Source organism: Platalea leucorodia (genome assembly GCF_965183815.1).
Source record: "Platalea leucorodia genome assembly, chromosome: 2".
Classification (NCBI taxonomy): Eukaryota; Metazoa; Chordata; class Aves; order Pelecaniformes; family Threskiornithidae; genus Platalea; species Platalea leucorodia.
This window is the reverse complement of record NC_138824.1, coordinates 27,044,151-27,107,145: the sequence shown is the minus strand read 5'-3', so window position 1 is coordinate 27,107,145 and position 62,995 is coordinate 27,044,151. Positions and strand designations below refer to the sequence as shown.

General features: G+C 44.3%; 2 protein-coding genes across 2 annotated transcripts; one reads left to right on the top strand and one right to left on the bottom strand.

Moving 5' to 3' along the window:
* Nucleotides 1-4,116: 4,116 nt before the first annotated feature.
* On the top strand, nt 4,117-39,925 carry SMAD9 (SMAD family member 9; the record flags this gene model as incomplete). Its single annotated transcript, XM_082304897.1, has 7 exons — nt 4,117-4,182; nt 18,695-19,321; nt 25,677-25,934; nt 28,750-28,887; nt 30,581-30,802; nt 35,140-35,396; nt 39,782-39,925. Exons 2-7 carry the CDS (start codon nt 18,910-18,912, stop codon nt 39,923-39,925), a joined length of 1,431 nt encoding a protein of 476 aa, XP_082161023.1. The 5' UTR covers nt 4,117-4,182; nt 18,695-18,909.
* Nucleotides 39,926-48,146: 8,221 nt separating this feature from the next.
* RFXAP (regulatory factor X associated protein) lies at nt 48,147-57,113 on the bottom strand. Its single transcript, XM_082332691.1, has 3 exons — nt 56,521-57,113; nt 53,694-53,801; nt 48,147-50,184 (listed from the first exon to the last, which is right to left on the bottom strand). Exons 1-3 carry the CDS (start codon nt 57,010-57,012, stop codon nt 50,074-50,076), a joined length of 711 nt encoding a protein of 236 aa, XP_082188817.1. The 5' UTR covers nt 57,013-57,113; the 3' UTR covers nt 48,147-50,073.
* Between the last annotated feature and the right edge of the window lie 5,882 nt (nt 57,114-62,995).

Genomic DNA, 62,995 nt, shown 5'->3' with positions numbered 1-62,995 from the left:
AAGATTGCAGCTGCTTTTTCCACCTGTTTTTCTTCTGAGAACCAGCATCTTAAGCCCCAAACATGCAGGAAATAGATGGGAGTAGCATGAAACATGTTTGTACAGAGCAAATGTTTTATCCTGCTTGTGCTGGAAAAGATGTGTGACAGACGACTCCCTGATGGTTCAAGTGTTTATTGTTAAACCTGATACAGATGTGTCCAAACTATTCAGACCTTAGGATATTGAGGTACCCAAACTGCCTGTGAATAAGCAGCAGGGTAAACTGAGCAAGCTCCAAGCTTCTGGACAGCACAAGCAATGCCAAACTTAGCCAAACATGAGGGTGAGGGTTTGGGGCTGGCCCAGTCCTACCCTGGGAAGGGGAGCAAAAGGTGTCAAGCTAGGCATCCTGGCAGGGTTCAGGCTTGTTGTTCACGCACCCACTGAGGGAGTGAGATGGTGATTGCTGCTGCTTGAACAGTCAGCTTCTCCTTCTCAGCAACGCTGCCCTGCACGTCTGACTCCACCCTGTGATACAGGAACAGCCCTCGCTTTCCAGGGCTCTGGCACAGGCAGAGCGGGCAGCAGAACCACAGCTATGTTGCTGTTCCCAAGAATCTGCTGCCAGAGGCAAGTGCCTGCTGTGTCTTTGCCTGGAGAAAGCCCGTGAGGAAAATGTAACTCACACAGTAAATCCATGATACTGTGGCTAGAAGTCTTCTAGTGCCCGTGCCAGCACACTTGGAGCCATTTGAGGTATCTCCATCATGCAGCATACGACACTGCTGTTCTAACAGCTATTTCTTGTTCAGTGGTGGACAGTGCCAGTACTTCACTGGAGCCCTGGAGCAGTACGTACACAGAGTCGATATATTTACAGCTCTTAGGAACTTGCAGTTCCCTCCAAGTGGAAAATTCATGTTATTCTATGTGTTTCGCACAGTTTCAGTGCTACAAGAAATTAGAACCCTTCCTTCCCTTTTACAGCTACATCCAGTCTTTACTACTTTCTACATATGCTTTTACTGATGATTTTCTTTACAGAGCTATCCAGCATAAAAAGACAAAATACAGACCAAAAAAAAGGAGAATGCTCTCAGATCAGGTTTTGGTTTATGAGTAAAGAAGGTTGGTCTGTGTTTTACAGGATGGGATTTGAGAAGGAAAGTTACACTGTGTGCAGGCTAAGGGAGGGCGTTTGCTCTCACAAGGGGCAGGATGGGAAATGAGGCACTCGAGAGGGATAATGGCAAATGAGAAATGGAATTAGCAGAGCCCAGGCGGTGCAGAGGAGTGACAGGTGATGAGTCATGCCGGCAGGAGGAGGGGAGAGTGGAGCCTTACAACCAGGACACAGGCTTTGAAAACCACGCGGATGAGGATTTATTCAGGGATGGGTCTGAAAGTGTGTGTGGAGAGAGGGGAAAGGAGAGGTGGGATATATGAGCCCTGCTCCTGAGAAGATCCATAGTTCAATAGGCTTAGCAGATCACAGGTAACGCCAGCGTATATTCAGCCATTGTAATAAAACAGCTACACACACGTGCCACATGATCTGAAATACAACTGTATGCAAACAAATTGTTCCCTGCTGTATAATCTGTAGTATATCAAACTCTAGTAATATATATACCCATGTGATCTCTTTTAGCTGTACTTTTTCAAAATAGTGCAGTTAAAATTGGCACCACACAAATATGAATGCAATTCAGTCATTTCACAAATAGTTTATGCCTATTTAACTTGAAGCTACTATCAAAGTAAAGATTTAGGCAATGACTGATAAATCTAGGCAGTGGCTCTGCCGCTATCCTCCACTGGTTGGGATCGCTCCAGTAGCAGAATTGGCATTTTAATTCACCCTGCCAATGAAGATGGGCTGGCGATAGCACAGCAGGCTGCACACCAGAGGAGAGAGTATAGGCTCACCTTGTCCTGCCACCTCTTCGCTGGCAGCAGCAACTGCGAGCAGAGGCGTAAGGAACTGGAGGTTTCAACACCTGAAAGAGATGCAGTGGGCCCCAGCAGAACTTGGGTATGAGAGCCCTCAGATTCGTGATCAAGAGCCATGCCTCAGTAAGTTACACACCACACCTCAGGCGAGCCACCCGAGCTGTGCGCATCGAGCATTTGCAGTGTGATGTCTTCAGTGCGTAAGTTAAATATAAACAGCATTATGGATATAAAATCTCAAGTCATGCTGAGTTAGAATGGGTGATTGGCAATTTATAAATGTTTACAGTGATTTATAAATAACAGCAACTCTTCTGCCATTCATCTGTCAAGAAGTCTCCTGCAGGAGAAGTGAGATGGCAGCGAGGAAGCCGCTGATATTTTAAGACGTTTCGGGCCAAAGTGGGAAACAGAGGTATTTCGGGTGTTACATTGTATCTCCCTGTTCCACCACAACCCTCACACACACATGCCTCGGTAAATTTGTGCTGTGGAGCTATGATCCCATTGTGGCTTTTTGATGTCTACTCAAACAACATTAGCTTTTCTGTCATGTTTTACAATGTAAAAAATTCTGGTGAAAATGTCAGCAGGATGGTATCTTTAATCATATTTATTGATTGATCCCAAAAGGCTCAGTGCAATTTAACTGGAACCCCTCAATGCAACCAGGGTCAGGTTCAGCTGGTACCTATTCCTAGCACTGCCTAGAGCCCCAGTTTCGTGAGTACCTTTTATTTCTAGCGTCCTTGAAGCCACTTGACTTCCCTGATATTTCTCTTTCAGCTTCTCCTTATTACAGCTAATACAACGTGCTATGTAGCTAGAAATGGTTACTCATAGGTAATATGAGGGTTTAATAGGTAATATCTCGAGCAGAAAATACATCTGCTCGCCAGTAATGGCTGCGGTTGGCTGTTCCCTGACCAGTCCCACGAACTCATGGGACCATTCAAAAATCCTGTGCAGGTATTACTAATCCTATTTACAAACGACTTTTTTTTTGCATTGCAGTTCAAAGCTAAACGGAGGTCCTACGAGCCCGGCTCACGAAATCGCCAGAAGACTTTCAGGACAGCAAATTCAAGACGCTGACTCTGCAGTCAGTGGGAGCCCAGCACTGGCTGCCATGGCCCCAAACGCTGGTGCGAATACGGGACGAAGGGGAGTTCTGTAGGACACCCCACGCAGGTGACAGCCCCGGTGCGGCGTCCAGGCGGAGAAGCCAAGGGCACGCCTGGGGAGAGCCGGTGGCCTCCGCACAGCCCGCGGTCGGAAGGCGCAGCCTGGCCCCCAGATCCCTCTGCTGCTGTCCAGCCGCCCCGGAGGGACATCTTCCCAGTCTCCCCCCGCAGCCAGAGTTTGTCCCCTGTGTCCAAAAGCCGGGTCAGCATCACCCAGAGCGGTGCAGGATGGAGGTGAAGTTGCCCCGCGCCCTGCTTGGCCACTGTGGCCATCCTCGGGTGCTCGGAGGCTGGTGTGAGGCGCCGTAGGCGAAGGGCTGGCTGTGGGGGCACCGGGCAGAGGCTCTGCCCCGGGGCGGCCCCGGCGGTCACATACAGAAGCCTCGCCGACCCCAGACAGCCCCAGGCCCGGCCTCTGCCGCCAGCCTCGCGTTGGGCCCCGGGCCGCGCCGGGCCGGGATCGGGGAGCCCCCTCAGCGGGGAGCCGCGGGGCGGAGAAATGGCGGCGCCTGAGGCGGCTGCTGTCCCGCGGGACGCCGGGCTGGGGGCGAGTGTGTGCCGGGGGGCGAGCTGTGTGTGAGACAGGGGTGTGAAGCGGGGACTGTGGGCGCGTCTGTGCCGCGGGGTGAACTCTGTGAAGGGGCTGACCGCGTCCGCGTGTTTGAGGGGGTGAACTCAACGTCTGTGGTGGGGGTGCGCTCCCGGGGGGGGGGGGGGGGGCAGCGTGTGGTGGGGTGACCGGCGTGTGTGGGTGCTGAGGGGTGCACGCTGTGCGTGTGAGTGTGCGCGCGCGTGTGCGTGAGCGTGCGAGAGTGCGAGAGTGTGTGTGAGCGCGGGGCGGCGCGGCGGGGGGGCGCAGGGGCGGGCCAGCGGCAGCGGCGCTGCTGGCCGCGGTCCAGCCCGGCGCACTAATACAGGCTGGCGGCTCCCGCCTGACTGACGCCGGCCGGGGCTGCTGCTGCCGCTGCCGCTGCGCCCTGGCCCCGACGCCGCCGCCGCCGCGCAGCTGCAGCCCCGCTCCCGCCCGCGGCGCGCCGAGACCCCAGCCCGCGCCCGCTGGCAGGTAAGAACCGGGGCTCCCGGCCGCGTCCCGGGAAGGGCGGGGGGGAACAGCGGGGACGGTCCCGCCGCCGCCGCCGCTGCCCCAAACTTCCCGCCGGGGCTGCTCCGCATCCCTCCCCGTGCCGTGCCGTGCCGTGCCGTGCCGTGCCGGCTCCCGGGGCGGCGGCGGGCCGCAGCATCCCCCCGTGCGCCCGGCGGGGCAGCCCCGGGCCGGTGCCCCGCGGCTGCCGGCCGCGGCCCCGCTGCGCTGTGGCGGTGTGCGGGCGGGGGCCGGGGCCGGGGCCGGGGCCGGGGCAGCAGCGAGATGAGACAAACCGACGCCAGGACTGCCAGCGAAAGGAGGAGCGCGGGGAAAAAACATTTTTATGGATGGCTAAACGCTGACAAGTCTTCCCGCTGTTAGGATTTCTTTCCTTCTCGTTTAAGTAGGAGGGGAAAGAAAAAAAACCAAACCCAACAAAAACCCACATGACATGTTTGGAAATACTTTTCCTTTCAGAGGTTATTTTCTCTTCAAGAAATCCCGCTCCTGGACACGCTCCCAAGCAAAACGGAGCAGAATTGCTGGGATTTGGGTTTGTATTCCAGCTAGAAACGGGCACTTTCTTTTTTTTGGCCCTAAGTTAAAACGTTACTTGTTAGCAAGTAACCAACATTTCCAAAACCAATAGCCCTCGATATGGCAAATTACGAATTATTGTAATTTTATCTCCGTGCCTGGGCAGCTCTAAGTGGAGGGAATTCAAAGTTCGGCTCATTTGTAACAATTCGGATATTGTGCAGTAACTGTGTTTTCCTACTTTGATTTTATGGGTAAATTTATTTGACGCTAGCCAGATCTGCTTTAAAAGAGGCATTAGTGGGAATAAAAATAAATGACAGACACATGGACAAGCGCGCGCGCACACACACACACGCGCGCTGTTAGTTACTTGAGTTTTATAAACTAGTGAAAAAAATTTTCAGCCTGGAATGGTCAACTTTTCAGTGAATGAGGTCTCCCTTGGCACAAGTGGGAAATGATGTGCACGGCTCGGGAATGTATTCAAGTTTGCGGCAGTTTGGGAAGGACACTGCAGATAACGCGAGTTTCAGTACTTTGTATCTCCAGTGTGTGGAAATGTGCGTCTTTATACGTGCATGTATTTGTGCGGTAGGAATAATCTTCTCATCTTCAGGAGTATAAGCTGAAGAAAGCGCTGCAAAATTCTTCCCTTCAGCAATGGTAGGACAAATGTCATCACTCAAACAAACCTCATCCGTTTTAATCCGGCCAGACAACTCCCTTCTTTCAGATTTGATAAGTACCAGTGTCTGGCTGGTTCATGTTTGCTTCCTGTTAGATTTTAAAGCAGAGGCTGGGGATGTTTGTGGTTTGTTTGTGTGGTTTGTTTTTTTTTTTAATATTGAGCTAATTTGACATAGTAGCTAAAATAAACGTGCCCAAAAATGTATTTAAGTGAGCCCTATCAAGAAGGATACCTTCTATTGTATTTACTGAGTTCGGCAGTAGTTCCCATTCTCATCTGTCCTTTGTGATGGGGTTAAAAACATTTTCTTATTCACTTTGTTAACTTGCACATAAGCTGATAAACAGTAATTCTGCAAAGATGACTGGAATAAGGGTCAAGTGTATTTTATCATGAATCCTTATGATAATCAGGATTTGTAAATTGATAGGAGTTGGAGAGAGAAGCTTTTATTTACGTGCAGCAAGTGAAACAAATACGCACAAAGCTGTCAACTGCACAACTTTGTGAAGAAGTTGAGTATTAATATTTTATTAACACACCTGCCCAAGGCTAAGAGGCACGTACACACGTGCCAAATATCTGCAGAAGGTGGGGATGTGTGTAGGGGAACTGGGTAGCACCTCTGGTTTGGAAGCTACTCTCATGGAAACTGGTAGTAGTGCTCAGTGTTTTCTTCAGTGGGTACAAGACGAGGCCGAACTTGGTAAAACAGGAGTGTAGAAGAGTCGGTATAACGTATCACATAACATTTGGACAGTTAATCCTCCTTTCTCTCCTTTTTACAGACTTTCTGCATCTCGCATTTGAATCCTTAGCTATCTGCTGTTATCAGCCCGGGAGATAGTGTGTCATGTAATCCTTTCTCCTGAATGCTAAAGTGCTGTAATTTTGATGGCCAGGCTAATCTGTCTTGATAAAGTTTTATTTTTCCATTGTTAAATTCAAAGGACAATGGCTACCAATTACAAGTGACCTCTAACCAAAACACTAGCTAGAGTTTATCATCACCGGTGCTGATACCGGCTAATAGTAATCCCAGCATCAGCAGTACTAGGCACCCTGTTTCAAAGAAACCTAACAGAATAAGGGGAGCCAGAATGGGAAAAATATATATGCTCTGGGTAATTTGTCTGCTGCAAAAAATATAGTGAAAGTGTACAGAGATTCCATTTGCTGTGCAATGTACCCCTTACGAATAATAATTACAGGGATGGGGGAGAAGGAAAAAAACCCCACATCGTAAATATTTTAACTGAAAACAGCACAGCAAAAACATACATAGGAAAGGTTGTTATGGTAGACTGCCTGGTTTCCTGCTGCAGGCAGGTATAAAGAATCATTAGTGTTATTGTACATTAACAGCAAAAGATAGTAATAACAATGACAATTTGAGAGAATCATTGCTGTCCTATTACTGTCTTTGAGAACATTTGTTGTAAGGAAGCATTAGACTCTGAATACAGTATAATAAAATTAATTTTTCAAAAATATCTGAGATTTTTTCTCATCTTATATTTTGTCTATAATGTTTGAATGGTTAATACTGTGGGAATTTTACAGATGAAGAGGTGAATTAAAGAGTCTAGGGCCCTGTGTATTTATTACAGCAGCTCAAAACCTTGCTGTGCTTCTGCAGATGAGTGGATCTAACAGACTGCGGGATCAGAGCCTGGGCTGAGATCCTGACTAATACATGTATGCGCTTAAATTGAAGCAGGTGAAACATTATCTGCCCAAGTTTTGTGCAGATACCTGTGATTTTTAGACAGATCGTTCTACAGAACCACTTGCAGGTTTCTGCAAGAACTATTGCAACATCATAGACAGATGTAAGGTTGAGCAGTTTCCTTTGAGCTTCAGCTCCTCTGGACAAGGGCACAGCAAGGACATGGTGGAGGTGGACATGGAGTGGAGTCAATTTCTCAGTTTACGCGGTTGCCCCTACATAAAAACACAAAACAGAAGAAGAAAATCTGATAATCGATCTCTGTTTTTCTGAGACAGCATTAAGATCAAGGTGTGTTTCTGACTGGGAGGAGAACTGTCTTATCTTTCCTGCATCCTTTTCTCCAGAACTTGTTTCCTTCCCACTCTTTTTCCTTGTCAGTAGCATCACCATCCTCCCCTCTGCCAAACGTAACATCATCTGTCACTCTTCTGTTTCCTCACAGGTCTTGGTACTCCCAGATGTCTCCTGACACTTTTTCTTCATGTTACTTCTTACATTCCTCCTTCCTTTTGTTTGCAGCTGCCAAAGCATTAGTCCACACTGTGGCAACCTTCCAGCTTGATACTGCAACCTCCCGTTTCCCAACAAGCTCTTTTCTCCCACCTACGTTCTGCTCCCAGTCAGCACGACCCCTGCCAAAATCGTGCGTCTTTTGCTTTTCTTTCTGAAATGTCTCCATGCCGACTCCTGTTCTGGAGTCTCTCGATACACCTGGTCTTTGTTTAGGCTTTGAAAATGTTCCCCACTTCCAGAGTCCCCCAGAACTACTGGCTTCAAACTCACTGTCCACTGAAAGAGAGAAACGAGGAGGAAAGAAAATTAACAGACCCTCGGGTCATTACAGTTTGTTCTGCTTCAGGCTTCCTTTCACCCTCTTACCTGGCTACAGTAGGAGCAAGATTGGTCATTTCTTGATAATGGTTATTCTGTGTGTGTTTGGTCTGCTGTTGTACTCGGTCGCACAGCTGTGCTGTGAAGAACAGCAGGCAGGGAGTCGGCGGTGGTGGTACCCTTTCCAGAAAGTGGTGTCTGCTAATAGCAAAGCTCCCTGTAATGAAGAATCCTTTATAACGCAAATAACCCTGCTCCTGAGGTCAGTACATTTCACCAATACTTAATCTTTTTGTGTGTGTTTTCTTTCTAACAAAAAAAACTTTTTTTTTTTTTTTTTTTAAGCATTCCTGTGCAGCATTCCTCATCAGGAGAGTTCATAGTGCTTTACAAAGCTGTCTCCGTCAGGGTACCTGTATGACAGATGCAGAAATCGAGGCACCTGAGGGAAAACCATTTACCCAGAGGCCTGTGGCAGGATGCGATCCCACACGCTGCCCAGTAGGTGCTGAACTGACTGGAGGCACAAGCAGTTCATGTGGCTTTTCAAGACTCCCTTATGGTTATTTGCTGGCCTGGCCTATCCAAACCTACTTGTCTCTGTCAAATTACTCTGGCCCAGCTGCCAATGTGCAGTTTCTTACCCTGCAGCACATATGAGGTAGCTAATTTATCTCTCTCATCAACAGATCTTGAATTACTTCACGCAGGGCATGAGGCCTCCACAGGGACATCTAGAGTAGAAAAAACAAAATTCATTCTTGTGTGAGGCAGCAGCCTGAGGCTCCCATGCCTGCCCTACTGCATGTCCTACAGGACTGATGCTGGGACCAAGGCTTCTTGGTGGTAACCTGCTTGGGACTCTTGGGCTCGAGGGGCTGTGTGGGGCAGAGCTGAGTGCTACGAGGGGAGAGGAAGGGCAGAAACGGACTCCGGGAGTGGGTTTGCTGAAGAGAGACATGTTTCTTTTAAATACTCAGGGCCCTGTTTCTGCCTTTTGCTCAGCATTGTGTGTTTCCTGAAGCTGGTTGTTAGCATGTCATGTCATCTTACATGCTAAAGAGAATCCAGCCCTCGTTTTATACTCCCAGGCTCAAATGTGGGCATATGAAGCCTGTTTAATCTCATAAGCAAGTGTTCTGGTTTGCAGAGAAGCTGAGCACCCACATCTTCAGCTGAAGCCACTGGGAATGGCCAGCCGCCTCCTCCTTTCCCCCCACAGGAGGGAACTAGATAGACAAGTTCTTGCTCCTTTTGTTCTTAATCCTGTTGTTGTGAAATAACTTCCATAGAGAGTCCAAGCATATCCAGATATTTTTCATGGAGAATGTCTCAGTGCTGTTGCTTGGGAGCATTGGCCCCTTGTCCAAGGCAATCACTGCCACTGAATCAGATCTTTACATGGATAAAACACACTAATATTAGTGCTTTCCTGTCCTCCACACTCTTATTTTTTGCAGTTCTCCAAGAGGTAGGCCCTGTGGATGCTCCACCCTTCCTCCCCCCTGCAGGGTTTCACAAGCCACTGAGGGCTCAATTAGCACAGATTACTGCGGATGTTCATGCTGGAGAACCTATATGTCAATCTTATTGCATTAGCAATTTCCCACAGTGATGCACAATGAAAGCCTTTTAGGAAAAACAGATTTGAATGTGATATGGTTTGAACACAATGAAATGCTAATGTGATTCCATGGAAAACTGCTAACATGATGTATACGGAAAGCCTTTTGTGTGTGAAACATATCCCTCCATATGCACTTGGCCAGGCTTTCTCACCTGTGAGGAAGGAGAGGTGGCTGGCAGTACTGCTTCTCCCTCCCCAGGCCTGCTGTCAGTCGAAGAGGAGGCACTTCTGGCAGTTCTTCCTTTTGAGTATTTTATTGATGATCTATATGTTCTATTGATCTATATTTTACTTGCCAAACTGTGATGCTACATCTTCTGCAAAAGATGGCTACTGTGTTAACACCACAACTGCGTAAGTAACCCTTCAGGCAGACCTCCCAGATGTCTTTCTGTCTCTGGGACCTTGGGTGTTAGGCAGGGAGCCTCTGTGCCAGGCTACAGCTGGGAGCATGGCTGGGAGTGCCCTGTCAATCTGGGGTGCTTAGAGGCAACAGACTCCCCAGCTAACTCCCAGTGTCACAGGTTATCTCTGACTTTGTGGCATTCGATACCTGGCACACCTAGGCAGCAGATCTCAAAAGCATGAGATGCACTCCTTGCATGGGGAGGACTGGGTGCCAGAGTTTCCATCGCCGGGATCAGACCTCGCTGATCTGCCAGCGGGAGCCAGCCTCCCATCAGTTCTGTGTATTCCCCCAGGAAATGAAGGTATCCAGTACTGCGCTGAACCTCACCCAGCTGGCCCTCAGGTCTCCTGTTAGGTAGATGGGATGTGCTACCGTACACCACGAGGAGAACATTTGCTTCATCTGTTTCTCCTGTGTGCACTGTAAAAGTACAACCAGAGCTCCAAAAGTGCATTCCTTTCTAACAACTTAAGACACTAAACTTTCAGGAAAGGTTCCCATCTTACTTGAGCGCCACATCCTTGGTGAAGTAATTGTTCTTTAGATGTATCCTTATTCACAAGATTCTTAATGTCTAACTCTAAGCAAATCCTTTTCCTAAAATGGGTATTTGGGAATGGCTCCAAGAATGCCAGTGATTGATAACGAGGATTACTGGATACGATTAGCATGGATATAAACTTTAGGCGAGCAATGAAGCTGAAATTCTTTTCTAGTCCCCTTCTTCCTTTGTGAAGTGTTTGTTCTGGAGGCACTTGGCTGCATGCTTTATATTAGAGACAAGTCAGCGTTTATTTTAAAAGCAGGAACTCTATTTTTTGCGTATTTCCAACTGTTCCATTTTTAGAAACACCGATGGGCTTTGCTACAGTTTCTCTGGGAATGGTGGGTATGTGAGGAATGCAGGACCGACTGTCTATAAAATGGGGACAACCAGAGCTATGAGAAGACATTTTGGCTCCCCAGAGCAGGTTGATGCACCTCCCCATCATGTCCCACTGCCTTCTGCCTTCTCCCACAAATATGTCCTCTGAGCTCCCGCATGGCATGTGTGCTCCTTAGCCTCTGGCTCTGCGGGAGGAAGGCAGCTGAGAGAGGGGCTCTTCCTCAGAGCTGCTGGTCCGAGCCTGAGCAAGGCAGCCACAGGAAGGGACAAGGCAGGGACTGGGTGAATGGGTCTTCCTCCTGCCTGCGGGGAGCAGGGCGTGGGGCAGAGAAGAGGATGTGTCCCTGTGGCATTATATCTCAGAAACTTCGTTGTGGCCCAGCCAGGGAACACAGCGCAGTTCACTCCATATAAACATCACAGTCACTGGTTTCCTTCAAAAATTAATACCGAGGAAGGAAGTGCAGTCAAAGAGAGATCGCAGTGATAAATTGGTCCAGTTTTGTATTTTTGCACAGACTTGTGGTAATTTTGTGGGGTGCCTTCAAATATTGTGGTAGATTTCCAAAGGCAAAAATCAGTGAGAACGTCCCAGCCCTCTGGTTTGGGTTTACCCTGAGCAGCAGGATGCAGGTAGCCCAGGGGCCAAAGCCAGGGTAGCCATGTTAGCCTAGTGCTGCACCTGAGAGGGGCTCTTTTGCTTGGTCATAGTAGGGGACATAGGATCAGAAGGGCTCATCTCAAGGGATTTTCCAGTCCCTTCTTCCTCCCCAAGGCCAGCACAGTTATTCTTGAAGAAAGCTGTGTAATCTGCACTCACAGACCTCTAGCAGTGGTAACTATCCCAACGCATACCTATCCAATTCATATGTTCTCCCCGTTTCTTCAAGTGGACATACAGACAGATTGCTCCTATCCTGCTTGCATCAGCCTTTTGCACATTAGTGTACTGGTACCATGTCCACGCCCCTCTCTTTTCCCCATCTTAAGTCACACTAATGAAGCTTTGTTGAAGCATCTGTCGATGTGCTCACCCAGAGAGGTCCCGCTGCAGGAACTGGTACATCCCTTCCCAGGCAGGCATCATGGGCATACCAAAACTGAGCTGGGTACTTAATATTCTTTTGTGACAGAATTTACGCCTCTTAAACACATCTGCATGTTTATGTAGCTGTGTTAAGGTGTGCGGCTTATGTACTTGAATCTTTCCTTCTTTGTATCAAATGAGAATGTGTTATTCCTGTCAAGAGAAGCCTAATGATGCTGAGTAGATGAGGTAATATTTGAGTGATTCCACAAACTCAGAGAAATTATTTGGATGTCATAGATTTTTAGGCATTGGCATCAAATTTTGTCCTTACTTTATCTGGGAGGCAGTGAGTTCAGTGAAGACTCCACAGTGTGGATGAGTGACCGGAGAGGCATGAAGCACTGAGATTTGTTCTTTGATATTGGTGGCTTCAGATAAAATTCAATGTAGAAGGGCTTTCAGAACAAACTTGAAAAAAACCTGAGAAAATTAGTTTCAGAAGTTTGCATTATTCATTTAAGCTTACAGGAATAAACAATGAGATGTTGCCAGGGCTGTGTGAAACATGGATAAATTTGAGTCTCAAGTACTTTACCTCCTATCATTGCAGCTGTTTTCAATTGGAGCAGTCCAGGGTTAAACCAGGAAGAAATTTAGTTTCTTAATTAAAAAAAAAACAACAACCTTCTTTACATCCCGTTTAATTAAAACCCTGGGTGTCAGGTTCTGTGGTTGTGGAAGAACTCGGTAACATTGTAATGAATAATTCATTCACTGTATTTTGTTGGGTGCAAAAGACAGTGGTTTCAGATAGGTTCATAACAGCACCCTTGTCTGGCTGGTCCCAAGCACAACAAGAGGCCCCAAGGGATCCCAAATGATGTTGTGGGTGCCACAAGTGGAACATGAGTCTTTTGAAGTGATTTACATGCATCAAGAATAACATGTGGCCACCGTTCCCGAGCCATGAGCTGGTTACTGGAGCAGCAGCAATGGTGGCTGTGCAGCTCAGGCACTTCCACGCCGCTCTTCCAGACTGAATGCATGTGTGAAACCTCTCCTGCCCAGCTCTGATCTGCTGTGCCTGCAAAACGCTGGTGCCAGGATAGGTGCTTCAGGGTCAGGAGCAGGAGCAGGCTCAGGGCAAGGTTGCTGAGGTTCATTGCTCATTTGAGGCCCAAGTATTTGTAAACACACTTCTATTGATTGACTGATTGATTGATTGATTGATTGATTGATTTAAAAGTCCTTTGCCGTGCTAATGTGTGGAAGATTCCCATAGTGAGTGGCAGTGATGATGTGGAAGTTCTTTGCCAGCTCTAGGTGCACGCTGGCTGCTGCCAACTGGGCACATTTGAAACCAAATCAGGACTTGATTTCACTGAGAAAACTCACATGCTTCTCTCTTTCATAGTAGGTGGAAGTAACTGAATCAATGCTAGGTAAAAATAACTAACCAAGTGCATGTTCACAGCATTCCTCTTTACGTTGTTTGACTGAAATAATTTTCTCCCTTCCAATTCTGTTGTGATTTAGTCACCGAGCGGCAGACTTCCAGCTATAATTGTCTCACTACTCCATTTTCCAGCCGCATGCATCTCCAAGAACTGCACAGCTTATGTCTAGACGACCCTCTGAGAAATCTCCCTCTGTGGCCTTACTTAGCTGTTGCAGTGACACCGAGACTGATGATGTCAGCCGTTTTCAAGACTGATAGCCATGCCTCTCACGGCTCAGTTAGCCAAGGCAGGCACTCTGAGTGGAGGCAGTGTCTTGGAGCTTTATTCCAAGACCAGATACATACACACATCTGCATACATGTGCACTTACACACACGTGCACAGATATGCTTTTGAGGGAGGTTAGGCACTGTGCTTTTACACAGTTGTGTTTTAAGCCTGTTTTTGCCAGCATCTGTGCAGTTTTCCTCTTTGATTTCTGCATAACGCTTAGAGTGAAATGTAACGAGGACTGGTACAATTCCCCTGCTGTGCCCATGGGAATTGAATTAGAGGGGAACTTCATCAGCGTGTTGGCCTGCACAGACATTCTGCTGAGGGGTGATGTGAATCTTTCCCAATGCAGTGGATCCTTATTACATTAAGCAAAATCTAAATTTCCCAAAATCTTTCCATGGTGGAGGTGTCAGCATGCTGCCACATGAGACACAAAGGAGGGCATGTTTAATTTGCACAAGCTCTGGAACCCCTCTTACTGACTTCAGCAGGACCTAGCTCAGGTCAGGAATCAGCAAGCCCATGATGATGGTGTTTCATCTGTTTTCTGTGTTCTCGGTGTGTCAGGCTCTTTAGTAGCACAATGGAAATTACTGTAGTGGAGTTCCTGCAGGAACTCCGGGAAACTATTCCACTCCTCCTAACTTGAGGACTTATAGGCTAATTCTACACTGGGGGGTGAAAAATGGGTTTAGGAGTAGGAGAAAGTATCCCCGTCCCCTTCACTCCGTGTCCATGTTGCTGGGTCTTAGCCTGGCAGTCACTCAGACTTGAGGTGAGACTCATCTCACCCAGCATTAGCTGTATGCGGTGCCTGGTTTTGTTGATTTTTTCTAGGTGTTTACTTTTGGGTGTAATGGTTCATGCCATGTACATGCATGTTTTTATCAAGTACATATTTAGGGACTTGAGGGTGACTGGGTCAGATATGAGTGTCAACAATCTGGACATGTTTATGTGGCTCAGTAAATTCTACTGAAAGGCTGTTTTCTTACTAATAAATGAAACATGCCTGATACTGTTCTTGAGGCTCAGCTTGAGGCCAGCTGGGATGGAGAGGCTTGCTTCCATGCAATGGCTGTCTCACCCTTCAAAACAGGGTGGCTCTATGCAGACTTCTTCTGGTCCCTGCTAACTCCTGAACCATGCACAAGAGTTATTTGGGAGAGTGCTACTGGCACAGACCAAAGCCATTTCAGATACTGTGGTAATAATTTATGCTATAGATAATCAAGTTCCCACGCTCAGAAATGTTCCCCAGCACTAGTGTAGCCATAGCTAAGGTAGGCACCTTATGTTTAGGAAGAGTGGAGCAAGTGAACTGAAGCATTTCCAGTTCCACCTTCTCCTGCTCCTGCAGACCACAGAAACAAAAGGGTGGGTCCATGCTCACATGCCACATGTCTTCTGTCTCTCCCCTAAAGCAAGCTTCAAATCTTAGGCTAAACTTGGCAATGGAATAAAGATTTACAGCATGGAAGACTGACTATGCTTGGTCTTGACCAGTTACTCTACCTGACAGATAGACAAAGCCTTCCTTGTACTCCCAGAGGAGGGAATTGTGTTAGCGATGTACCCTGAATGATGCCTGACTCACACTGATGATAGTACATCATATTGTCACTGAGGGAGATAGAGGTGACCAGACCAGAACTCCCATCATGGTATGGCCCAGGGCTTGATACGTGTGGTGGGGTTATGGATCAAAACTGTAACGCTTCCCTCCCCTTGTGCCACTCTCAAGCGATGAGCATTGAGAAACATGATGGATCATCAGCACGGAAAATACATCAAACGTGGTTTTGAAACGTTTCAATGCTGGAAGTTTCCAGTTGAGTAGGCAAGTTGCCTGTTACAAAAGGCATACAGCTTAAGCAACTACTGTCCTGAAAGACTGTTAAAATTAAATTGTGAATTGACATCTCTATCATTACAGCCCTGGAGCTGAGTGTCTGCCTAGGTATTTCATAATGGAGTATCTAAGCCTAGCAAGACATGGCTTAGGCTGCTGAATAATATGCAGTATTATGTAATTTAATAACATTAAACTAGGATGTTCTGATAATAATATTATTTGAAAGCTGGTTAGTTTATTTAATACCATTTATATTTTGTATGTCAGTTGAATTCGGGGAAAAAAAGATTTTAGAAGAAAGTGGGGGGAGCACGGTAGGAAATTGTGCAATGTACTTATCTGAGCCTACATCACATGGTCTGCAAAGCATGGCTTTTGCTTTTATACACATAGTCTTGGCGGCTCTCCCACTAGCAACAATAGTGCTCAGACTCATACTGATGTCACTGTTGAGTTATTTAATTTGACTGAACAAGATTAATGTGTTTATTTAAAACCTTGGTCAAAATGGAAAAGAAAATCTCAGGGACAATACTTTTACGTGAACATGTACGTTTTCATATCTGATGATTGTAATGTTGCACTAACTTATCAGGGGCAGTTGTTTACACATGCTAACGCCTGGGAGACCCCCTCAGATAAGAAGTGTGAGCCATTTTCCCTCTCAGCCTGGAGCAGAGACTTCTACACCACTGCTGGTCCTGTGGGCTTTCATCCCAGGCTCTCCTCACTTCCTGCTGCTGCTTTCAGGGCTGATTCAGAGACATCCCAGCATTGTTTCATTTTCTCGGGTGAGGATGGGGTTGGTGCTGCCAAGTAATGACAGTAGTGTGGTGGTGGATCCTCCCCAAGTTCTCACCAGGGCAGCGAGGGACAGACACCTCCACTGCATGGGATGCCTAGATGGGGCTGGGGCTGGGCTCTATAGGCTGAGCCTGCTCCCACAAAGGCTGGAGACTGCCTGCCTAAGTTTTATCCACATTATGTTTTACAAACAGCTTGAGGGTTTTTTCCTGTGATAAATCATTCTGAACTTATTTCATTCTAACATGTACCCTCTAAGTGTTTGGAATAGACTTCAGTTTTGACTACGAGGCATTAGTAACTATCCAGTGAAATGCTCCAGGTCATTGGATTTTTACTAATACAGAGTAGGGAAAAAACCTGGAATCCGAAGCTTCTCTTTGCATTGTGAGAAAAGTCTGGGCAGTCCTGTAGAATCTATCATTGATTGCTGAATGGCACGAGTGAGGGGATTTCTGCCGTGCTCTCAAGACCCTCTCTTGACAGTTGAGGACAACTGGACATAGATTAATAATGTAGAAATTATATAAGCCAGAGCTCAATGCTGTGGTGGGTGCCTGAAGCAAGGTGTGCTTGCTCTTCCTTCCAGTTTTGTAGTCCCTCTGTTCATATTCTCATGCAGCCTTCTGTCCGCTGGTGCTTGAAATATGAATCTCCTGGGGGAATAGCAGCTGCTGCTGGGGCTTGTGACATGCCAAAGAATCACTTTCTCTGCCATGGCTTTCTCTGCCATGGGGCCAAGTGCTTCCATCTCCCTAGCTTGGTGGAAGGCATTTGGGAATTTGAGCCCCTACCCTCATCATTGGTGCTCTCATGGAAGAAGGGAAAAAGTTCCTTATGTTTATGTGTATCTGCATTTTTCAGGGTGCTGGGCATCTTAAAGGGTGACACAGTGGGGCAGAGGAATGGGCATGAGAACAAAACAGAAGGGCTGGGAGGAAAACAGCTCTAGGCAGTTATTGGTCCTCAGCAAACATTGCATGTTGTCTAAGAGGCTCTGATGCCCTGGGCCATGTGTGCTTACCCTGCAGCATGCTCCAGAGCTGTGTGGTGCTGAGCATATCAGACTATGCCGAGGAACCAGTCCTTGGGATTGGCCTCCTGTCTCAATATGTTGCACTTGTGCCTGCACTTGGTGTCCCCAAGTGCCCTTTGAACTCTTACAAGAGCTGTGCATTTAAGAAAACTGCAGAATAATATGGATTGTGAAGCGCTGCTGCTCCCAACACGGGACAATATGTCTCTGTTTCCTCAGTGGCTGTATATAAGCTGTGCTGAGTGTCCAGGCCTTTCCTGGTGGGGGGCAAGAAGGACCAAAGTCCTCCCGTTGGTGGAGTAGGGCAGTCATGGAGCTGCTTCTCTGGAGGCATCCATGTGGAAGCTGCCCCCACCTCCTGCTTTAAGTGCCCTCTGTATATTTCAGACCTTTGGACTTGGTATGCACAGGGGGTCTATAAAGCATATTTAAAGCAGTAAGTAGCTTGACATACAAGAACATTTTTCCTCAGAGTGCCAGTCAGTGAAAATATGTCATTTTCAGTTAAAATTAGACTGGCTCCAGCTACATTTAAAAAAAAAAAAGAGAGAAAGAAAAAAAAAAAGAAAAAAAAAAGAAAAACCCTCAAGAACTAAACTCTTTCTGTTGGGCTTTGTCAGATGTAGCAACTCCTAGCAGAAATAACTGAGGATCCATCCAGCACAAACTGTGTCCAAAAGCCTGTGATTTTCATCCAAAAAACTTTGAATTGTTGGAGAGACTGAAAGAGACTGGCTAGGCAAAGAAGGTTTTCTCTTGCATATGAGACAATGTAAATAAGCTTAGAGAATAGTGATAGATCTTTCAAAGGCACTAAATGAAATCTGTGAGTAGTTGAATTTTAAATTAATTTTGCAGTTAATATTTTACAACTCCTGACAGTTGAGTAAGATTGGAGAGGCAGAGAGGGAGTTGAAATCAGAAAAATATTCTACTCATTACTTCCATAAAATTTGATATTACAGATTTAATTTTGTACAAGATGCTTGAGCTGACCCTATAGCTACCAGCATAAAAAAATAAAGGTACATTTTCTTTTGTAGTGAATATAACCCTAACCCTTCGACAATTTGTGTAGTGCATTAAACTCACAAATTGAAGTGATAGGACACAATGCTTTCCAAGGTCCAACTCTAAAATGAGCATGGAGGGTAGTGGGGAGGAGAGGCTTGGACCCAAAATAAACAGCAAAAAACAAACAGAAAACCATTGAAAATTAAATACACATTTTGAATCATTTCTCTTTCAAAAGATTTTATTGAGGGAACAATGAAAGGAGTGTGTGAAGCCTAATGATGTATTGTGTTGTTATTCCAGGCTTCTTCAGCAGTTTCTTGATGTTTGGAAAGTTCTGAGACCCACCCTACTGGACTACTTGTAACCAGTGCCTAAGACTACAAAAACTTATGTGTGGAAGAACCTTTCCTTGAAGGAAGCATCCATCTCAGTATTGTGGAAACTCTGTGCAAGCCTTGCAAGGCAAGAGAGCGATTCGTGCTTCCATTGACGCTCGTGTGTAATCTCTGCTTCTTATGCACTCCAGCACCCCTATCAGTTCCTTGTTCTCCTTCACCAGCCCTGCAGTGAAAAGGCTGCTGGGCTGGAAACAAGGAGATGAAGAGGAAAAGTGGGCAGAAAAAGCTGTTGATTCCTTGGTGAAGAAGTTAAAGAAGAAAAAAGGCGCCATGGAAGAACTGGAAAGGGCTCTGAGCTGCCCGGGTCAGCCCAGTAAATGTGTCACAATCCCACGTTCCTTGGATGGGCGACTGCAGGTGTCTCACCGCAAGGGGCTTCCCCATGTCATATACTGCAGAGTGTGGCGCTGGCCTGATTTACAATCTCACCATGAGTTGAAACCACTGGAATGTTGTGAGTTCCCGTTTGGCTCAAAACAAAAAGAAGTGTGCATTAACCCCTACCATTACCGGCGGGTGGAAACCCCAGGTAATTATATCATCTGCAAATGATTCACATCTCTCTATTAGCTCTTGCACTGGCAGGTCTAGTCTTGGTGCATCCTACCAAGTTCTGCTCTGACATCCAAAAAGGCAGGCTCCACTGATGGAAGGGCCCTGGGTCTTTCCGTGCCTGGTAGCATCACAGCTCTGGCAGCCAGGAGTAAGCAGCGCCTTGCCTCGTGGGGTCCATGTCCCATTGGAACCCCCAGGGGCACCCGGATCTTGTCCAGGGTGCTGAAAGCGAGCTTCCTCTCCGTGGATGTGGGTGCTGGCTGCCCTCTGAACCCTCCTTTTGCAAACTGGTGTCCATTTGCGTGAAATCTAGGCACCATCCTAGACTTACCACCCTGGCTAGATTTATATCTCATTGTCTGAAAACACACAATTGACTCATTAATCCACAGGAAAAATGTATCATTAGCTCCCTCTTTAGAGTTGCAGTAAGATGGCTTATTTTGCTGTGGATATGAAACCAGGTCAGTTGATTCTTCCTAAAATGCCTGGTGGCTTGCCTTCAGTGGGATTTACTTACCTGAATGGATAGTTTATGTAAAACAAATCCCCCAGGTTGCCATAAAACTTTGAATTTTTCCACTGATGATCGTCTTTAGACTGGACTTGGTCAGCACTGAAAACTTATGACCTCACTGAAGGGTCATTTAATTGAGCTTTGTGTCAATGAAACAGCTGCTAGAAAATTATGGTGTTCAGTGTTGACTTCTGTAGGGATCTTAGAAAGCAGGGCTGGCAGAGATCTTGAGCAGTCATCCTGTTCTCCTCTGCCCCTACTCCTAAAACAAAACAAATTGCCAGGTACATTCCTGACAGATGTTTTTCTAATGAGCTCTAAAAATCCCATGTGATAGAGGCTCCACAACCTCCCCAGGCAAATTAATCTATTGCTTTGCTATCCTTATGGTTCAAAATGATTTCTAATGTCTAACCTAGCTCTCCCTTGCTGCCAAAAATCACAGTAATTTAATTTACTAATGGATACGGTTGGTAAGTGTATACTTATTATTCTGTGATTACTCTTTGTCTGGCATGAACTTTACTCTGAGGTGACATTAGGATCAGATAAGTGAACTGTGGGATGTTTCTTTTCACACAGATGAAATAAGGGAAAGACATTTGTTAACATTTGTTAAACAACAGGGGCTGCTCCCTTTTCTGATAGTCCTTCCACCGCAGCGGAGCTGTCATTTTGAAGTTGTATCTGAACTGCTGTAAACATTGTCACAACTAAAATTTTACAGCTGCAGTGAGTGGTGCTTGTTGTCAACAGTTTTCAGTGGAAAGAGATGATCTCCTGCCTTGCTAAAATAAACTCTTCAAGAATCTAAGAAAAGATGCTTATAAAATATCCCATTTTGTGTATCTTTGTCTTTGAAGGCTGCAGTCCTTAGTGTCTTCTCATTTCTTCTGGTGTAACTCCAGTGTAGTTAATGGAGTCTCCTCAGCGTGGTAGCTAACAGCACTGCACAGTGCTGTTTTCAGCCCCGGTCTTCTGATCTGTTCAGTACCAGCTAACGAACACTAGTACTGGGATAATCCAGCAGCTGCTAAATGACTGCCAAAGCTTGCTGTTCTGACCCTGAAACTCAGAAGGTTTCAGCTGTGAACATGTCTCTATCATTTGTTTGTGCAGCAGAGTGGCTGCATCTCTACTAGTAAATGAAACAGGGCCAAGGTGCAGCTCTGAGTATTGCTGAATTGGTAGCGTGCTCCGAGGCACAGCTTTGACCCATGCAGACTCGCATGGACTAGCAGTTCTCAGGGTGCAGGGGATAGCCCACAGGAGGGACTTTGGGCACTTGGGATGTGACAACCTTGTTTTGGAGGTGAAAGAGAGCGCAGCTGCAAGGACGCAAGCTGTGCTGAGCCAGTTCTCCCCAGGACCCGGGAATTGTTCTTGGGCTGTTGTATTCACCCCTACTGCTCTTCTTACAGGGGCAGCTTAGAAGCTAGGTGCCAGTCTGTTTAAACAACAGTCCTCTTTTAACTACAGGAAATCTTCTGCATCTTGGCTGTTGGTGATCTTAGGCTTATGTGAGATTCTCTGAATCTCATCCTCTGGAGCTAAAGAATCCACCCATGAAATTAGTCAGCAGTGCATTTCTTTAAAATCCACAAGCCAGTATTATTTTCATACAAATGTCCATCCTTTTGGGGCTCACTTTCCATCACTGCAATCTGTCTTGCTGACTCAACCACCCTGTGACCAGATCCGTTCACTTTTTTTTGGAATGAATGAGTTGTGTCAAAGATGGGAGGGCCTCATCCTTTCTTTAATGTCCTGGCAGATCCCTAGACCTCTTACTAGAGAGCAGCTTTAAGTTCTGGTCTGAGATTCGGGGGTTTCATTGCCTCTGCTGTGTCCTCAGACTGCCCAGCCACATCCTAGTCTATGCTGACCAATACTGCACAGATTATACATAGCTTTTATTGCTGCTGCCAGCGTCCGCAGCAGATTTCTTGTCAGCTCTGCTGAGCAGCAGGTGCCATTTAGAAAAAAGCAGCACATTTTTCCTCTATTTGTGCAACATCCCACTGCAGAGAGGGGTTAGGCCACCTAGCCTAAAGGAGATAAGTATGGTGGTTAGGCTCTGCTTCCCCCTTCATTGTTTTGCCTCGAAGAGCTTGTCAGAAGTCTGAATGGTCTGTTGTCAGGAGAAGCTGTAGTTTCAGAAAAAAATAAAAACTGCCTAAACATTTACCCTATTATTTTTATATTAAATCATTCATGTGTAGACAGTGCAAATTCTAGTGTGCACCATTGCTGTAGACAGCAGGAACCTAGATGAACTTTTGACTTAGACTAACTGATTGCTTTCATCAAGCCCGAGTGGGACTAACATGTGGTAGCCTTCCAATTGGAAGATCGCCTGATGGTCTTGCTGTTGGCCGGTGTTGTTCGGTGTTTGTTAATGGTCATGGGCATAGGGAACAGATGGATCTCACCGGAGAGTAAGTCTACAAAGGTAGAAAACTGCAAAGATGGGCTGATGTGTGAGAAATCACAGGGTGGATGTTGTACCTGGAATTAAACCGTGAGGCAGATAGATAGATAGTTTGCTTGTTAGCACCTGAAGTCGCAGGCTCTGGGCACAGCCACGTTTCCAGCAAGAACTGTTGCAGCTAAAGGGAACAGGAGAAAGCCTAGTGCAGGAAAGGCAGTGGCAGGACTTCGGACATGACCGTATTTGTCTTCAGTTGAACAAAGATCATCAACACTTGGGCATGCATAGAAGGAAGGATCCACCCCTGGCTCTTGGTGGAGAATAGCAGGTAGAAGAAAAGGACTCCATTGAGTAGAGACAACACAGGTAAATTATGAGGACAGACAGGTCCCAATGCACTCAGTCACTCAGTTTCGTGCCTCTGGTCACAGTTCCTTCAGAGCTGTTGAGCCCTGGAGAGTGACATCTGTTACCAAAAGAGCAAGGAGAACAAGGCCCTCTGGGGAATTTTTAGCCACAAACAAGAAAATCTCTGAATTCCTCACCACCACAGAGGCTTTAGCCCTCTAGGCAGCCACAGAGCAGTCAGCGGAAAGATTGAGTGAGGTAACAAAAACTGTACAGCAGAGCAGAAATTAAAAGTACCCTGGTCAGAGCTGGGAAGAAGTTCAAGGCTTGAAAATTCCTCTTGCTGACTCACTCAGGGCGAGTCAAAGGCTTTTCCTGGCAAGTGCTGTTCACACATCCAGATTCTCAGCTTTCATTTAGAGAAGGAGTTGCATTGAGTTCTCACAGGGCTGAAGAAAGCCGCTTCCTTAGTGGTGGTACCCGCAGCAAGGTGCCAACCTCCCAACGGTGCACGGCATTGCTGTAGCCCAGCTGTCCCTTGCTCAGCACCTCTGCTGGGTGCAAAGGGATGACTGGTTCCCCGTTTTCTAGGGCTGCTGGTCAGAGCTGGCTGAGCAGCAGCAGACTTGGCAAGCATCATACCAGTTTCATGGAGCAGCAGAGGAAAACTCCAGAAGCAGCAGCAGCAGCTGACAGCCTGGAGCTGCTCACAAGAGCATGGGAGGGGAGGGATCCAGCTCACCAAAACCACATCTGCAGTGGTGGTGCTGGCCTTGTCCCAATGTAGAGCAGATGAACTGAGTACTAAAAGAGTCTGTTTCTCTCCACTGGCTATGAAGATATCCATGGGGAACTGGGCAGTGCATGTCAGATGTGAATACCTGTATTGTCTGTATGAGTCCCACCTGGGGAGTCTAGGAAATCCATAAAGCTAAAGAAGCAGTAAAGAAGCAGAAATACCTTTCTCTACCAAAGGGCTTTAGAGGGTGGCAACAAAATCTTCATCCCACAGGTAAGGGCATACCAGAGGCAGAAGGAAAGAAAGTAGTCTCCAGAGCACCATCTTTGTGCTGGCCAGAAGCTAATTAGAAATGCGTTGGTCCAGGGAAGTGTCTACGTGTAGTCTGTTAACAGGTATCCCAGTGCCTGTGTTTCCAGTCAGGTAAGAAGATAACTTCTGCAGTGAACCCCCTGTCATCAATGCAATATTTTGTGTGTTTTTGGGGCTCAGTTCTTCTGGCAAATTCCCAAATGGTATATGCCAGTGGGTGGGCAGGAGCATGGTTTAACCCTGCCCCGGGTGCAACATAGTTCTACATGAAGCAAGAAGCTGTAAATCTGTCATTGGTACCAGACGCTGGTCCTCCTCCTCCTGCTTAAACTGCCTCAGCTCTCTGAGCAATCAATGTGCACTGAGGCTGCACTCCAAGGAGGGTGTTCCTACAGCCTCTTCTCATGCACATATTTTGCATTATCTATATATTATTTGCTCTATAGCAATTATTCAACTCTTTCATTATGCTGCATAAATGAGAGTTCACTGTAATTAAAAGGTGTTAGCTAAACTACCTAAAAAGAATTGGCCTTACCTAGAGAGAGCTTTTGGGCCCAAACAATATGTTAAAACACGTTCAAAACATATATTCCTGTCAGCATTTATAACCAAGAGTGCACACTGCTATTTGTTTCCATAAGCTAGTAAGGATAGACTGAAAGATTACATGCTGCTGGGTTTTAGGCCAGAGGAACTCTGGACACTAGGTCAATCAATACAAGCCTGCTGAACTGTTCCCGGTGTTGGGACAATTCATCCTTGTCACAATAACTCAAATTGCCTCCTTATCTTCTCTGGTGGCTTTTAGATCTGCACAATAGCAACTGGGGATTCATTCCCCCTACTTGTTTTTACAGCCTTAACTAAGACAATTAGGCACTACATGAGCTAGTAACTAATAGAGATATCTTTGGGTACATGCATCTCCTGTTTTAGGTGCCGTTCTCCCCTCAAGGACTACGGGAGACCCAGTTAAAGCCTCAAGTTGAACTCCCATATGCAGAACTATTTAGCAAGCCTCTTTGTGTTCCAGCCTAGGGGCTGCATCTTCATAGGTAACTCACTAGTTGGGTTTTCTAAAGTGTTTTGACTCCAGTTCTGCTCTTGCTCCTGATTATGTCAGAAGCCAGAATAATTTGGGTCAACTTTAGGTTTCTCAATGCAGCAATGCTGTTAACAGCATGGACAGTATGAGATGTAAGTGAAGAGAGTTTGTGGAGATGATATCTTCTATTAGACCAATTTTTACATAGATTAATTTGGATTTCAGTTTTCTGACCTGCGTTTTTCATGTCTTAACTACAAACCATTGACATTTGCCTCCTCATGCTAGATCTTTTCTAACTATATTGCAAGAGCTAAATTAATATTGCTGCAGTATTTGAATTGCCATTTCCATTTCCTTTTAAAGATCCCACTGTCTGGCTGGCAGCATTTTCAAGTACCTGAAAAGCTTTTAAATTTGGTGTCTAGCTTCTGGTCCATGCTTCCTTTTGCCCATCTGTAAAACACTGGTAGTAAAATATGCACTGTATTGCAGAGCACTATTAATAGTTATTAAACTTGGCTGTGGTTTTGGCAAATCCTGGGGATAATATTTAGCAAACTCCTGACATGTTCAGTCTTTCAGGAAGGAAGGAATAAGTAATTTTGAGAGGGAGAAATGTGCCACTTGCATTTCTGTAAGAGGGATGTGTGCGCATGCTGTACCTATGAATTTTATGGTACCTTGCTCAAGTGAGGAATTAGTCCATATTTTGCATATGGAATTGCTGCACCTGGCTGCAAATCTGGAAAAAAAGGTCCAAGAATCAGCTTTTGATTCTTGTTTTTGGACAGTTTTGTTGCCCTTCAATGAATTGTATATAGACAGCAATATTTGGGCAGCATGGAATATGCCTCTTTTTAACTTACAAAGAGATATACTTTCAAGAGTGCAGTTTTAACCAGATTTTTTCTGTTCCTGTTTTTATTTTCAGTCCTACCTCCTGTACTCGTTCCAAGACACAGTGAGTTTAACCCTCACCTCAGCCTACTCGCCAAGTTTCGAAACACTTCTCTGCACAGCGAGCCACTGATGCCGCACAATGCCACCTATCCTGATTCTTTCCAGCATCCTCCATGCACCCCTTTTCCATCATCACCCAGCCACATGTTCTCCCAGTCACCTAACAGCATCAGCTACCCCAACTCACCAGGAAGCTCTTCTGGACCAGGAAGTCCCTATCAGCTCACGGGTAAGAATGAGCTTTCAGACATCCCGACTGAGGCGGTTGAGGTTCTTGCCGGGGCCTGGGGTCAGGTGCCAATTCTGTGTGTTTCCCCCAGGCTGTAGCTGCAGATTGAAATGTGATTTCTTGTGACCGTGTCTTAGTATTGTCTCCCAGTCCTTGTGACAGATGCTCAAGGGACTAAGAACTGTAGTCATCCCACTCCTAGAAGTGCCTACATTCATGATTACTGTAAGGGGAAAGTTGAGGAGAGGAGCCAGGCCACCTTCTGCCTAAAGCTGCCCATCCAAGCTTCAAATACAATCCATGGAAAAGAGCACTTGCAACACCTAAGTTAGGCACCTCTAACAGAGATGGTCAGGGTAGGGACCTTTAGAAACTCCATCAAGAGAGACAGGATAAAATGGGGACATTGGTACACAGCAATATTTTTTAATGTATAGTGATTCCACTGACTGTATAAACTTCAGAAAATTAAGGTGTTAAACAATCTGGCCCAACACTTGGTGAAGCCACCAGGCAAATTCCTATGACTTTGGAACGTGTTTCATCAGCTCCACAGTTCTGATGTCAGCAGGGTTATGTCACCCAGATTGTTTGCGTCGTGAACTCCTTACTTAGTACTGCTCTAATTACCTGAGAATTTAACTATGCTTTTGCTGTTAAATATACCAAGGTGTCATGCAACACAGCTGAGAGCTAGCTGTAATATCAAAACATGGCTCAGATTCACTTCTGTACTTTGTTGTAACTCTCAAGTAGTTTCAATGATCTCAACTTTTTCACAAGGATGAATTCAGGTCAGAATCTTGTAGCGTAATGTTTTAATGTCTCAACTACAAAGCATTTAAATTCATGTCCTTAATGATATGCCTATTTTGATTTTAAGTGCAAGAAAGGTGTTTATTTTTACAAGGTATTTGTAGTATTTGAACTTCCTTTTAAGCTGGACACTTTCAATACAGTGTGATGTTTTTCCTTCCCTCTCCATGCATTGAATGGACCTTCATTCATTTCTTCTCTAGATCTATACTTCAGATTAAATCATGTTTAGCAACATCGAAACATTTCAGCAAGTAGTAGGACTTGTTTGTCTTCTCCCATCTTTTTCTTTCACCTCTTTGTAACCAAGCTGGATTCAGTGGAGCTGGTCCTGACAGGTAAATCAGGCCTATTCCAACTATGTAATGACTCTTGACTCGTGCATTTAACTGAACTTGGGACCTTGCAAAGCTACTTAAAAATGGAAGTGGCTCAACCTGAGCTTCAGTATATCACAGCACATGGCATGCTGATAAGCATAATTTGCCTGTGTAACAATCAGGGATGGAAGACTATCTATCTAAAGCAAACTGGAGTCACATCAAGAACCTTGAGTGGGATTGGTGTGACCAAATATAGATGTTAACAATGCATATTTCTACATCTCGTGTAATTGTCTATACCCTCTCTGTAATCAGTGGAGAAAAACAGGGACTCCTAGAACAAGTTTCATTGCATCTTAAGGTATATGTCTAAAGTAGCTGAGATGCACTGTGTCTGCAGTGCCTGCTTTTCTTTAGTGGGTATAAGGACAGTTTATGGTGAGTAGCTTAGGTGTAGACATCAAAAATACCTGTATAACCACACTGTATTCCTTTCTGTGACTTGTATTCTCTTCCACTCTTTCTTGGCTTTGTTTTACTATTCTAGCATGTTGCATTTTCTGTGGGAGGGTTATATCATCTATATGTTAGAAATATTATATAGCGTATGAAATTCCTAAATCCTGAACGATGCTTAAATAGAATAACATTCCTGTGCAGTATTTACTTGGAAGATTCAGTGATTGTCTTATGCGACAGTCTGCATTTATCCACTCTGGGTGAAGTTGCTTTGTTCTGAGGGCCAGCCAACAGACCCCGAACACAAGAGGAAATTTCAACCTGAAACCAAGTTAAACCCTGATCTTCTTAAAGAAACCCTTAGTCCTGCAAGCTTGTATACGGCTATAATTTACACATAAGCCCACTGAGTTTCTGCTCAAATGAGTAAAACTGCATACTTTTAGTGCTTATGCAGTGAACGTCAGCATTTTCTAATATGAAAATGAGGTCCCTTTTTCTTTGGCTTTCTAAAGAACTCTGTTCTTCTTGAGAATCCCCACTATAGTCACCTTCTGTTTTCTAGCTTACTGTGCCATAAATGAAACAAATCAGGAGCTGGGCAGGTTGTGAGTTGATACTTTTTCTCCATATTTTTTCATCACATCCATTTCTCTTTGATGGGAGACTGAACAAACCAGAAGAGGGCCAGCCTTCCCTTGCAGGACAAATCTGGAGGGAGTTTTACGAAGTCTGGTTTTAGAGTATAAAGGCTTTGTGTAGGCTTTTTCTATAGCCTGTGAAGAAAGAGAGCTTTCTCCCAGAGGATCAATTAAAGTTAGCTTCTGCTCTTAAATCATCGTCTTCAAGTTTTACATTTGGGAGAGAGGTCTGGAACTGAAGGATCAAACTGCGTTTCTTTCTTAGGGTAACAACTCGTACTAACAGAGAGCTTGACTGGACACTGGTCTAGGCCTGAGGCACTGTTGTGACTGTCTCTCTCTCTTTCAAGTGCAGCATGTCCAACATGAGAGCCGTTCCTTCCTGTCCTCCCTGAACATGTAATGGTCTTGATCTGGAGACTGAAGGGGGGTCAGGTTCAGATTTGTGCTCTGTTTCCAGAGCTAAACAATGCTCAATAAGTGCTAAGTACTCACTAGGAAAAGCAGGAGAGCACTTACCAATGTATTGATTTAAGTGTCTTTTTTTTCTTTTCTTTCTTTCCTTCTTTCTAATAGTGGAAACTCCACCCCCGCCTTACCACGCAAGAGAACCTCCAGGAAACCACAATGGGCGGTCAATGGATGCAATAGCTGAAAGTCAGCTAGTGCTATCTTTGCCCAATGGAGGTAAATCTGCCGATGGAGAAGCTGAAAGTAAATAACCATTTGTACTATTCTTCAAAGAAAAACTGTTAAGTTAAAAAATTGTTATGTGAACAAGAAGGTTCAGTGATCTATAATAATAGGTTTCAGACAGTTTTAGAGTAAGGCTGCTATTTGCATCCACGGACTATTACATTTAGAAAGCTGTTAATGAAAGCAAACATTGTTATCTACATTGTAAAGACAAAGATATCAAATCAAGAATGGTGAGGCAATATAACACAAAAGAGCACTATCAATATCAGAACTGATTTCTTTATCACCTTCAGTCCTGGGTTTCAAGTACTTTAAAGCCTTGTAGTTGGGATCTTTCTTACTGCCATCTTTGTATTAATGTTACATTACTGGCTGGCTAGAAAAGAAAAGGACATGTTCTAATGAAATACAAAGAGATTTTTACAGAAGGCCAAACTCTTTGTCCTCATGTAAGAATGCTTTAGTGGGAAAGGGCATAGGTGGTCAGACTAGAAGGGACTATTATCCTCCTTGCTCCTCTCAAAGCAACTTCATGACCTCTCCAGCATGGTCTCCACTACCTCCAGACTAGTAATGGCAGGTTATGCCTCCACCATTTGAAGACCATTGCTGCAGAGCAGCAAGGGGAATTGGAGTTCTTCTTCTGGGTTTTCCTTTGGCTGCCTGCTACTGCAAAGGAAAAATCACCATTGTTCTTTTAGTCCAGCATATTGTAGTCCTAAACAAATGTCCTTTATGGCATGAGGACTGAACACTGTGCACACGTGTGCACATTAAAAAAATAACGCCATCCTTCTGAAACAGTGAGGAGCATGTATGCATCACAGAACTGGAGCAGAAGGAAGATGAAAGTGATAGTGCTAATTACAGATGGCCAGATAATAACTAGTTATCAGACACCAATACTTTTAAATAAATTGTCAAGATACTTTAATCTCTTTACCATAGTTTACCATTCGTGATCACTTCCCTGGTGAATATTAGTTGGAAGTTTATTAGAAGTTACGCACAGAGGTGCTCTGGGGACAGGGGGTCTCACGTGCCTGTGGTGGGCAGGCAGGATAAGATTTCCCACTAATTCCTGTGGGATGAATGAGGCTCAGAGTTTCTGTTACATTTTTGAGTCTTTCTCTGATTCTGAGTTAGAAAACCTGGGCAAAGGTAGATCCAAAAGAAATGACCTTGCTGACATTTCTGCTTACGGTCCCACATGGAAGCGGAAAGCCCTAAAGCATGCAAAAAATTGAGAGGAGTGATTGATTACTTCTGAACTTCAGAGTTTGGTATTAGGCTGAGGGCTTGGCTCAGTTTTGACTTGCTTTGAGCCCATCTGTCATCCCTAGCTCCTGCTGGTGTGCAGAGCAGATGTGTCCCTTACTATTTTCAGTGTAGAGATTGGGCCCCAGTTCAGCAAGGAATGTCAGCATGTGCTTAATTTAATGCAGTGGAGTTATCACTTTTAAGAACAAATGGGACTCCTCAGTGGCTTAGAGTTAAGCTGGTATACCAGCCCTTTGCATGTTTGGGACTTCAGTCATAAAATTAAGAAGAAACAGAAGCTGCTGTTGAGATAAAGCCTGACATAAGTGACTGTTTAGATGAAGAGACAGCAGAGGGGAGTGGGAGGGAGGGAGGAAAGAAAACAGAGAATGATTGTTTAAAAAATATTACTGAGACCTAAGCAGCTGATTAATTTTATTTCCTACAGATTTTCGGCCTGTTTGCTATGAGGAACCTCAACACTGGTGCTCAGTTGCCTACTATGAACTCAACAACCGGGTAGGGGAGACTTTCCAGGCTTCCTCTCGAAGTATCCTTATAGATGGATTTACAGATCCCTCAAATAACAAAAACAGGTTCTGCCTAGGACTGCTCTCAAATGTAAACCGCAACTCTACTATAGAAAACACCAGGAGACACATAGGAAAAGGTAAGAGGAAATCCCTTCTCATTGGGAATATTCAGAGCTTGAAAGAACCGTGCATTGCATTAACAAACCTAGCTGATTTGTCAGATGTGCTTGTATTAAAACCAAAGCTCTGAGATTACTTCTGAAATAGAAGAAAAGCAGCTGATTCTTTTCTGACTGGATAACAATCAGCAGAGTAGCTCCTTACAAAAGCTATTTACTTGGCCAGTGAAGAGAAAAATGTTGTTTATAGTTGTGTGTTCTAATTTAGCAGTATGTATTTTCATTTTATTTATTAGAGCTTCTGGCAACTGGGAATATTGCCATTGAAATGCCACTAAAAGGATAATTGCTGGTGCCTCAGGGCTGGTTCTCCTACCACCAAATAACAAAGGGAGATGGATGAAACACTTAGTAGTTGAGTTATTTAGCTGAGGAACTCTACCAGAGTTGCCTTTGTAGCTTTTTCCCCCCTACCAGTCTGATTTCTTGCCTTGTCAACTTCTCGCCAGTAAAACTAAGTCTTGGATTCTCCCTCCAGCAGTTCGGCTTGTATGCTCCACTTCTGGTGTACATATACCCTGTGCACACAGGAGCATATGCTGCTGGTGACAAGGATGAGGAGACCACACCTGGACATGCGTGGCTGCATACACTCCATCCCAGCTCACTAGGGCTGTGTAGGGCCCGATATTCTACCAGAACTTACTGTTGTTTGTGGCGGTGAGTCAGAAGCCCTGTACTGGCCACTTCTCTGTGCAGATGAAGGTTTGCCTGTTCTGGTATATCCAGTCTAGACTCATTATCTTGCCAACTCAGCCTCTCACCAGTAGCTGCCTGGGAATGGATTTCCCACTGGGCTAATTAACTCTAATTGTTCCACTCCTATTATCTTGTCAACCTCACCTCATTTCCCAGGCCTAGAGCAGTATTTTAATTGGCTCTTGATAGTCTAGTGTTGAATGACTGAATACAAGGAAGCTCAGGCATAAATATGACATAGTTTTTACAAACAACAGTGAACCTGAAGGCTAGCACAGGAGATGTTGTACTTAGCTCTTGCACTTTTCTCTGGAAGAGAAAGCACTTGTGTTGCAGATGCACTGTGCGAAGCCAGTGTGATGCTACAAGTGTCTGTCATAGTAGTTTGTTGTGAGGGCTGGAAATAAGTTGTACGTCTAGTTCTAACTTACTCAGAAAATAAAGCAAAGCTTCTCTATCAGCATAAGCTGTCAGAGGGGTGTAGATCAAAGCTGAGCCTGGCCCTATAAGAAGAATGACAAAAGATCCCGGTCAAAGCTGTCATTTGAAGTTGTTACATCCTGTGACTTTCTGCCCCAAAAAAGGAAGAGACAGAACAGGAAGAAAATGAGGTAAATGCTAATAGTTCTCATCCATTCAAATCTGAAGATCTGTCTTCATTGATTAAAAGTCCTTTAAAGTCTTACACTAGGAATCTGCCCAAGGGAAGGGAGCAGGTTGCCCAGAGAGGAGCTTAGTATATCAGAGATCCTTAATTTTACTGCTCTTCCTTGTTTATGCAAATCTTAAAAAAACATGTTCAAGTGGGATAGAAGAGGCACCAGTACAGGCCTGCAGAAGAGCACAGAGCAGCTCCAAAAGTGTGCAGTTCAAAGGCATGCTGGACAGATGAAAGCTACTGAAATGGATACAATTGTCACATGTTAACAGGGGAGAAAAAAGAATGAGTAAACAAGATTATCTCAGTAGGATAAGGATATGTGATTGAATTGTCATCTAGTGTATCAGCGTGAAACGGTTTCCTGGAAATACCACATCAAAGCTAAAAACAATCCAGAACACAATGCAACATCCAGTAGCAATTGGACCTGTTTCAGCAGTCAGACTTCAAGGACAGAAAGGGGACTTCTGATCAGAGTCTCAAAGAGACATGGATGCTTGGAGACTGCTGAATTTCCAGTTTCTGCAGAGAGCAATGAAATCCCACTAAAACATGGACCCTTGATTTGGTCTTCTACAAATATGTATTCAGCTGCTTGGCTTCCTTGAGGGTGCTTGTCTCTGGCAGCTGAATGCCAGAAGAATGGAAGTACACACTGACATTTCATTGCTGCTGTATCTATTGCTTTTAAAAAGTCCAGAGGAAAAAGCAAATTGTAGCCTCTGCTTTCAGAAGTGACTTTGGTGGTTTTGTTATCGTAGTACACAGTTTGGGCAATGCCTTTGAAAGCATTCATTTTTTTCAGAAGTTGGGTTACTCAATATACTCTGAAAATCCAGCCTTTAATTTTTTTCACCTTAGCACCCAGAAGTGTAGTCACCCTAAATCAGTAGCCACACCTGAAGATTTGAAATGTGAGGAACATTTATGTCCTTATTCTTCTCTCCCTACCCTGTGTTCTCACTCTGTCTGTTTATTTCAGAAAGTTATATGGACTCCATCAAGGTCAGCTAGGACCTTTGTGTTTTCAGTCCTTCCCTTTTGTCTGTCTTCCACCGATGGGAAAGGAGACATAGGTCCAGTACGAGCAGTCATAATGTGCAGCACCCCATAATGTCTGGTGCCGTTGGACTGGAGCTGACAAGCGGTCTGATGGAGCTGTCATCTCACCCGTGTTCCCAGTGCAATACTGGAGTGTGCTCTGAGCCACACCCCCCCGCCACTCACATTTAATTTGAGATCTCGTGGGTGCATAGAAGTAAAAGTCAAGTGATGGCTTGAAGACAGACTTTAAGGTTCCCACCTGAGTCACCCTGGAAGTCTATGGGAGAGTGTATTTTTCCCAGATTCCTTTCCCACTCAACCTGCTTTTCCCCGAGCCTTTCCCACTTCTGTTTAGAGGTTGGTTTTGTCCTAAGGATGTGCTGCTGTCCCTTGCTGTCATGACCACAGAATGATGAACAGACTGGGAATATGTAACCAGTCTTTTTTGTATGAAAGACAACAGGAATAAAACTAATTACAACTGAATTATTAAAGCATAGTTATCACTAACTTCACAGGCAGTCCACTGAGACTCTGTGAACACCTGCATTTGTGTGTAATGCTTTGAATGCCATACCTGGGAATAGAGAGGAGGATTTTATTTTTATTTAGTGGTGGTTTTTATGAGAACAAAGAACTGAGTTCTTCCACCTCTCTTGGCCATGGGAGGGGTTCATCTCACCTAATCGAGCCATGGGAAGGGTGAATGTCTAAGCATCTTCACAGGATGACTCGGCCCCCTTCAGGGTGTGGTTTCATGCTCACGTTTAAGCAGTCTGGGTCCCCATTGCACCCTTGCACTGATGAAGATCTCATTGCAAATAAATCTTCTTTTGTTTTGTTTTGTTTGTTTTTAAGTTTATTAGCTGGTTCAATCCCCCAGTCTGGATGGCTGCCCGGTCCCCAGCCATTGCTGCCAGCATGAAAGCAGGTGTGGGAAGAAGCAGCAGGGGCAGGGAGCGAGAGAGCCTTTTCAGCACCTGCACAGACTTCCATCAGTTTAAGCTGGCTGTGAGCCTGCGCTCTGTAGTGGATGGAGTGAATTATCTGGTCACAGTGCCTCTCATCATCATCTGTCAGCTAGAGAAGGCATCTATGCAATTAGCTTACACAAGATCACTAACTTTAAGATTGCTGAATTGGGCTAAGATAAATTCTCTCACCAATTTAGGTATATTTTCATGCAAGTAGACATCCTGGGGGGACCAGAGTCTTCGAATGGATAGAAATGCTTCCATCTTCATTTCCCCAAGGCATGGTAAAAATTTGAGAGTTGGTGTTGGTAACTCACTCAGGCACTGAAAAGTCCAGAAGGAAATCAGTTATTCTCTTGCTAAAGGTCACTTTGAACAGGATCTGATGAGTAAGTCATGTCATGTAAATGCAAATACATGGTTCTGATGTGGTGGATAAAGCAAAATACAGAAAAGCTATTTTAAGTGCACACCGTGCTGTGTTTGAACTGCATGAGATAGGATCCTGTAGTAAAAAAAATAGCGTGCAATGAAGTGGGTCTTGGTCAGCGTGCATGTGCTCAACAGTGAAAATACATTTAGATGTGTGATGCATGACAGATTCGTCAGGTCTTTGATAGTTTTGATCCATGCTTTGTATATGGTTGACATAGGTTTGATGTTTATGTGTGTGTATATGTATGTGTATGTGTGTCTTGTCATAAAGTACTATGCTGTTGGGTTAAAGAAGTAAACCAACCTTCACTGAGAAACAAAGAAAAACATCATATGCCAAGACTTTTCTCCTAGACCAGTACTTCAAATAGTGTTTATTACAATTTCCTCTTAATGTTGGTGGGTCCATTGTACAGAATTACCGGTGTAAAGTGTGTTGCGAACAATAGAGAAACAATACACATTATTTTCTCTTTTTCAAGGTGTTCATCTTTACTACGTCGGGGGGGAAGTTTATGCTGAATGTGTCAGTGACAGCAGTATTTTTGTGCAAAGCCGCAACTGTAACTACCAGCATGGTTTCCACCCAGCTACTGTCTGCAAGATCCCCAGTGGCTGCAGCCTCAAGATCTTCAACAACCAGCTCTTCGCCCAGCTGCTTGCCCAGTCAGTCAATCATGGTTTTGAAGTGGTGTATGAGCTGACCAAGATGTGTACTATTCGAATGAGCTTTGTTAAAGTAAGGATTCTTTGTTTTCTCTTGCATTTCTGAAAAGGCAAATCCCATCACTTGCTAGCTTTGGTGCAAAACTAGACCTCATAAAATCCTTCCCAAGTGGGTATTTAGACACCCAACTTGCAATAGCAAATCAGACTGCCTGTTTTCCAGTATTGCCTTAAACTTCTAGGTGCTTAAAATCAGTAGCTTTTGTGGTCAACCTGGAAATGTCTTAGATTCCAAAAATTAGGTATTATATAGGCTTTTTGTGCAAAAAAACCTGAGATTGAATGATGTTCCCCCACTGATTGCATAAAGAGCTCTAACTTAGAGGAGCTTAGCAACATGTAAATGTTGTAGCATATATCTTAGGCAGTTGTGATGTCTCCTATCGTTACTGGTTTGCAATAGAGCTTGGTAGAGCCATGGATCTGAAAAGAATGTCCTTATGTGTCTAATTTACAGTCTCACCATTACTATAGACTGGTATGTATGGTCTCAGTCAAGAAACACTGGGTCCTCCTTCAGCCCCCACTGAGCTTCCTGGGAATTGTTGTTTGCCACCTGTCTGATCCCTGGCAAGAGATTGTCTTAATTTCTGATGACATTCAGTCTGGCCAGCCAGAGTACCAGAAGGGCTTCTTGCAAGTAGAATACAAAACCCAAAAGAACATCTGATCTTCCCGTTGTTATTTGGAAGAGACAGGAGGCCACCAAAGCCATTACTGTTACCATGTCTTTCATATCTGAACTTTGCAGTCTGACTTCTCTGTGTGCAATTTATCAGTCTTTGTGGGAGTTTCTTAAATCTTCTGAGTGGCCTTCTTACCAGAATGGGATCTCTTGACTCCTTTTAGCACTTAGGATTTACTTACTACTAGCACTTAGGTGCCTGTTGTAGCATCTAAACAGCAGAGAATGGTAAGTATTTCAGGACTGTTTACAGATGCGCTAGACTGACTTCCTATAGTGCTGCTGGGGAGAGCTGGCAGCAATGTTCAGCCTGCAAACTAGAGAAGTTGCATTAGAAGCAAGTTGGTCCTGCTAGGTACCATAAGAAGTGGCTTGAGTATGTCCCTTTGTCTTGCAGATTTGGTTCTATACAAATGACTAAATCAAGCTGATTGATTGAATTCACATCTAAGATACTACAAAACTGCTTGAGGCTTGAGCCCACTTCCCCTATGTTCTGCAAAGCAGATGAGTTGAGTCCAGTGAAGCTTTCTGGTTCTGACTCTTCCCAGCCATCCTTGGGGACCCATCTCCTTAACTCTCTGAGAGCGTTAAGAGTGCCCTGTAACTTTTTCTAAGAGTCCAAGCCAAAATCTCTCTGTCCGTGACCACGCTGTTGCTTTTTTCTTGGGAAGGAATGGACATCTTGTTCACACGCAAGCATTAGGGAAAAAAAAAAAGAAAGCAAGAAACCCAACAAACAGCATTTTCTTTAATGGAAGACATGAATGGGCATGTTGTTGTAAAGGTAGTGTAGCCAGTTACGCAATATTTTCATTATCTCAGCAACTCAGGGGCAGTCTCTTTGATGTGTTATCTGCTTCCATGCCCAGCATGGCAGCAGAAATGATAGTGTTGATGCACTAAATAACGCTGCTGCCATATTAACACCTTGCTTTGTTGAAACAATAGCAGTCACTGTAGTGCCTCAGGCACCAGAAGACCAGTGCAGGGAGTTATTTTGAACCCTTTCCCATGACCTTTGGAAAAATGGCTATGCAAATCTCCTCTAGGTTCTTCCTTCCTGGCCTGTAAAAACCCCTTCTTCTACTCAGTCTTCTCAAATTATTTCTCTCCCAAGGTGTAAGGCCCGGAGTGTTCAGCCTGGGGCCAACAATGTCTCTGGGTGTTGGGTATGCAGTGCACAGAGGAGCGTGTTGTCTGTCAGAGCCACACACCAAGAGCCCCCAGGTGCAGGGCAGTCCTTCGGCTTCTCCCCTGATTCGTGACCAGATGCTGCTGGTCACATACAGCCCACAGGGCAAGCAGAGCCAAAGGGCTGGAGACCCTGCCTGTTACACCACCAGTGCTTGAGCTGCCTGCTGGAAGGCAGAGGTGGGTAGGGACCAAGGACCATGAGAAACTTGCCAGGAATGCATCATCTTCTGGAGGCAGGACATGGGACGGAGGGAGGTGAAAGTCCTGTCCCCTCTGATACACTTCATGTGCCCATGGAGCAGCTGGGAGGAGCTCAACCCTCAGGCAAATGTGAGTGTATCATCAGTGAGAATAGAGAGCAATTTCCATCCACTGAGCACTGCTGATAAACAAAGCAGGATGGCTGTTATCCCCTCTCCACAGATGAGGCAGCTGAAGCACAAAGTGGAGAGACAGAGAGTTTCTCCAAGCCAAGGTCTGAACCCAGTGCCCTCCCTCCCACATTTCCCCAGGTCTTGGGGCTAAGGGGATGACCCAGCAGACACTCTGGGACATGGCTGGACCCTGGGCTGGAGAGAGCTGTTGCCCACAGGAGGTGGGAAGGGCTGGCAGGAGCAGCAGGACCCCTTGGCTGATCTCACCCATGCCAGAAGGCACATTTCTGGTCTCCTTGTGGGTGTATCAGTATCCTATTCCCACCATCTGGTCAAAACACCTCCACAGCTTTGCAAGTTGTTCTCATTTTATTTCCTCGTTAAGAGAGCTCCACCTCCGTGTTCATTTCAGCCCCGGGGATGAAGGAGGCTACCTGCGGCCCGAGAGTGATGTACGGGAGGCACAGGGGGTCCTGCCCTCCTGGCGTTTCCCCTGCTGGGAGCTCCAGCCGGCAGCCTGAGGCAGCAGCACTGTGAGTGTTTGGGAGTTGCCAGCAGAGGGAGATGGCCAGCCACCTGCACGCGCTGCCAGACTCCTCCAAACCGGGCAGGTTGCAACCTGGAATTCCTATTCCTCCGGATTTCCCATCCTGCCAGTCAGGAGAGGTGCACCGACTCCTCTGACACTTGCCCTTCTGGCCGTATATCTTTGCTGCAGCTGAGTACTTAAGACTTCACAAACTCAGAAGCCTGACTGAACTAGTTTAAAGAGTGGTGTTTTATGCAAACATTTCCAGAACATAAATCTGAGGTGCCTGTGACCACAGGCCCTTTCTAGCCTGATAAATGCTCTGCAGGTCAGAAAAATGCTGCCTGATTAAAAGTGCTCTTTGGGCTTTGGTGGGTCCATATCTTACTCTTCTCCTTTCTTCCCCCTTTTCTTCATTAAGTAGAAATGGATTTTATCCAGACCACTTATTATGGCATCTAGTTTTGGTGTTGATCCCAGTTTTGCAGCTCATCGTCTAGAGAAGTGGGTTCTAGCAGCCTCAGTTGTCTGAGTTGTTCAGCACTCTACAATTTAGGTACCTTTGGCAGGCATGAGTCTTAATATACCTCCATGTCCTTTTTCATGACAAGCGTATCAACCTGCCTGACTAGCATAATGATAGGTAAGGCTCAGCTTCTCTGATCAGTGGCCCACAAATGAAGAGCCTCATCCTGCAGCGGGAGCACGTTTTGCTTGTTGTCCTGTGGAAATTTGAGTTCAGTTCTGGCAGTGAGACAGCTGGTGAGCTGCGAGACTTTGGGCTGTGACTTGGATGCCTTGTGTTGCTGTGAAATCAGGCTGCCTGCTTAACAAGCAGACACTGTTCCCACTTGAGGCGCGGGGACTTCTGGTTCACTTTTCTCCCTGCCAGCACCGCAGCCCCATCTTCCGTTAGGTGCTCCATATCCCTTATCTCCCCGAAAGAACTGGAGAAATTACTTCAGGACTTCCCACAGCAGACAGCCGGGAACTCCCGTGGGAAAAGAGGACATATTCAAGGATAGAAAACCTATGGAAATTGTCTATACATAGGTTGGGTATGGCACATAGGAACCTTGCTGGAAGTTTCCAGAGGTCAGATAAATACCTAGAACTTCTAGAGTCTCAGACTCATAGGATGCATCTCTACTGATAAATGAAGAAGTGCTCAGGATCATTCCTAGTTCCTGTTAAAGTGTTATGACAGGGCCTGGCGTGCTTTTCGTCTGTGCCAGACAGCAGTCTGGCAGACTTTCCTGGGCATGTCTCTGGGGTGCGAACAGCAGGGACCATTCCCCATGGGCTGTTTACAGGCAGCCAGGCTTCGAAACAGGCCTTTCCATGCCAGTTGGTCTCAGCACCTGGAAGTGTGACTGAGCATTTTTTATTTAATTTTTTAGTTTCATCGTATAGAGTCCCTGATAACTCTGATAATAATGACCTTAAAATGGAGCAAAGTTTCTAGAGAAAATTATCCCTAGGACAAAGCATTAAATCTTGGGAACTTGGGTGATGGGCTACCAGTAGTTGTGTTAGACTGTCAGCACTGGAGTTGTGATTTAATGTTTTGGGTTTTTTTAAACTCACTTTTTGGTCCTTTGATGCTTTTATAGGGCTGGGGAGCAGAGTATCATCGCCAAGATGTTACAAGTACACCCTGCTGGATTGAGATACACCTGCATGGACCGTTGCAATGGCTGGATAAGGTGCTGACACAGATGGGCTCACCTCATAACCCCATCTCCTCAGTCTCTTAAGAATCATCTCTAGAATTCCCTTAGGATGGATGCTATTGCAGGCAGTGGCTTATAGGATTTCCAGTGAACAGAAGCTTCTATATGTAGATGTATGTAGATGTAAATATATCTATACATAGTCTACTCTCCTTTTTTTTTTTCATGCTACGTTTTGTGGTTTCTAGTTACTCTGATGCCAGTACAATAAGTTTAGAAATTCAGGTCTAGCGTATCTGTTCTCTAGTACAAAATAAGCCAAATTCCTGCAAAAGTGTCAAACATTTCCTGTGAGCATCTTCATTCCCCAGCCAAGCCAGTAAACGGTGCGAATTCTCAGCGCTTTCATGTGGATTCAGAAACCTGGCTGTAGCTGTTCCTAGTAGGTGAAATTCACCCCTCTGCAGGCAACCAAAGTCAGATCTCTGCACCATTTATATCCATTTTACATCCTAATTTCAGGTCTAAAAGAGGACCTTAGGTGGTGCACAGGACTTATGCACAGAGATGACTTTTATCCAGTGAACTGAAAGACTAAACAGCAATTCCAGTCTGTCTCCCTACTGCAAAGCACGATGGGACAACAGATCCTCTGAGGAGCTAAGGCACTCCTGTCTCCCCTAGGATTTGGCAGGAGGAGAGAGCCCCTGGGACGCGTTCAGCTCTGGAGCCTTATCAGAGCATTCTGGACACATCCGAGTAGTCTGATGCTGTTAACACAGTAGCATACGGTACTGCTGCACTGAAAAGCAACAAGCTCCTTAGAAAAAAAAAAAAAAAAAAGAAAATTTGAAATATATGCCTATAAGTTTAAAAACTAATTAACTTCCAGTGCTTTTTTGCAAAGTACATACATACTTGCATATGTATCCGGCATGTAAAGTGAATCCTATCCATTATACAGTATTGATGTAGTTTGTTTTAAAGTTAGGACTGTCTGTAGTTAGACTACTGTGCTGATATCAAGGGTACGTCTAAAAGGGACTTGAACTGTGATTCAGAAAAGGGAAATGAAGTGTGCATTGAAGAACCAAATCATTACTTTATCATTTGTCTTGGGATAGTCTCTGTGCTTGGAACAGGAAGCCCCACGCTCGCAGAATGCCATGAGAAGGAGGTGGGAGTCAGCCACGTCCATCCCCTGTGCTGGCCCAGTCCTCAGGATCTGACTGCAACGCCCGGGTTTGACCGAGTTGGCTTTCCTGCCAGTGCCTTCGTACATCCCCCGTGGGTGGTTTCTCATCTTAAATACAGGCTTCATCATTTGCAGTGCTTTTGCCTCGCCTGCAGAGGATGGTGAGGCAGTGTAAGCCACAAACAAGCAAAGAGTGAATCTATGTGCAGAACCTTTTTTAAAAGCTCCTTGTCTATGGTCCTTCTGTAAGCAGGGAAACCTATTGCCCATACTTTCATACACAGAGCCAGCCTTACAAAACGCTGTTCACTTGGTAACCTTTTCTGAGAAGCAGGTGAAACTCTTATTACATTTTGATGGTCCCCGTTACCTTGCTGAAAGGGTAAAGGATTATTTCTTTCCAGGCATAACAGTCCACTGAAAATTGTTTTGCTTTAAAGGTTGGAAAGAGTGATAACTTCTCCAATCTCGTTGCTCCTTAGAACGCACCAGAAGTATCCTGAGGAAAAAAAGATGTTTTACAGAACGTTTCTTTTCTTCTCACGCAATATCTGATGCTACACATTTTACTGCATAATTAGAAGAGGATGCCTGAAATCTTCAGCTACGTCACATATGCAAATCAAATAACATCCACTGGAAAGACTTTCCATGTATTTTAGATTCTATGTAATACCTGTTATGGGATGGTAATTATGAACAGAGCAGAAGAATCAGTAAACTAGTAGGGTTACTTCATTTGAATGCGTCTTCAGCTGCCCGCAGAATTTGTAGAGCACAGGAGGATAAATTATTGTTAAGTTTGAGCAGTAATAGCAAGTTGTATAGGAAATTTGTAAATGCAAAGAACCCTATTCTGTCACCATTTGATGTCAGCAGTGTCACTGTGGGATAGGAAAAGCTTTACAGTCTCCTGCAGCAATGAAGTCCAATAATAATGTTACACAGAAATTACAGGTGTGCCATTTACTGTTTAGCAGATTTGAGAGAGATCAGTTTGGAAAAAGACATTTTACTCAGCTCCCTCTGTCATCAGTGTCACTGTACCGAGGTACTGGTAACACGGTTTTCAGCATGTTTATTGCACCCTTTCTCCAGTAATTTCTCTGTGCTTTTCATGTTGCTCATCCCTTTGCTTTCTTGGCAGCTAAGGACAGAGAAAATCACCTCTCCTGTCCAAGATCTAGCTCTGTCCTTTATCCTAGATTCTTCCTTGCCTTTTAGGCTGAAACTTCCTTCCCTCCTAATATAGAGGGAAGCCTAGGGGTTGGTTTTAGACACTCCCAGCATTGTCATCTTCCTCGCAGAGAGCAAAGGGGGACGTTCTGAGGTGCATCTGCTCTTGGGCAGCTCCAGAACCCAGTTTCCTGCTGATGCTGCAGAGGAAAATTGGATGGCCGGTGAAGAGAAGCAGGTTCTTGTGGGGCATCATTGGTTTCATCATAAGGCAGGTGCTTCAAGTAGGTGAAATACACTGCGCTCTGAGCATGCTTATGTCTTCCCATTGAGTACAGGTGGAACTCAGGGTCACTAGCTCAAATGTGGACTGCTACATTGGACATATCCAAAAGTAGGTGAGGTGGGCCCTAGGAAAGATGTGGCGGCTTTCCCAGCCTAGTAATGATGCTTGCTCAGTAAGTGTCTGTGTTGTTTGAATGGAAGTTGGTAAATTCAGAGCAGTTTTTCCTTTCCTGTATGTCTACTTTTACAGTAACCCTCATGCAAATAGGATTTGGCTTCAGTGCAATCCACACATACATCTCATTAAAGGTAGTCACCATAATATTCCCTTACTAGTAAGTAAAGAGTCATTTCTGAAGCATTATTCCTCTGACCTGTTCAAAATGTCTGCATTAGGATGAGATGAATTTCAGCAAATTTAACTATATTTGGTGAAAGTTTGATCAAAGCACCTGATTCTGGGCAATCAAAGCCAGCAGCCATCTCAGAGATGTTAGCATTTGGGACGGCTGGTATCACTGTGTGAACTCTTTCCTATTTGGATGGCCTCTAGGGGCTTAGTCCACTGTATGAGATGCTGTGCAAACACGCAGCGGCTGACAGCTCCTGCCCAAGAGGCGGGGAGAGCTCACGTCACGAGGGAGAAGTGGCAACAGTGGACGAGGCAAACAAGTAAATAGGAAGATGATCCCTGCCCAGATGCAGTGATAAAAAGTAAAGCAAATAAACCACTTAATTCCCTTTGTTTTTGAACAAAGTCTCTCTTACAGGCTTCTCTACTATGTGATTTGAGATCAGTTAAAAATTCAGGTTTCTCATAATTTACAGCGATGTAACTTTGTATCTCACTCTAATGTCTCCCCATTTTGGAAGGAGATATTTTCTGCTGAAAGGTCTTCATGAACCTATCAACCTGTAGTCAATTTAAAGCCTTTAAATGCATTCATTAATACTCAAGCTTTGGAGATAGGCTTCCTGAGAGATTTAAAACCACTTAAAGCGAGACTACTTAGTCAAAGGCAGATTTTTTTAAATGTTTTTTGAGCCATCAACAATTCAAACCCTCTTGCAAGTTTCTGTAGAGAAGTACCATGCATCAGCAGGCAGTGGTGGAAGTTTGATCAGGCAGTGGCATAAAGCACATTCATCATGGTACATAGACCACTTGTTTTCCTATTAAGTAGCCGAGAGAAGACGACTTCTTAATTGCTGCCAGTTCTTCAGCAGCACCAGTATGAATGTGCCATTTGCATCCAGAGGTGACAGAAGCAAATCTGGCACGCTGACTGCACGGAGCCCTTCAGTGGCACTGCTGCTCTGATGGCTCAGTCCCAGAACCTTGCACTGTAACAGCTGATCAGGTACGGTATAGCAGTGGCTGTGGCATTCAGCAGTGCAGCATGTGCTTTGCCTCCCCATCAGAAGCTACACCGCAAGCGTCTTTTTTCCTCATGGGTATTTAATGTTTTGCTGTGCTTGGTCAGAAGGATAATGTATCATCAGCAACACGAAGGGGGACTGTGGCCCCAAGCAACATCAACTGGAGTTGAGGAAATTCCTTCTGTGTCTCCAGCAGGTACGGTGTCAAGACTTTCACCGCCCTGAGCAGCCTTCTCTGAGTGGTCTCTGCCTTGCGCAGGGCACCAGACTTGATGCCCTGCAGAGATCCCTTCCAATTTACATTATTCTGTGGGTCTGTGCAGAGATTCAGTGCTAACTGGCTGCTGCAGGCAGGAGCTCTCTGTTTCTGAAACTGAGACAGTTTCAGGATGAAGCATGTTTATCCTCAGCTATTTCTGCATGAGTTCAGTGCAGGACAGCGTTAAGAGGTATTAATGTTCCCACAGTATATAATCAACACTGCAAACATCTCTCACTGTAAACATCATCTCCACCACACAACTCTTAAAATGGAGAAAATCAGGCATTTGTGACTGCAACTTTATCTAATCAGCCCTTGTTCTTCCTGGCTTACAACACTCACCTTCACCTATAAGGTCTATGAATCAGAAAGTCTCACCAGCGACTGAGGAGTTGCACAAACAGCTGGATTTACAGAGGCAGCTCAGGCAGAGACTATTTGCTGCTTGGCTGGATGGAAATTATTTATAAAGAAGCTTGATCGAATTTAGTAACTTTGAAGGAGTCTCAAGTAGATGGCCAGTTTTCTTGGTACATTAGAGACTTCTCTGGTGCAGCTATAGCTTTCAGGAATATTTGAGCACTTCATGGTGCTCAGCCCAGGAAAGAAGCATTACATCCTCTCTACTATTCACCTCTCCCCCGGCTCCCCAATAACCTAACTTAGTGAAACCAAAGCCAAACACAATAAAGAAAGATTAATGAGTCATAGGGTAGAGTAATTAAATACCATTTTTCAAAGTTGAGAAGTGCTGCCCAGAATACAGATTTATATCATCAGAAATGTACCGAATGTAATGTGTCCCATGTGCTCTTCAAGACAAAGGCGAGAGCTCCTTGCTCTGGAGAAGCCTGGAGAGCAGGCTGTTACTTGAACATCTGAACCCCAGCCCTTCTGGGTGAGTGGAAACTCCAGTGATGGGGCTGAGAAGATGTTTAGAGGACTTCCAGTTCATGGATGGTTTCTGTCAGCAGAGGTGCATTGAGATGATGAAGGGACTGGGGAGGAGGGAGCATATGACCAGATACGCTCAGTGGTCATCGCAGGAGGTGTGAAGGCAGTACGTGCTTGGGCAGCCATTGTGTTCACTAGAGCTTTTTACATTCACATCTAAACTAACCATCAAGACTTGTTTTAGGAGCAGCTTCGAGTCCCACAATCCTTGATCTGGTGCCTCCTGTACACACAGCCTGGCTGTGTGCGCCAGCCTCCCGATTAAGTCACTAGGTGTGTTGGGGCAAATGGCGTCCCATGTGATCCAGGGAGTAGGCTCTGGTGGCATCTGGGAACTGCACTTGCAAGATTACCCTCTGCCTCGCTGCAGGACTGATGAGGAGTTCAGCTCTGGGCAACCATTCAAGGACACTATAAGCACATCCAGTGTGTGCTCCCCAAAGAAAACGGCAGTCTGAACAGAAACTGCACGACTGAAAGACATGGATTATATAGAGTGTCTGCCTGGGAATTGCAACAAAGCAACTCACTTTATACATAGGTGGGAAATTGCAGTGCCCAAAGGAAGATGGAATCAGCAAGAGCCTTCACAGGGACTCCTGGCTGTGGAATAACATTTATAACAGGAACTAAGAATGGACAAGTGTCCTTCCCTGAGTGCGACTAAGAAGTCAGGTCACCATCAAAAAAAATAGAGTTGGTCCCATCTTGCAGCAGGGAGAGAGATTACATGAAACTTCAGATCTGTGAATGAAAAGCTTCTCAACCTGGAGGCTTCATTGCAGTCGCTGAAACAGGGCTTCTTCCTAATGGCGGCTCTGGGAGTACCTTTCTGCAAGGTACAGAAAGCCTGAGTGGGCATTTAGTCTTTGTTCAGCAGAGAGAAATCGCTTTGCGTCTCTAGTGCAGACAGACACTTCTGCAGGTTGTGCACCAGCACAAAACAGCCTTTGGTTTGTACCGATCATCTACTCATAGGAAGCTCCAGAGTGGCCAGGAGCTGCCAGGATCCCGTTACCTGTTCACCCCAGGGCTTCCCAAACAGCTTGCCAGGGCGTGCCTTACGTTACATTGCCATATCGATGCCACCCTTTCCTGCCAGGGAGGCGAGGCGATTGGGAGTCCTATCAAGAGGACACCTCCACTTGCACCTGGGCCATGCTTGCAAACTTGGTGCCTGTACAGATAACGAATCTAATTTGCAGGCCATGTCTCTTATGCAAGGTAGACATAACCACTACGTCCTCCGGAGTCTGCTACTCTTCCATTATAGCCAATGTGAACATTTGCAGCTACTTGTGAACAGTTTATATCTTCAGTCATAGTGTTTTTATTATCCATGGATGCTGCTATTTTCTATTCCATGTTAGTATTCAAATAATATTGCATATGAATAGCATAGGAAGAAATAGACCAACCAGTTAATAATTTTAAATACAGACCTCATCAGCAAAGAAAAGCTAGAAAAAACTTGGTAACGTCTGACCCCTTGCACTTTCACAGTAGTGAGCACATCACGTTTCAAAGTGTTTTTTTGACGCTAAAGTGTGTGTTACATCTTACTAATTCACAGTTATGTCCATGAGATGCTTTGCAAACAAGAAAGCAAGGCAACAAACACATTGAGATAACACACATTCAGATGAATTTTCTTTGCTTACTGAAGCAATTGGAGTTTTTAATTATTTATAATACTTTCTAAGTACAAGTTAAATGTACCACAGCATACTTTCTGCAGATAGTTCAGTGTTAGCAATTTAATCCTTCATTTCAGTATCGCCTCTGTGATATAAATTGGGCTGAAAAGTGAGACAAGAAAGTGAAGAAAGAGGCCTTTTTGTGTGGATCAGTGAAGCCAAAAGGTTGCAAAGTTCTATGCAGTCAAGGGGCCAAAATGGTGGATTTGAGCAGAGTGTGGGTTTTTGGTGTTAAGTATGACCTATCGCAGTCCAGTGCAGAAAATGACCCATGAATCATACATAGATTTAATAGTGTCACTTCTATGAACAATTCTGCCCTCTCTGTTCCATCAGAATCAAGGCCAAACATCTGCACCATTTGGGAGAAAACATTACTCACAGTTCGTGATATTCTGTAAAACAGTGTAGATCACTCTATAAAGAATGCTACTTGGACTCTTGCCTCTTGAGAATGAAAAATCTCAGACATACTTAGTTTCAGGAGCCCAAGAGCCCAGGGCAGCTCAGAGTCCTCCGACCAGCCCCAGAGTACTCTATCCCATGCCCTGTCATATCAAGAAAGATATATCAACTGCTAATCAAGTGGACATTTTCACAAGCATTCCTCCTGCTGCATTTGATTTGAGGCATTCTGAAGTCAACATATTTAGTCTGACATTTGAACAATATACCTTTCAACACACTCCATTTTCTTTGGCTGGAATTATTCTATTGTAAAAGGGATTATTCACGTCTTGTGTTTTACTGTTAATAAAGGTATTTCTGATTTAAGAGCTCTTCCCCTTGTTGTCTCCCTTTTTTCTCTTTGAAAGAGATTGGCCTTGGAAAGCTGTAGGTCCCAGTCTGTTCACTGGTGACTTTGGGAACCAGAGCATTCAGAAAGCCTTTATTCATACAAGCCAGTCTTAAGCAAGAGGAAGCAGTGATTTCACTGAGTAATGGGACAAGGCAACGCATCCAGCAGAATGGGATGCTAGGCACTATAAAATGGATTGAAAGTTAATATAGCGTAAAATCTGCATGTTATAAAGTACATGCATCCCTCATTGTCCTGTGGTAGATTTGAAGATTCCAGAGGATGGTTCAGCCTGCTTTTGAAGGAGGCAGCCCTGATCCAACAGGCAGCAAATGACCAGTGATGCTGCCTGACAACCGAAGCCCTAGCTGTGGACCAGACTCACATTAAGTAGGAAGACTTGCAGCTGTGCAGGTCTCAAACTGTTCAAGAAAAAGAGAGATACAGTAAGAAGGTACTGTTACAGAAGTCAGGTTTTAATCTTCATAAAATTCAGATTTTGTTCTGCAGTAACAGAAGCAAGGGAGTGGAAGACATAACGCTCTTGGAGCCACACGGACGCTGCTGGGTTCATATATGGCTTGGGAATCCCGTCCAACGCTCCGCCCTGTCACCAGCACGTCTCCCGACACCTGCACCAGCCTGCCAGGCACTCGTATCGCAGACTACTAGAAACAGAGGACAGGCGTGCTGCACCATGCTGCACATCTCTACGCACATCTTCAGCAAGCTTCATTCACCAACTTGTTCAGCACTGTCTTAACAAACGCTCCCTGTGCCCCTTTTCTACCATGAGGGTTTGTTTTTTTAAAAAAGTTTAATCAGATCTGTTTGCCTAAGTGCTTTCATAAGCTGACTATTTAAAACAAAAGCAAATACTTTATTCTACAATTTCAGCCCATTACATTTTCACATATATTCTGATGCACTGAAAAGAGTAATCTGATTTTAAAGCTAAAATAACTTCCTATAACAAAAGGCTTGGAACACAGAAGTTTTAATGCTACCTAGTCAGAGCTAGCCATTTTAGTACAGGGAAAAAAAACCCAAAACACAACATACAAATTTAACAGAACAAAAAAGAACAGGCTTTGGTTTTTTTAAAGAAAAACAAAGATTTTACTCAAACACTTAATTGGTCCAGAACTGTTGATACAAAGTTTTTCAATTTCTTTTTTAAAGAACAACTTGCACAATGCTAAATACAATAAATCCCTAATGAACAAGTTCTATACACACACAAAGCACAGCTTGTAAAAATTCGTAAGACTAACAAATACTCCTGAAGAGAGATTATTTAGCAGATCAAACTGCTGCAATATCAAAGTGGTACTTTAATAAGCACCGACACCATTCGGTTAACCTCTATTCAGAAATGTGGTTTAATACAAAACTTTGTTTTAAAAACAAAACATGGGATTCAATGCTTACATAATACAGTGTTTGGATTCTTAACCCCATCAATTGCAAGTTCATCTGAATTGGCCGAAAACCTGAGAAGTCCAGCACTAGAGCTGATTGATATCAGTTGTCTTAATAGAAGAATTTAAACTTTACTTTTTTTTTTTTTTCAGAAGAAAAAGAGTAAAGGAAAAAATGCACAATTACATTTTAGTTTTTGGATGCATTTGCTATTATGAGTTAAAAGCTCTAGAATTCAATTTAGTAACTTAAAAATGAGTGATATTCTCATCTGTAATTAAGTTATATTTCATGTATAAGAGGTTGGTCCTTACAAGTAACTCCACAAAACAAGGTCCAACTCTCAGTTGCATACGTTCCACCTAATTCTCCTCTAAAGTTTTTTGCCATTTCTCTCTTCTGGAACTTTTAAACACAAATTCTTTTACATGCTTTGCACAGACAATGAAGCATTTCAAACCTACTCAATTTGCAGATAATGAATATACAAGCAGGAGGATCACCCGATTTGCACTTGTCTGAGCCACTGGATCGACTTCTTGATGGCATGTTGTCTTTAGCCTTCAGTGCAAGATTCTACTGGACATAAGTTTCTCGTATCCCTGAGCGATTGCTGTTAGGTCAATGCCACTGGACTGGCTCAAATTCAGGACTTTATTTCACAACTTCCATAGAAAGCAACTGACTTCCTTCAATGATTGTCATCAAAGAGTGACTTGTTTAACAGTAAATCCTTATATAGAAAAATGTTAATTTAGTGGAAGACTTTGGTAGGAAAAGGGTGTACAGCTAAACATTACTAGTATAAGCAAATGGCTATTAAAAAATTAAACATTAAAATGAAGTTTTAAAAAGAATCAAAAAATAGACTCCTCCAGATCTTCTCACAAGTTTGCAGACACCCAAGCAGCTCAAAACCTCAAAAGTGCAAACAAGTGAAATACGTAACAGCAGCAACTTTAGTTTTCCTTTAAACACTGAGACTCTTTGTATTTATATAAAATACACATCCCATTCCTCCTTCAGCACCAGACTCATCTGCAGGTCGTGGATCTGTTCTGATTACCCAGATGCTCCTTGAAACTGTTGCTGCCTTTGCTCCAAAGCCTGTTGACTTAACAGTTGCTGTTGTTTCTGTAGAAACTGCACTACTTCTGGACTTCTCAGTAGGGACTGCAAGGAAGAGAAAGCAGAGTTTACTTTAAAGAACTCACATATATTAAATAGCTACCATAGTGATTCAATTTATAATATTTTTTCCATTAAATCAATTTGCGCATTACCCATTGTTGTAGTTTAACCCCGGTAGGCAACTAAGCATCACACAGCCTGTTGCTCATTCCCCCCACCAAGTGGGATGAAGCACTGCTCAACAATAACTGAAACATCACTGTGTTATCAACACTGTTTTCATCACAAACCCAAATCATAGCCCCATACAAGCTACTATGAAGAAAATTAACTGTATCCCAGCCAAAACCAGCACACCCATACAAATGACAGTTGAATTAAATGCTGAAGAATTACAAAACATGCTCACAAAAACATCTAGAAACTGTTTCAGGACATCAGGAGGCAACCAGAAGCAGCATTAATACACATCCTGAAAGCAGATTCAAAATGTAAAGAATATACAACATCACAAAACCCACAAAGATAACAAACAGGAGTAATCTACTGCCTTATTGAAAACAAACACTTTTCAATGTGCTTCACTTTTGAGCTAATTTCTACATTTCCCACTGCAGAGAGCTCAAAAATACTATAATAAATAAAATACTCTAATTCTACAGCAAAGCTCATGTGACTGTCAGAGCTCAAATATCTGGACGACGCTTTTAGTCATACGGTTTAGTTTTCGGTAGTCCTGCAAGGAGCTGGGAGTTGGACTCAATGATTCTTATAGGTCCCTTCCAACTCAAGATACTCTATGATTCTATGTTCACTGAGTCTTCAAGAACTTCCCAACATTTCAAAACAGCAGTCCAGCCACAATGAATAAGTTAAAAACTCTGCCTTCAGTCAAAAGACAAAAGTATCTAAAACTATTTGCATCTGACTCCTGGCCTGAACAGTTGCAGTCTGTGATCCAACTTTGAATCACAGAATCGTTAAGATTGGAAAAGACCCTTAAGATCACCGAGTCCAACCGTTAACCTAGCACTGCCAAGTCCACCACTAAACCATGTCCTCAAGCACCACGTCTACCCGTCTTTTAAATACCTCCAGGGATGGAGACTCAATCACTTCCCTGGGAAGCCTGTTCCAATGCCTGACTACCCTTTCGGTGAAGAAGTTTTTCCTAATACCCAACCTAAACTTCCCCTGGTGTAACTTGAGGCCATTTCCTCTTGTCCTATCACTTGTTACTTGGGAGAAGAGACCGACCCCCACCTCGCTACAACCTCCTTTCAGGGAGTTGTAGAAAGCAATAAGGTCTCCTCTCAGCCTCCTTTTCTCCAGGCTAAACAACCCCAGCTCCCTCAGCCTCTCCTCATAAGACTTGTGCTCCAGACCCTTCACCAGCTTCGCTGCCCTTCTCTGGACACACTCCAGCACCTCAATGTCCTTCTTGTAGTGAGGGGCCCAAAACTGAACACAGTACTCGAGGTGCGGCCTCACCAGTGTTTGGTTTTTCACTCTCATTCCTGCATGGTGGCAGCACAAGTGCTGGTAAGGTCAAATGGCAGATCAGGTTGGGAATGGATCCTTCCAAAAATTAATGCAGGAAAAAGGTTCTCTTTCAGCTAAATTAATTCCCTAGGCTGCTTGCTCATTATGCACAGCCAGTTCACTGATGCAACCAAAGAGGTACTGCAATTCTGTAATCCAGATTCAAAAGGACCAGCAACTTCCACAGCAGGGTCTAGAAGTTTATGCTATTAGGGGCAATTCTGCAAGAGACTATAATTCAAAATAACCATTCTGCATATAACTCACACCTACAGCACCACTGAACAGGTAAGATAAGCAAATCGGCCACTGAAAGCAGTTACTAATAACAAACAGGCTCACTGAAGAGATGCACAGCCACCTTTTCCTTACCATACATTAGCTTTATCAAGTGACTTCACTGCACAGGGTAGTTCTGCAGTAAGTAGTTCTTTACCTACAGCTATTTTACGACATTAAGGTGCTTCAGGCTCTCCATCCACAGCTTGCAGCTTCTCAGCCCCTTGCCTCTGCTTTCTACATCTTTATCCAGTGCAATCTGCACATCCAGGCACACAAGGGCCACTACAAAAGCCTCTCCTCACAGAGATTAACCACACGCAAGAAACTTATGAGCAAGCACAAAGGACTCGGCACTTCTAAGCTATCAACCAGCAGGCAGCTACCAGTGATATGCAGTAACTTTCGCGTGCAGGAACATAAGGTACGGAACAGCCTTGGATGCAGCAGGCTGTGAGAGATCTTTCTGGGTCACCACGTATCCCTCAGGCCTTGTGTTGTGTAGATATGCACAAAACGAAGAAGAAATTCTAGAAGAAACAATGCTGAACTACAGAAACTGAGCCAGAGCAGAAAGAGAAAAGCAAGAACTAGATCAAGGAGAACCTGAATCTCACTTTGCCAGAATACTGCAAGGAAACCTCAATTCTTCAACAGCCTTGACAAAACTCTGTGCAAAAGCTCTCAACATTTAAAGAGCTTCTGGCTGTTATGTTTCTAGAAGAAATGTTTCACTAATAAGATCTCCTTCAAATGTAATTAAAAGCCACATGAATAGAAACAGCGAGGAAAGGGGACAACAATTCAGTAAGTGGGGCATGAATAGATAATGAGAAAAATAAACTCCATAGTTCATTACTTTTTTCTTGTAAAAACTGAAGAGCTACAGATACCTCGCTGAGTTTTAGACATAATCATTAAATAGGTGCTATTATTGAGAAAGAATTCAAGAAAATAAATCTACATAGCTGTATACTTAAGACTGACACAATGTTTCTTCAAAGACATTTCAAATTTCTGAACAAGGACTACAGCACTTTAATGAGTATTGTTAAATTGCTTTGCATAGCTAACAGACAGAACAGGCAAACAGTCCTAGTAGCTTTTGGAGAAAGGAGACTGTAAAAACCAGTAACACAGAAAGTAATGAAGAAGCCCAAGAACAGTAAGCACCGAATTATTTCCCTTCATTGGACTTAATTCTTAAATATACTTACAGGAACAACAAAAGCATTTCAAAACTTACAACACATGCCATTCATGCAGGCTACAAATGTTACAAGTCATACTGTTTGTTTACACAGTTTGCTTTATCAACAAATATATACACAATTTTAAGTGTCTACAACTTTTAAAACACACTACAGTAGTTAAAGCTTACATCAGACCTAAAGTCCATGCATTGTTCTATCTAAAGCTTTACAAAAAAGTCAGTTTAGCAAGTTAAAAACATCTCAGTTATAAGTACTATTTACCCTAAAGAAATAACCACATCTATTCAGTACTACCAAAATACTTCAGTTAACATGGCAGTGATCGTTAAATTTAGTCATCTTAGTATCCTTCACGCAGAGGCTGACACACATCTGCTCTGCAGCATATTTCAAATTTGAAAATATGCACATGTATTGCACAATCAATAAATTGATTTACATCTTTCACAAGGGTGACAGTTAAACATTGTTACACTGCTTTTATTTGAGTTCAAAACCTCTAACAACAAAACTTACCAGCCTCTTTTTATTCAATACTTGTTCTAAAAGAGTAGGTCTTGCTGGGCGATCTCCAATGGATCCTGTTCTCTGTTTTGTAACAGAAACTGAACCTTCAACACTATCCTGCACATGAAAGAAAATAAAAAAAAAAAAATAGAGAATTGAGACTATAAACACTGATATAATGATACATTTACTTTTCACCACAGAAAGTCCCAAGAGTAAAGAATGTTTGCCTCACTAATCTGCGGAGGAAAATAACAGCACAAGAATGGAAACATATCTATTCAGGAATTGGCCTCTTCTTTTCACATTACTTTCACTATTTCATCAGTCACAGTGAAGCAATGCAGCTGGGTTAGTCTTCTAAATTGCAAAACTAACCAGGTTACTATGGCTAGTTAATGGCTTGAATTTATTTGATTGCATTTCTTAAAAATGAAGTCATTCACAACAGCTCAATCTCCAGCTTGCAGAAGTGAATGATATTTAACATTTGCAATTGGGTAGGAATGACAATAACACTTTTAATAGCAAAACAAAACACACTTCAGAACACTATCACAAACTTGTCAGTCACAGGCAAGAGACAGTAAAATCTATGAGCTTTTTTTCTTTGTAAGTTTATCCTGTTCCTTGCACGATCACCAGTCACATGAATTAGACTATCTTCTAAACAACATGGCTCTACAATCTGCCATAGAGAAAATATTGATGGCTTGGAAAATTTCAACCAATGTTGAATCTTACGTGTATTAAATTCACAACTTACTGACACTTCCATTTACCTGAAAGGGTTCAAGCAAGAACATCAACAAAGTATCCTAGTATCTTTCACTTCAAACCTGTCCACTAAAGTGAGAAGTGAAACTTCTATTAGGAATCTAACTCTAACCCCACAAGATGACAGTATCTTGTGGGGCCTCGATTGACACCACTGCAAAAAAGCACACTAAGTTTAGCACTAAATACCCTGCTTTCTTCTGCAAGTCCAGGCCTTAATTTCATAACATTCAAAGCAACCTGCACTTGCAGAAACTGAGAGGCAAGCCCACTCTCTTCCAACACACAATAATCATTATTTCATGTTACGGATCAAAAAGTCTTAACCCGTTACTACATGAAATGCAGCAATTTTACCCTCCTCCCATACTGTCCCCTTTTCTGAACTAGCACAAGTATTTGTGTAGACACATCATGAACTGAGCATGATGAATTATTAGGAAAGGAAGAGAGAAGAGAGGAAATCATGATGGTATGTAAATCTAGAATTCACCCACGTGTTGAATACTGTGTGCAGTTTCTGTTCTCTCACCTAAAAGAGAAGTAGCTACTAGAACTAGAGAAGGTTCACAGAACAGCAACAAGGATGATAAAAGTACACAACTTTTCACTTGGAAACAAGCATGCTACGCCTTTTCACTGTGGGAAGGAAACAACTCAGAGGCAAGCCTACCAAGTGTCACAAACTGAACAAGAATTAGTCCTTCACTATATCTTCTAATGTAAACATTAACTCGCAAATTAAGTTAACAGCAGCCAGGTTCAAAAACAAGGAGGAGATCATTCAAAACAGGTAGCAGACCTGAAGAAACTATCAGAATGTAATGGATGCTGAGCATTTACAAGGGTTCAACAAAAATCCGAAAAAGTACATGGAACAGACATTGCTTAGAGTTACAAAATACATCGGAAAACCCACACCTGTCTCAGCAAGTCCTCTGAGCTGAAAGAGAAAGAACCTGGCAGAATATTCCCAGCAGCATCACGTACACTTGTCTTTTTCTTATGCACCCGCTTCATGGCAGCTTTTACAGACAGACAAAAAAAGATTCTTTGGCGTGATACCCAGTATGGTTACTATTATATTTATATGATGAAAAACAGAAAAAGGGATGTTTTTTGATGGCTAGTTTGCAGTTTGATCAGTTCCCAGTCACAGAACTCCAGAGACAGCTGTGCTGACAAAAAAGCGTTGCTTTTTGCAGGAGTGCCAATTAAGTTTTTTGTTCCGGCAACCACTATTTTATATTTGTTCCTTCAAGCACAAACTAGCCAGCACCTTCAAAAGCAAAACCATTTCCCTTTTTCTACCTCATCTAAATACAACATCTTAAAAGCTAACTCAGTACAAGTGACCATCAGAAACTGTTATCTTGTCTGAGTCACAAACTGTAGATATAAAGACTACCTAAAAAGCTGAACATTAGCATTGGTTCTCCCACTGACAATATTTCCCCATCTAAACAATACAAGTAAGTTTATGAAAGTAAGTATGAAGTATTAGCGGTCTAAATATTTAACTGCCATTTAATATTAAAAAAAAAACAACCAATAGATATCTTGAAGAACCTACACAACTGATTTTTATATACAATATAATCGGACACCCAATGGTCTTTATTACTTTAAAACCCCACATTTCAGTACCTACTGGGCAAGAAGACTAACATCTCTCTTAGATCTATACTTTCATCTTTCCTCCTGTGAAATAAGCATACACTGCACAGCGAAGCATCTTTTAGCAGTATTTTTCTTCCTTGAATCTTCTGGTATAGCTATAAGTTGGTACAATCTATATCAGAGAAGAAAAAAGAAACGGGTTTTGCTCTTGCACCAGAGGAAGAGCGAACTCTGGGACCGTCCTTCGCTGCCGGTACCGGAGATTTCTCCCCTTTCCTCCAGGCAGAAAGGTCCCATTCGGTCTGACAGAAACCCATTCGCCACTGGAAGCCCCTGCCCCCAGGGGACCGCAGGGCAGCCGGGCTTCACCACCCGAGAAGGCCCCAGCTGAGGCCCACACCACCACCACCACCCCCCGCCCCCCCCCCCGGGGCCTCACCTCGGCCCGCGGGCCGCCCCCCGCGGCGGCCGCCCCGCCGCCCCCCAGGGCCTGGTCGTTCTTCTTGCGCTTGTACTTGTCCTTGTAGATCTTGTTGCGGTGGCGCTTGCACATCCAGGGCTTGCGCTGCTTCACCACCTGCGTGGTGGTCTCGCTGCAGCCCTGGTAGGTGCAGCTCTTGCAGCCGTCGCCCGCCGCCGCCGCTTCGCCGCTGGAAGTCGCCGCCGCCGCTGCCGCCGCCGCCGTCGCCGTCGTCGCCTCCTCCTCCTCCAGCTCCTCCGGGCTGGCCGTGCTCTCGCCGCCCGCCGCCTCGGCCTCCTCCCCCGCCTCGGCCTCACCGTCGCCGGGGCCCCCCAGCTCGTAGAATAACATCAGGCCACCGCTCCCGGGGGGCGGCAGCGGCGGGTCGGCGCCCGGCAGCGGCGGCGGCGGCAGCACCCCCCCCGCCGCCCCAGCCACCGCCGCCGCCTCCTCGCCGCCGCACGGCTGCATCACAAGCAGCGCCAGCTGCGGCGGCGAGGAGGAGGAGGAGGAGGAGGAGGAGGCAGAAGAGGAGGAGGGAGCGGCGGCGGGGCTGGCCCGCAGGGCGCCGGTAACGGAGCCCGCCGCGCCCGCGGCCCCCGCCGCGCCCCTACCGCGCAGGCGCCGCCCCGCCCCGCCGCGCTCACCGCGCCTGTGCTGGCGGGCCGCGCACGCGCCCCGGCGGGGAGGGCGGCCGGCGGGCGGGGCGGCGCGCGCCCCCTCAGCGCTCGCGAGGCGGGGAGGGTGCGCGTGCCCGGGCTGAGCGTGCCCAGGTGCGAGGCGCGGCAGGTGGGGTCGCGTGCCTGGCGGTGCCGAGGGGAGGGGGAAGGGGTCCGTTAACGGCGGCGGCGCCGCCTCCTGGGCAGGTCTCTGCGACTTTGCCTTGAGGCCGTGCCAGCACCGCTACCATGACGCTCTCGTGTCTTCCCAAGGGCAAAGAACCCTCTGGTGGCCGTGTCACAGCCACCAGCGCGGTTCAGCCCTGTCAGCGTGCTCGGCCCGCTGCCCTGCTGCGCTCCCGTGATGGCTGCCTGGACCCAAACTGTCCTGCCGCTGAGCTTCGCGAGTGCCGTCCCTGGGCTGCGCCTGCGTGCTCGCTCTCCAGCCGCTGCCAGCTGGAGAGTGGGGACACGGGGGTGCAGTTTGGCTTCCTCTGCTGCTTGGCCTTTTTATTGCCTCCAAGCCGCTATTGTGGCTTTCACCTCGCTGCTCCTTGACCTTTCTGTCCTTCGTTTGGGTATCGATTCTCTCCTTGGCTCACTTCTGCATGATTCTTTGGACACTTTTTCCCTATTACAAGGTTCATCTGACAACCATCTTCACCCAATTTGGGCCATTACAAATACATTATTCCTACATATTTATTCTGCAATGTAAATGAATGCTGTATCTGTAATCTTAGCCATTTTTTCACTCTCCAGTCCTTTTTTTCTGCAAAGGTCTTATATTTTATTTCAAGAAAAAAAAAATTACTTGTAACTATCATGCCTACCTTCAGCTTTCCTTCTGCTTCCTCCTTCTGTGTCACAGGCACTGAATTTTCCTCACTCCTGCAGAGAAGTCCCACTGACCTCCATCTCCTTAATCACCTGCTGTTTGTCCCTCTCCATTTTTCACACCTCCTTACTCTCCGTGGGTTCTTGCCTTTCTCATTGCACACGTCAGTTCACCCCATATTAAAGAACGGTGCTCACCCCATTTGTTGTCTGGCAATTACCACAGCTCCCTTTTCCTGTCATTAAGGTAAATGATTATGCTGTTTACAGTTGTAGCCATTTGGTTTCACCCTTGACCATGTCTTAATACAGTTCACCCTCATTTGTCAAAATAGCTAATGATGTGGTACAGTCCAAGACAAATCAGTGAACTGACTAACTCTGTCCTCATTGTCTTTGACCCACCAGTCACCTTTAACATCAGCGAGATGACTTCCAGCTCTGCTGTTTAAACTGGAATTACAAACTACTTTTTTGTCAGTGGAGACTTACTTTCCCCACACCTGCCTCAGTGCCTTTTCATCTCTGCTACAGCCATGCTGGGACGACTTACAGGACCCTCTCTTAGGACTCAGCCTTGCATCTGTGCCAGTAGTGAAACACAAAAATTACACGTAACCTCGTTGTCATCCTGGCTCTTACCTCTTTAGATGTGAGCTCCTTGAGGCAGAGGTTGTCAGTAAACTTTTGGATTTTTTTCACATTATAGTTCCACTGAAATAATTTTAGTTTATTTCTTTTACTTTAAATGCATCTTGAAAGAATGCCTACTTAAAATTCTAAGTGCTCCTGACATTAATTAAAATAAAATCCAAAGTAATAATGAATCAAAAACAATAGCGTTTTTCTCCAGCCACACTCCCTGCATATATCCACGCCATAACTAATTAAAATGCAAATAAGAAATGGGAAGCTGATACCCTTTAAATCCCAGGAAGAAGAGTTGCTTGTGCCCTTCTCCAAGACTTCTCTGAAGCCCCACTGAGACAGCTAGGTTTGGTACGGGCCAGTCAGACCAGTAGATTGAAGCAGTTTGAGGCTAAATGAGAAAATTATTTCCGGAGTACAGGTTTCCAAGCAAATGCTCTGCTGAAAACTCCCTCTTTTTTTGAATCAGATTAATTCTACCTCAGACACCCTAGTAACACTTGGGATCTCTCACTCTTGGAGAGTGTGCCTGGAAGCAACACTTCAGCTCCTGAGTTCTTGTTTTCCTCATCTGAGGAAAAAAGTACAGCAAAAAACCCCAGAAAACTAATAATACCTTACAAAGATATTGAGGGGGTTAATTAATTAGCAAATCGATTTGATACTTAATGAGCCTATTACTGGACTGCAATGTGAAGTATTATCCAATTCTGTTTACCCCAGAACCTTATCATCTGCTTGAGGGCATAGAAACATAAACAGGAATTAAATTAGGGACAGCTAACAAATGAAGCCCTTCTTAAAAAGCTGCCAGTGATGCTTGGTTTGCTCAGAAAAAAGAAACATTGTGATGGAAAAGAAGTCAAGCAAAGTATTAGTTTCCTTGGGCTGCCCTTCTGGCAATCCGTCTCTTGGGGAAGGAAGGTCATGTTTGGAAAATTTTGTCACTAGTCTTTACATCATTGCCATCCAGCCAGGAGCAGCTGCATCATGTTTTGCCTTCCCAGGTGCAATTAAGAGGAGATGCCAGATGTGATTATTGAAATCTAATAAGTTCATTTGTCCTTAGGCTGACAGCTTGTTATTTAAATAGATTCTGTAATTTTCTGCTGTCTCTTTCATTTGTGTTTGTGAAATAGTTCATTTTAATGTTCTAGATTTCTGTGCCAGTTGTTAGTATCCAATTCTTAATTGTCTTGGGAAACAACATGTATTAAAAAAACAGATACAGGATAAGATTCAGGAAGGTAATCATCATTGGAGAGGCTGATCTGTCCTACTTACAGACCAAGAAAGTACTAATGCTTATAACTGCAGTACTATTTTCAAATTGTGAAAGTTATTTCAGCATATTTCAGCATTCTCCTATGATATGAATTCTGTTCACTAAGTATCTGTCTGCCTGTCTGTCTCTCTCTCTTTCTTTCTTTCTTTTACACAGAAGTGCTTTTGCCTTTATCATGTGTTTTAAGAGCACAGGCCATACTAAGGACTTCTGTGAGAAGTGGGACTATGAAATTCATACATCCAGTGTTGTGATATCCCTACAAAGAAAACATAATCTAAATGCAAATTATCTTGTAACCTTATTGCTCTGTTATAAAATGAAAAGGTCAAGTCAAGGCAGAGCACTTGGGTTTTTAAAACAGCTATGAAAGATACTTGAAAGATACTTGAAAGATACAAGGGAATGAAGACTGCTGGAGGAAGCTGAGAACTAATAATTTTTGAAGCACAACTCTTTAGAAACACATTATTTGATGAAGGAATCAAAATGCGAGTATATAGTGAAGAGAGATTTTTCTGCTTTATTGTACCTCTTACCACTCCCCAATCTCCCCAATCTCTCCCTTCCTACCTGCTCTTGGGGTTCAAGTTAAATTGCACAGCGATACAGTCATGGAAAGGTTCAAAAGCTCAGCAGCCTCAGAACAGATCTCCCCTCAAAGGAAGGCGAAGTGCAGAGTGATCAATGTGCTCACAGATATGAATTTTGAGGTGACAATGAATGCTGAAGTCTTACCATGAGCAGCAAAGAAAATGACTTTAAGGTACCGTAGTCAGTTTGTTAAAACTTGGTTTTCAGATAAGTGTACAAAAGTTTGATGCCAATTTTATCAAATCTTATAAACGTCCCTTTTTACACTGTTCAAGTATTTGTTTCCCAAAAATACTAGGAAGTCAGAGACTTATTAGGCTTTATGAATTACAGACGAATTTATTTTTGCAAATCATGAAAATAAAAAACTCTAAATAAACAGAAATTTGGTATGCATTATGGATATATATTCTGGTTTTAGTATATGTATGACATAAAATGGCCATCAGAAATGGGTTTCTTTCCCCAGGCCCTTCTCATTTTGCATGGTTACCTTTGTCCCATGACAACAGATAAATTAAATAAGCCTGCTGAAAGTAAGTCTCCCCTTTCATCTATTTACATTTAATTAGACATAAATTAATCAGCTTATAAATAAAAATAACACCCACAATATAATAAAACCAATCAAAAATAGAGCTGAATAAAAGTGAGCAGGACAGGAGTTAGAATATGCCTTGAACCTCACATTGGACATTTATTAGCCCCTGTGCTCTCAACAGCTTTAATTACTAGAACACTTCTAAATCTCAGAACAGTGTTTCTTTGGTGCTCTTTTCAGTTGCTGAAGTAGACCTTATCTGGAGCCCATCTTATTAGTCTAGGTGATTTCCATTCACAGTGAATGGATGGGTGGTTACTGCTTTTAGCACCTGAGGGGGATCAGTGTCGTTCTGGATGTTCTCCCCCTAAGCAGAGCCAGCGTCCTTGAGTGTGTCCTGAGATGTCTCCTACTCTGTGTGAGTCATGATATACGCCTTTCTGGTGCTGAACAGTTATCACCTTGGCAGAGGTCAGTATCTGCTAATTCTAGTTATTACTGTTTCACGGATTGATTCCTTCTCAGTCTAAATCATTCAATTCTGGCCTACTTTAAAATAACATGCCAGAAGATCTCTCTCCTTATAGCCAAGAAAGCGTGAATAACAGAGAAGAAAATTGCTTACCATAGCAAAAGTAGGCAGTCATTCTGCTTAATGAAGCAGTAAACATAAATAATGGGATAAATTTACAAAAATAAAAAAATAATGTAATGAGCTCAGCTTTAGACTATGAAATATTCTCTTCCAGTAGAAATAGGGAGAGCCTCGCTTATTAAGAAAGTTAAAACTAGATGGAAGCAAAGCTCTAGATAAGGGAAGCAATCCTCTGTTGGCAGGGAAATATGTCAGATTAGCTGCTCCATCCGTTGCTAACATCTGTGACTGCCAAATACGAGCAACGCATACCTGTATCTGAATGTCAGCAACTTTTCCTTCCTTTCTTACAACAGTTGGTAACGTTGCTCACGTTTTTTGACCTTAGTGTTGACATTCTTTCATGATCTAAGGGAGTCGCACCCCGGGGTCACTCCTACCATACAGTTACTCGCCCAGGTTGTGTTCTGAGTAGTCTTTTCTCACTTTAATCAAGCAGTGAAGTGTTTCCTGTGTAGTTCTCATAAGTAGGTTTTACATGTCATTTCAAGCAAAAGCTGGAAGATTTAATTCTGGCATAGTTATCTGGACAGCAAGATTTATATTTTCTATTTTTGGCTTAATGCCACACATTTCTCACATATAATTACTATCAAAAGTGTCTAATTTTTCTGAAAGATATGTTTCACACTTGAGAGTCCTCTTCATGGATGAGGATGGCTCTAGCCCATTAACAGGAATTTCTTTCTTGAACTGGAGCTATTTTTGCATACTTTTCTATCACTTTGTTGAAGCCGTGAAATAGCAACTTTACCAATTCTTCTGCATGGTCACGGAGGTTTTTCTGGTTTGTTTTGTTCTGTTTAAGCCACCATTCTTTAAAAAGTAAGAGAATCACAATCCCTTTGTCTTTTTTTGTGCTGCAGTGATGGAGAGAGCACCCATTCTTGAAGAAAGGGAAGGACAGAGGCATAGAATGTTCCTGAACACAGGGAAGTCAACATGCCCTGGTTTATGAAATTGCATGTTAAGAACTTTCAGTGAATAAGATTTGTAGGCTCCTCATTTACATGCTTTGCTAGCCCACTCTTCTTCTTTACAGAAAGTCATGGAAAAAGCAGTTGAATTAATGGGTTTTTAACTCTGTTGTACTCTGCTCAATAACTTATTCCTGTTCTCTTTGAAATACTTGGCAAACACAGGTACAAAGGGAGTTCATATATAGGGACTTCAGTATCATCAGATTCAGACTATCAGAGATCAAAAGGGACTCATTTTTGGAGGAGAGGGGAAGG

Bases quoted from the DNA above. Each gene is read 5' to 3' on its own strand.
- RFXAP (XM_082332691.1), bottom strand. From the start codon at position 57,012: ATGCAGCCGTGCGGCGGCGAGGAGGCGGCGGCGGTGGCTGGGGCGGCG. The intron at 53,802-56,520 runs GTGAGGCCCCGG...TTTCATGTGCAG, and splicing joins GGGGCGGCCCGCGGGCCGAG to GATAGTGTTGAAGGTTCAGT. The intron at 50,185-53,693 runs GTAAGTTTTGTT...TCTTCCTTGCAG, and splicing joins TATTGAATAAAAAGAGGCTG to TCCCTACTGAGAAGTCCAGA.